The sequence below is a fragment of the Camelus bactrianus genome, chromosome 3, assembly GCF_048773025.1.
Source record: "Camelus bactrianus isolate YW-2024 breed Bactrian camel chromosome 3, ASM4877302v1, whole genome shotgun sequence".
Taxonomy (NCBI): domain Eukaryota; kingdom Metazoa; phylum Chordata; class Mammalia; order Artiodactyla; family Camelidae; genus Camelus; species Camelus bactrianus.
In genome coordinates, this window is record NC_133541.1 from 31,807,174 (window position 1) to 31,869,122 (window position 61,949).

Genomic DNA, 61,949 nt, shown 5'->3' on the forward strand with positions numbered 1-61,949 from the left:
CCTAAAAGGTTATTGTGAGGATTTAATCATATACTGTTTGTGAAAGTTTCTATAACAGTGTCTGGCAAGTAGCAAGAAAGGAATTTTCAGGTTCCCTAATTTCTACCATAAAAGGGTTCTAAACTTAGGTGTTTTTTTTTTCCTCAGCGCTTTCGCTTTTGTAAATGTTGGGCCTGACAATCATGAATCCAGGATTTGGCCAATACGAGGAGATGGGAAGAGTGCTCACTGAGCTGTGACTTAGGGCGCCTAGTTTTGGCTCTGCTACTAACCAGCTGTGTGACCCTTGTAAATTAACTGACTTCTCGGGCTTCAGTTTCTTTTTCTGTAAAATGAAAGACTCGAACTTTGATAAATCATCTCTATGCATTAGGATTCAGTGAAACGCATTCTGCGTTCTACACTCAATTCAGTGATTTGTCTTTCTTGTTTGTAAACTGGAAAAGTATTTGGCACCTACCACTAGCCGGAGAGTACCACATAGCTGGGGAGTACACAGGAAATTAGGGGTCCAACTGCCTAAGTGGCACCAAAGGAACCAGGCCTAATATATGCGAGGAATCTGGGCAGAGTGTGGCACTGGCACTTCTTTCTGCAGAACCGAAACCCTGCCAGACTCACCGAAGGAGCCGACACGGTGATTTGCTAGAAAACCCCGTTCTGATAGGAAGCTTACTGGGTCGCCATCTCCCTACAACACGGAAGGCTTTTTAATCTAGAGGCTGGAGCGGCTCATAACGAGGTGTGTTGATGGGAGCTGTGTCAACTCTCTTTTGGCTGTGTCGCCGCTTCCCATCCATGCTCTGGGGGCGGTCCTCTCTGCGGAAGGGCCAAACCCTCCTCCTCGAGTGTCTATGATGGGTGTCCCCGAGCCGCGTGCCCTTCTCCCTCCGCCCCTACCTCCTGGTTGCCATAGAAACCGGCCTACGAGGTCCAGGACAGTGTCCCAGTGCGCGACCGGCGGGTCTCCCTGTTCCCCCCACCCCCAGGCCAGCCCCCCGCTCCCGATTGGTCCTTCGGGAAACGCTGCGGGGCTCCTCAGTCTCCGCGGCGGAGGGGCTGGGGCAGCGCCGGCGGGCGGGGTTTGCCGCGGCCGCTGTTGGTCAGGTCGGCCGCCCCTGACAGCTCCGGGAGCCTCCAGCGCCGCCGCTGCGCCCAGACACCCACGCACCGCCCCCCACCGCGCCAACCACCCTGAGTGCCTGGCTTGGCGCCCTGCAGCCTAGCCCACGAGCGGGGCTCGCCACCAAGGTAAGCGAGGGCCGCGGGGCTCGAAGGCGGCACCCACACCCAACCTCCCCTTCCTGGATGCCGGGGAGGGGCGCCTCTCTTCCCCGCGACCCCGAGGGTAAAGGGAGAAACAGTTCCCGGCGGGGATGGGCGAACTGGGGTCAGGAGAAGGTTAGGCGCTCTTTGGGGGCGTCCCCTCCCGGGCCCATTGCCCGCGGGAGAAGAGGGCCGGTTCCTGGGTGCCGTGTGAGCCCTGGGGCGTGTGCGCCTGTGTCCCCGAGTCCCGGCTTGGTGCGGGCACCCGTGTCTGTGCGCGCGCCCACACGTGAGCGGGGAAACGCAGCCCCGCGCCTCTCCCTGCGCACACCAGCTGCGCGCCACCGCGAGCCCAGAGCTCAGAGTTTGTAACCAGGGCCGGGGATCTGCGTGACCCCAGATGGCCGTGGGCAGTGGAGGGAACTGACATTGACCCGCTGTGCAGAAGGGAATGAAATCCTCCACCACACTCCACACCACGACGCGCCTTAAAGAAAGAGGCTTCTTTTGCAAGACTGTGCAAGTAAGCAAGGACCTGTCTCCTCTTCCCAGAGGTCCTTCTGTAATATTAGGAGCTCGAGGACTGCGCGATACTGCCCGGAGAGTTTCGCAGCAGGGTCTTTAAAATGCCGTATCTGATCAGCTTTTGTGTGCCTGACAATATTTGAGCAGATGGAGAGGTCAAGGCAACAAATAAAGGCGCTCCTAGCCCTGATAAGGGCGGCGAAGGTTCAGCCATCTGCACATTTTTCCTTCCCTTTTCTCCCTCCCTCCTCTTCCGTCCCTCCCAGCCTTTCTCCCGACCCCTCTGCCCACCCCGTTCCCGGTTTTCGTCCTCCCGAGTTTATTAGACAAGAGGGCTCTCTGTTAGACCCACCCTCCCCACCCCATTCCTCGCCCCGTTTCAAACGGAGAGCGAAGGAACCACAATCTAAGCTCTCACCCGTGCAGCTCAGACAAGTTTGGAAATTAAACAACTCGCCTTTGCACTTGAGGCCGCGGGAATCCAAAAGGGAAACAAACAAAACCAGACCGAAAAATCGATTCCAAGTTAAGTCAAGATTGCAAAGGAAATCTAAAGCTAGTTGTTTGTTTATGGCAATATGGTGGTGCTGTTGTTTTTTAATGTTTGAAAAAAATGTATCACTCAAGCTTGCATCATCAGTATTCAATGTGATTCACAGAAGAGCTTCAAAAAGATGGTTTCTGTTAGTGTTGCAAAAGCACTTCTAATTTTGGTTGTCATGGTAACTGAAGAAGTCTCCCTGCACTGTGCCTGGCTGGAACCAGAAACTGTTCTTGAGGAGATCGCCCTAAGTCCCCTCCTGTTACCATGGTAATAATAACTGAGCTTATAAGATACTTGTTCTTTTCCTTAAAGCACTAAAAGCCCAAGACATATTTAATTTTACCTTTTCAGAGCTTGCCATTTGTGAAACAGATCATCCCTTTCAGACAACTAAGAGTAAACACTGCCCTCCAGCCAATCAGTCCTGCTGGCCCAGCTCTCTTCCCACAGCTCACTGCACTGAGGGAGAAGGCTGGAGGAGAGTTTGATGTTAAAGGAATCCTGGCCTAGGACCAGATCTCCCTCCCTATTTAGCATTAAGTTTGGAGTCCTAATTAGCTTTCTAATTAGGAGATGGGGGCATGTGGGTGGGAGGCCCAGAAAGAAGCTAATAGTGAAAAAGCTAAGTCCAGCTCTCCATAGACTGGTGGTGAGTGTGCTGTGAATTTGCCTAGTAAAGCCCTCATGGATTTATTTTTGGCTTGACCACTGTTAAGTGGTAAGCCTGAAAAAACCTTCAGCAAGGCTTCCTTCTGTGTTAGGAAAAATGTGGATTGATATTTAGTTTAAGGTGTGTGCTTTTTCTCTAGTAACTAAACTGCATTTAAAACAAAGGCAGTTCTGTGTGAAATCTAAATTTCCCAGTAGTGACTACAGGCAGGCTTTAGAGCCCTTTCTGCTCTTGGTTTAGCCTTAGATTTTTAGCTAAGGCTTAATTTGAGCGGAGCAATGGCCCCATTCAAATACTTTTAAAGGACCATACATGGTAAATACATATATTGATAGCATGTGATTGGAAAATTTGAAAGCTAGACTTGGAGTTTTAAAAGAAAAAGTATTTGTCTTAGTAGGCTCATGTTTTCAGCCAAATATCTAGTCCATTTTGAGAAACTTAAATATTAAAATAAATGTCAAATCCAACTGTATTCTTTGACTCTTATTACAGTATCTCTCTAGAGACTGAAGAGCCTTAATTCATTGGGCTGATTTTCTTCCAGTTGTTGAAAGGACAAATTGTTTACAAAATTAGTCTCATTCAATGATTGTCATTTCCTATGGTCGTTCTAGAAAAAGTTCTCTAGAATTAAAATGATCAATTTCAAAAAAAGGAAATATTCAAATTTCTTATGAAGACAATAGTCTACAATTTGAATTAAGCAGATCAAAGTTCTTAAATTACTTTCTCTCAAGAACTTAAAAGATAACTCAGTCATTATTATCCAGCATCCTGAGAAATTAACCAGTTTTATAGATGGGCAAATTGTGTTCAGAAGACTCAAAGTCATTTCAACCAACTTCTTGGAAAATTAAAATCACCTGGCATGTTTCTGAATGTGAGTTATCAGCCAGGACTCAGAGGATATCTAGGTGAGAATAGAGATAAGGTGGGATGGCAGGAAGAATTTAAGATTAAAAGAAAAGTTAAAGTGTAGGTAAAAAGGGTATTAAATGAGAAGAAAACTCACAGATTGAAGGAAAGAGAGTAAAAAGAAAAAACTGAGTGTAAAGAGAGTTGCACAGGAAACCTAAAACAAAACAAAAAAAAACCAATTTGGAGAACAGGAACCTAAAAAGAACTTTACTCTTCATCTTCCATGGAGAACTGAGAACCTGATGCTTTTCCAGAAAGCCCTGGGTATCCTATTTAGCCAAATCCTGCAATTTAGAGAATCTCTGGGAGGCCTGAGTGGTGGACCAAAAATCCACTGTGGCTCACTGCCTCCTCCCAGTGGTGTGGACGGAGGCATCCTTCCCACCTGCAAGTCTGCCAAACCAGCTGCTCGCTAGACTGCCTTCTTCCCAATCCCGAAGCCACCAAGAAAACTTTCTACATCTACATTTGTCGGGGTCATGTAGTTGGGATAATTTGTAGACATACTTGATTATGTAATTGCAATTTTTTACTTTAAATTGCAAGTTTTTACTTTAAAAAACTGCTTAAATTGGTATCAAAAATAATGCATTCATCTAATTTTATGAATTAGAGCATGTTAAGAGAGATTTTAACCAAACAACAGCCCCCTCCTTGGATGTAATCACTCTCTGCTCTTAGCTGTTTGTTCACATACCTCCCTATTTTCAAATCATTCGCTTATGTGGTTGGTCCTTGACTTACCAATTTTAGATAAAAATCTATGTCCTTTCTCTTATTGTAGGGAGAATATAGCTCTCTTACTCCACCCCTTCAACTTCCCCTTCCTCCATTTTTGCAGCGTAGTGGGTGGAAGAAAATCAGCCAGAGCTTCCTTGGCATAACCCTTTATTTGCAAATGCCCAGCCTGGGAAAGCTCCTAAGAACGTCTGGTTTGGGGAAGGTGGGCTAAATGTTTCCTAGGACTTCAGCCAGAGCATCCAAAGTTCAGCTAATTTCAGAAAGAGTTGGTCAAGAATAGCTCTTGGAAGAGGGAGGAATTGTTCTTCCAGATTAGTAGTCATTGAGTGAGTAATTTGGATTTTATACAGGAGGATGGGGAGAAGTAGTCGGGGCCAATGCTGGGATGGTGAGGAGGAAGAGTACCGTTACTTTTCCTTGTCACATACTGATTATTATTTATTTTATCAACTCAGGATTTTTAGCTTTGAATAATTTGGTTGTGCCCTTTGGAATTGTGCATGCTGCCAGACCATTTCCCTTCTTACTTTTTTTTTTAAAAAAAAAAAAACTCATCTCCATGCTCCTTTGTGTAGGACCATACCCTTAGCTTTACTATTAGTTTTGATACTCTTTGGGCATATGGTACATTTTGGTTTAAAATGTTCATTTAAGCACAAAGACAGCAAGTTTGCTGTAGACTGATTAGTGATAAGATGGCCAGGGCTAAAACGATGGTGCATCTGTCATGACCTTTCATGTCAACTGTTGGTAACTCTTAGTCATTTCTCCTGAATTCCTTTATTTTATTTATTTATTTTTCCTTATTAAATATATCTTTTTTTTTTTTTCAAATTTTGAGGCGGAAGGTAAATAGATTTATTTTTTGGTTTTTTTAGAGGAGGTACTAGGAATTGGACCCAAGACCTTGTGCATGCTAGGTATGTGCTCCAGCACTTGAGCTATATCCTCCCCCACTCCTGACTTCCTTTTAAATCCGTCCTCTTTCACCCTATCTCTTCTCTCTCCTTGACTACCTTGTCTTACATTTTTTCTTTTCATTTCTTAATCCTTTTTTCTTTATCATAAAGAAATACTCTATTTCTTTACTATAAGACATATTATAAAGTGTGTATTCTATTGTTTTTAAAATTTTTTTAATTGAAGTATAGTCAGTTACAATGTGTCAGTTTCTGGTGTACAGCAAAATGTCCCAGTCACACATACACATATTCGTTTTCATATTCTTATAAAGTATGTATTCTAAAACAGTAAGTGTTCCAGAGGCAGTGAGAAGTAGTGGTTAAGTCTAATTCTGGAACCAGCTTGCTGGGCTTGAATCCTGGCTCTGCAATGCACCTACTGTGTGCCCTTGCTTGACCTCTTTGTACCTCAACTTTTGGGGGCCTATAATAATGGCACCTACCTTCTAGGATTGTTGTGAGAATTAAATGAGTCGATTCATGTAAAACTCTTAGAATTGTGCCTGGCACGTAGCAAATGTCCATGTGGCTAGTGTTATGCCAGAAGCACAGGCATAAATGTTAAAGTGGAAGAGATAATTATCTACAATTGTCTATAATCCCAGCTAGAGAGATGACCATGGTTAACATTTCAGAGAATTCAAAGCAAAAAAAAAAAAAAGGGAATAAAAAAGGAATATTGTACATCCAGTTTCATTGTTGCTTTTTCCATCTGTCTTTCTCTTTCGAGCTTTTCTGCATACCACTGATGGCTCAGTCTTCTTCTGTATGGTGTACTTATTTTCCGTATTGATCCTAGGACAGAGCCTTACAAATTAGGTTCTCCCTAAGTACTAACTGACTGGGAGGTCATTTCTTCCTTCTGGACCCTTTGGAACAGGTGTAAAGAGAGGTCCTAGCATGAATTTAAGAAGCCCCCGTTACAGTGAAGACAGGTCATATCTTTCTCTAGGCAATGAAAACCCTCTGGAGATGGCATCTGAAAAGTGTGGATTACAACAGAATGAGAGAACATGTGTATGAAAGATGGTGGAGGAGTCAGGGAGGGCTAGATGGGAACTAGAATGGAAGAAGTGGGACTCACTGGGACCATCAAGCCCGGAGGTGTGGGTCTCCCCACCTGCACAGCACAGGCCACGTGGAATGTGGATCTGATGTTTTGATCTTTCATTGGAGCTTCAGCAATTAGATGAGATTGGGAAGCCAGTGAAAAGGATTCTGTGTGCAGACACATCCTGAAAGCTGGGGCTGCTTTGATCTCTTGGGAGATCTGACCTGGTTTGGCCCTGTTCCCAATACATGACAGTCACCAGCCTCCTTCACTCACACAGGAAGTGTGTAGCTAGAAGCAGCCAACTTAGCAACATGTTCAGAGTTTTGGAATTAAGCCTTGAGCAGCCACAGTGAAGATTCATGCCTCTTGAGAACACTCTGTGTAACACTGAAACAAACTTGTATTAGTGTGTTTGTGTTCTGTCATGTTGCACGTACTAGAAAATTGCTATCTTCCCAGGAAGCAGAGAAGCTCTTTGGATGATTGTGGGCTGGGTAGTGGGCTTTGGATGGAGAGGTGAGAAGGTGATGTGGAAGGTGAAGGGGGATGCCTCTGTCTTGCCTAAACTCAGGCTTCCTTAAGAGAGAGTCACTCTTAAACACAGCACATCCATGTGAGAACCAGTCTGTGTGGTTTGGTGTCTACTGTCTGCCAAGAAAAGGTAAAAAGATTTACCAAAACAATAAAAGAAGTGATATGGTTAATATCTATAGAAAATAGGATGCAACATTTTTAAAGGTTAGGATACTACAGGGCTAAGTAACTGGATTCTTGGCTTAAATCTGTTTCTCTCATTGCTAGAATATTCAGTGAGAGTTGCAAATAAGTGACAAACCTTTTTGTTCAATGCTAGATTCTTTAGTGAAAGTTGCCCATCAAAACAGAGACTAAGATTCAAATACAGACTATTACTCCCATTCTTGGCTAACAAAATACACTCTGATCATATTTAATCACGAAGATTTTTTAAAAACATTTTTTGCTGGGCAGATAATTAGATTTTTTTTTTTTTTAATGGAGGTACTGGAGATTGAACCCAGGACCTCACGTATGCAAAGCATGCACTCTACCACTGAGCTATTACCCTCTCCCTGTGAAGATTTTTTTTTAAAGCCTCTTAAACCTTTCTGAAGTTCTAGTTTGGACAAATACCCCTTGGACATTATCGGCAGCACCAGTTCCTTGAGGAACTGGAACGGACGATGAGGTATAGATTTCCCCACCCTTTATACTGTCTCAAATTCAGTGGTACATTGAAGAAAAACCCACATTTCACCTTCTGTCTCCCTGACCTACATTTCCTTATCTTAGCACTTGCCTGATCACAGGGGCGGATTCTTTCAGGCATCATCTCCTTCAGGAAATTTTCCCTGAACACTGGTGATACTCCGCGGCTCTCTGGGTGCTCGCCTTTCCTGTGCTTGTGTCTAGCCTAGTGCTTTGCACGTTACATGTAAATGATCAGTTTAATGTATCCACCTTGCCCCGCTAGCTGATGACTTAGTTGTATCTGCATGGCTCTTGGGGAGCATCTTGTACCACTGGCATAAAGTAGGCAAGTGCTTAATTAAAAATAAAGTTTGCTGAGCTGGACATTTCGTCTTGTTACTGGCGAAGAATTCCACAGTGGAGTGGGAGACCAGCCACTTCATGCTGCTTAGGGTGGGAGTGAGAGCAAGGAAGTGGAGGAGAATGATCTCTCTCTCATCCTCGTCCTCTGCTGCCGCATCTGCTCAGTGGGGCTTGCCTGTGACACGCCAGCTCCTGCTCACAGGACCCGGGAAGCAGCAGCATCTGTCGTGTGTGAGGCTGCAGCACACACTCCGAGGTCAGAAGGGCCTGGACTGGAAATCAGACCCTGAGATTTATTGCCTGGGCAGCTTTGGACAAGTGACCAAGTCCTTTGGAAGTTTAGTTTCTTCATCTGAAAAATGAGGATAATTGCAGGCACAGGGCTGTTGTAATGATGGAAGTATGTACAGATGGTTCCCGACATGGTTTTTTGACTTTATGGTGGTGTGAAAGCGATATGTGTTCAGTAGAAACCCAACTTCCAGTTTAGAATTTGGCTTCTTCCATGGGCCAGCGATATGTGGGTCTATGCTCTGTGTGATGGTGGGCAGGGGCAGGGGTAGCAGCCACAGCCCCCGGTCAGCCCTGCAGTCATGAGGGTAAACAGCTGACACACTTCCAATCATGCTGTACCCATCCAGCCATCCTGTTCTTCACTTTCAGTACAGCCATCAATACATTACATAAGATGGTCAATACTTTATTATGAAATAGGCTTTGTGTTGGGTGAGTTTTGCCGACTGTAGGCTAATGTAAATGTTCTGAGCACATTTAAGGCAGGCTAGGCTAAGCTTTTAGCTATAAAAGTTTACTTTTCTTGCAGAAGCAGCAGTCTAGATAGGTGCATTTGTCAGTTCAGGCTGCCATAACGAAATACCATAGAGTGGGAAGCTTAAAGAGAAATCAATTTTCTCATAGTTCTGGAAACTGGATGTTGAGATCAGGGTGGCAGTATGGGCGGGCTCTGATGAGAGCGCTGTTCCTGGCTTATAGCCACCTTCTTGCTGTGTCTTCGTGAGGCCAGTGGGGAGGCGAGGAGAGTAAGGGGGGTCAGCGCTCTCTGACCTCTTCTTATTAGGACACTAATCCCAATATGAGGGCCCCACTCTTATGACTTCATCCAAACCTAATTACCTCCCAAAGGTTCTGTCTCCAAATGCCATCACATTGGGGCTGAGGTCTTCAACATATGAAGTGGGGGCAGGGAGGGGCTGGACACATTCACACAGAGCAATAGGCAATCGATAGCTTTGTTTTAGCTTCAGTTTATTCCTGCCTTTCTGCTGTGCCATCCTTCCTTTTGCTCTCATCTTTATCACTTCATGATCTTTAGGTGGCTACTACACCTCCAGACAAGGTCCACACAGGAAGAAAGGGAAAGGAGTTATACTAGTTGCAACTATCTCCTTTTATCAGGAAATACAAGGTGTCAGAAACCTCTCACTAGGTTCTCATTGGCCAGAACTGTGTCTCTGGACAGCCCTAGCTGTGCGAGAGAAAGAGAAATTGGGCTTTCCAGCCTCTATAGCAGAAGAAATCAAGGAAGGGAGAGTTAATAAAGATGTTGAGAGAGCCAGGCTACGATGTCTGCCACACTATCACTAATTGATAGGGTGACCATATGTCACAGTCCGTCAGGGAAAGCCTTGGTTTACACCTGTTGTCCCAGTGTGATTATTAATAGCACCCCCTTCTACTCTCAAAAGTGTCTAGGTTTGAATGACAAATTCTGTGTTTGCCCTACTTATTGAGCACCTGCTATTTATTGTAAGCTCTCATTAAATAGTAGCCCTTAATAAGGAAGATAAACCACAGCCATAAGACAAATAACAAGGCACGACTACATATAGTGGATGCTTCTGTGGTACAGACAGCCGACGTGCTGGGCTTACAGGAGAGAGAAATGAGTGTGAATTGACAAATGAGTGAGTTGGTTCTGATGGACGTGGTGTATAGGAGGGAGATGTAACACCAAGACACACAAAATAAATGGGTTGGGCATAGTTTAGAAGATGGAAAATTAGTTTGTGGGCCAGGGGCTTTTCTTTGAAAAGACTAACAACAGACAAGGTTTAATGCTGCCTCTGTTTGAGCGATGAGCATTTCCTATCATGGGCTGTAATGAATGCTAAACTATGATTTGGTAAAATGGTATTTTTGGCACAAAATAAAAAGCCATTTATATTTATTAAGTCAAATATACTTTTTTTGCCATTACAGAACTTACAGAAATTTCATGTATGAGGAGAAAAAAGATTTTTTTCTAAATTATTCTCTTGTGGAGCATGTAGTAGGGTATGACCTTGAGTTGTCTAATGAAGTCCTCTCTGATCAAGAGAAAATATTTTCATCTTCTGAATTTTCTTTTGAGTAGATCTCAAATGAAAATAGGTAGTTAGCTGTTTACTTTTTTCCCCTTAGCTTGGTTTTTAAGTTCCCAAATTTTGTTTTAGATATTCATTCCTTCTGTCAGGCTGGCTGGTGGACTGACAGTGGAAGGAGACAAATTAAAGAAATTTGGTTCTAGTCTTGTCCCTGCCACTAACTAGAGAGTCTCTCTGGATCTGTTTCTCAGATGCAAAATGAGAGATTCAGTAATCCTGTGAGCACCTTCACTTTGTGCTCCTGGAAGTCTGTATGTGTGCTCGGGGTATTGAGGGGACCCCTGAAACAGCCATTCTGCTTGCAGCCTCAGGGATGTGTGAAGAATGTCACAGAGGAAAGCTGAGAGACCACCAGGTGCCTGAATGTCCAGCCGGGCCACTTGCCACTTGTCCTGGGGGAGCGGGAAGGCATTTCCTGAATAGCGTGGAAGAGCAATGTGAGGAAGGATGCGCCAGGTGTGTTGGAAGAAAGACCGACAAGGAAGGAAAGGGTTTGTTTTATTCCAAGTTCTGAGCTATTTCACAGTGTTCCAGGAACTGAAGACTTATCTGGTCCAACAAGCAGAGTGACAGCGAGGCTCCCCGCACCTGTTGCGGGTTGGCATCCTGAAATGTTCTGACGGCACTTCATGGGTCTAATCATTCTGACACAGTCTGTGGCCGCTGGTTCTTCAGCTCCCTCCCTCCTACTCCCATTTTCACTATGACCTCCTTTCTAAAGGACATCCCTGTGTTTTGCAGCCTTATTTCCCTGTCACTTTTATTTTTGAAATAAAAGATTTTGAATCTAGGTCATTTGCATGTTCAATCATCCCAATTAGTTTTTTTTTAAGATTTTCCCTTGGCAAATAAAGTGATCAAATAGCCGAATATAAAGTATTCCAATGTCATACTGTCCGAGGAGTAACCACACCATCGATTTTGATATCTAAGTTGCTTATTGAAATGGTGATGCTGGACTGATGTCTTCAAGGTACCGAGGGCTCCTGTCCCTGACCTATTCCAGGCTCCCATCCCTGATCACCCTTAATGTGGTTTGGAATTCTTTTGGAATTTTTCTTCCCTCTAAGTCCTCATCTATACCTTCTCTTCTAACTTATCTTCCCTTTTCCTAAAAACTTATTTATTTTTAGGAGATCTTCCTCAGGTAAGATTTTTGTTTCTTCAACTTTTCACTTGTCGGAAGATGGAATCATTTGCTGAGCACTTACTGGTTTAGCTAACTGATAAAAATCTTGAAAAAGATTCCTCGCAGTTTCTTGCCCAGGACAATGCATTGCCTTTTTGGAAAGTTGCTTAACATTCTGTGCTTCTGTCTGTTCTCAATGACACATATGTAACAGTTCTGCTCATGCCTCTTTCAGAAGGTTTGAAGATGTTTGCAGTCCTGAAATTTGGAGATGAGAGCAGCTAGTCTACAGCATAAAATTGAAACAAGTCTGTTTACTTGTTATGTATTGTGAAATACAAGACAAAATATACCATTTGAAGTATATTCATACACAGAAACAAAAAATAACTGAGATTTTGATTAAAATTCACTGTTTATAGATTCATTTGGGGGAGAGTTTACATCTTTACAATATTGAGTATTCCCTTATTAAACATGGAATGCTTCTTCCCACTCATTAGATTTTCTTTTATTTTCTCCAGTAAGCTTTCATAATTTTCATAATTTATGTCTCTCTCCTTTGTTAGATTTATTCTCAGGTATCTCATGAATTTTATTGCTACTCATATGAATGTAATATATTTTATTATTCTAATATTTCCTTGTTATTACCAGATTATTATTGGTGAATACAAATATTACTGATTTTTCACTAATCTTTTCTCCAGCAACACCCTTTAAACTACTTATTAATTTTCATAGTTTATGAATAGACTCTGGAGGATTTTCCATGTTTAAACTCTTTGCAAATAACAGTTTTGTTTCTTTTCAGTATTTAGTTCTTGTCTTCTTTCATTGACTAGAGGCTCCAATAAATATTGAACAGAAACAGTGGTAGGTGGCCCTTGTCTTCTTCCTGACTTTGTGGAGGATGCTTCCAGTATTTCATCATTTAAAAAGATGTTTGCTATAGGATTTTGGTTGATAGCCTTAACTTGGCTGAGCAAGTTCCCCTCGATACTCAGTTTGCTAATATTTTTGTTAATAATGAGTATACAGTTTTATTGGGTGCTTTTTCTGCACCTGCTGAGATGTTCTTTTAATTTTCTCCTTTAAATGATTCATATGTTAAATTTACACATCCTTTATTGTTAATCTGGGCTTACATTCTTGGGAAAAATTTTACTTGGTCATACTTTTATAAATATACAGCCAAATTTGATTTAGTCTTATTTTATTTTACATTTTTGGTATCTGTGTTAGGGAGTGAAATTGGTTTATAATTTCACCTTTCTGAATAGTCTGCTAAATTTTCAACAGGTGTTCTAGTCCATGATGGCTTGAGTTGTGATTCTAGCTCACAGTATAGCTTGTTTCTTCTCTGGGGTGTACATATACAGCAAGTATTGCTATGTATTCTTATTTACCTATAACTTCTATTGAGGCATCTGGACTCATTTAGGAATAATCATCATCATGAACTATTTTGGACTTTCTCTATATAGGTTATTATCCTATAGCATAGGGTTGTCCAGAGTTCCATCAAGTCAGTTCTGATCCTTGCAATGCGAAAGACAAGTCCATTACATAGCTGGCAATAACGGGTAGTCTGTGTATTTACTACCACTGATATTCATCAGGCCTAATGGTTTATTCAAAAACAAAGCATTTTATACTACTCAGCTATAAAAAAGGATGAAATAATGCCATTTGCAGCAACATGGATGGACCTAGAGATTATCATACCAAGTGAAGTAAGCCAAACAGAGAAAGACAAATATCATATATCACTTAAATGTAGAATCTTAAAAAAAATGAAAGAAATGAACTTATCTACAAAACAGAAATAGCCTCACAGACATAGAAAACAAACTATGGTTACCAATGGGGAAAGGAGGAGGGGATAAATACGGAGTTTGGGATTAGCAGATACTAACTACTACATATCAAATAGATAAACAACAAGGTCCTACTGTATAGCACACGGAACTACATTTAATAGTTTGTAATAACCTATAATGGAAAAGAATCTGAAAAAGAACATATATATGTAAGGCTGAATCACTATGCTGTGCACCAAAAACTAACACAACATTGTAAATCAACTATACTTCAACTTTAAAAAAAAAAGAATGGAAACACAACAAAGCACTTGAAAGAATCTTCCTTTCTGACCCTCCTGCCTGCCCCTGCAGCTGTCACTGACTCATGCCATGCCCAAGCTTGGGCTTCATGGTGGGGTCTTTCCTTTGAGCACTGTGTCCCACTGTAGTGTACCCCAAATGGGGGCAGCCAGTGGAATCAGGAGGACCTGGATCACATGCTGGCCCTGCCACTCACCTGCTCTTTGAGTCTGAACAAATTCCTCAACCTCTCTAAACTCTAGTTATTTCATCAGTGCAATGGGAATTTTAATATCTGTCTTACAGGGTTTGTCACAATGACTGATCAATAATATAGGAAGCAGTGTATAGTAAATACTCAATAAAAGTAGCTTTTAGTATACCTTCCCTGCCATCCTGAGTAAAAGGCTAGTAAGACTATGCTAACACCAACTAAAAGTATGGCCGCTTCCAAATGTCCTTCAAAAGGTGCTATTAGTTTGTGGTTTATAGGTTTATATTACATCACCTTGCATATGTTTTGTCTTAATTCTTTTCTTTTTAACAAATATTTATTTGGCACCTACCCTATCCTAGGACTAGATGCTGGGGAATATTGAGAATATGAGATAATTAAGCAGCAGAAGTCAGTCCAGAAAGGCCAAACATAAGTAGAATATGAGCTGACAGGATATCAGATATGAGATATCAATACAAGATATGAATATCAAGATAAAATATGAGAATATCAAGAAGTGAGTTTAGTGGGAGCAATGAGGGTAGAGAAACAAACTCTTCCTGGTCTAACACCGAGAAGGTGAGGGTTCAGTAGGATCTTGAAGACAAGGAGCAAGCGTGTTCCATCAGGGCAAGCTGGGTACATCCAGCCACCGGGGCACGAAAGGATAGTTTATGCCAGGGAAGGTAAAACTTGAGGAGTAAATTGCATAATTTATTCAGATCTCAGAATTTCCTTCAGGGCTGGATATTTCGCTGTGAGTCTTTGAGCTTGGGGAAAGGGACGAGGGATGCCTTGGAATCCTAGGCAAACACTGACCCTCTAGTGTCCTGGTGTTGGGATTTGATTCACTGCTAATTAGTGTTGGTTTTGGCTCCCCTGGGGAAGTGTAAACACAAAGAAGGCAAGGAGTAGGGAGAAGGGCAGAGGCAAGTGCATGGGTGTGGATATTTGCAGAACTGTTCTGGGGGAACTGAGGAGTGCAGAGAAGGTCTTGAAAATAGAGCAGGGATTATTTCTCATGCTTTAAAATATAGCAAAGTCTGCTGGAGGCTACCAACCTGTCACGCCCTTAAAATAAAAACAGAGGGAAAAGGAGCCTTCTTTACTTTTACTGTGATCATCTTAACCTCTGTCGCTTTCCAAAGGGAAGCCATAATCAGGCTGTTTTTATTGTCTGTGGGCTGGAGCAAATGCTGGTCTGTAAACATTTGGTGCTTCCAACTCAAATAGCCTTCTTAGGAATGTCTTCCCACATCTGAGGTGTGTTCACTGAGAGCCTCGGAATGCTGTACAAAAGCAGCGGGGCATCGCATCAAACCCACAAGTTTTCAGAAATTTTCCAGCCAGAGGTGCTCGGGTTAGGGCGCACTTGTAACAAACCTGCCCTTGTTTTGGGAGACAGCACTTGAAAGAGTTTGGGGGTTTTGTTTTGTGGGGTTTTTTTTAGATTTTTGTCTTTTCTTCTTCTTTATAGAAGAGTTGTTTATAATGGATTTTTTTTCAACCATAAAAGGATGTTTATGAGAGAAATATCTATTTCTGTATCTTCTGGGATCCACACTACCTTTTAAAATATCTATGATTCAGGTCAATTCAGCCAGCATTTATGGACTTCTCCTGGGTACTGGGTGCCCTGAATCCTGAAATTAATAAGATTGAGGACCTGCCCCATAGAAACCCACGTTCCAGGAGGGAGGACAAATATGTACCCAAGTAACTCAAACACCAGACGGGATATGGAGATGTTGGAAAATATTGAAGTTCATGGGGAAACCCCAGAGGGGGAGCTAAATTCTGCTTGGAGTATCAGAAGAGAAGGGAAGGAAAGAAAAGAGTCTAAATTCGAATACATAGAGTTTCAAGCATTAGGTGATTGAAATGAGAAAAGGAATGGAATTGATCTTTTGTAAAACAAGACTTTAAAATAACTTTTGTGCTTACCAACAAAATCTGTCGATTCAGTTATGCATTAGTCTACTCTATAAACATGCACTGAGTACCATGATGTGCCAGGCACTATGTAGCGATAGCGGCGAATAGAACATCCTTCCCTCCTCAGTTCCCTCGTTGTCGAAACAGGTGGACAGAGGTGTGCACACAAACAGTGACACCACAGAGAGACAAATATACACCGAGGGATGCACAACATACTCTGAGAGCATCATGGATGTAGGGAAGTCATGGAAGACTTCACAGGGAAATAGAGTTTTGGAGGTATGATGGAGATCGGGTTGTGAGAACAGTCCATGTAGAGAGGGTGTGTTGGGTACAAAGGCAGAGGAGCATGAAGGAGTCTGGAACGTTGATGGGACCTCAGGTGTCTTCCTGTGTCTCAATTACAGGATCATAGGGGAGGAAAAGTTTGGCTGGGTCTGAAAATTAAACTGACAGAGATTAACAGGAGAAAAGCATACATATTTCTTGAATATACATTTTATGTGACATGGGAGCCTTCATAAGGAAATGAAGACCCAAAGAAACAGTTAGACCTGAGTATTTTATGCTGGGTTTGATGAAGAGTGGACAGTCATGGAGGAAAACGATGGGTTAAGGAGTACGAGTTAAGTTAGTGTAGTCAACTGGGGGAAGCTTAGCACAGCCTCTTGTTTGGAGTCTTCTCCACGCCCCTGTGCCTTCAGAGATAAGGCTATTCCTTTCCTCCAGGTGTCCGGAGAGTGCCTCTCACCTGAGGGTTGTATAACGTGTTTTAGGGGAGAAGGGAAAGGGCGTAAGGAAGTCAAAGTGACCTTCCTGCTTAAAATATTCAATGTCCTATGGTGCCATATTTTGGGGTAGCATATCCTGAACCCCATCAGGGTATATGGAGCGGGGCAAATGGGAGGGAGCAGGGGAGATGAGAAATGAGGCTAGAAATAAAATCAAGAGCCAGATCTTGAAGAGCTTTCTATACCATGCAGTGGAGATTGAATCTTATCTGATAGTCATTTTAATGAAGGAATTTAAGTGGGAAGGTGATGTGTACATTTTAGAAAGATCCTGCAGGTGCTTTCCTGGAGAATAAAATTAAAGTGTGCAAGACAGGAAACAGGAAAGCCTGTTAGAAAGCTGTCTCAGCCAACTAGGTACAGGGTGGGGTTAAGACCTTTAAAGGCCATCCGCCTGCCTCATCGTCTCCCACACGCAATTTGAAATGTAAGCAAAGATAGCCATAAAATAAGTATAATAAAACCCAAGGTTGTGATTTTTCTTATGATGATTTTTTAAATGTACCGAAAAAATTCTACCAAATATCAAAATATTTCAAGAGTTTTATTGCCTCCTCTCTTTGGTGCCCCGGTCTGCTGGTGCACTAAAGCATGTGCATCTCTGCGTTTTGTGGGATCCAGCCCTGCCCAGCAGAGGCTGGGGGCAGGATGATGGGTAAAAGGATTGGGGTGGTTGGAAGTGGGAGGATCCACAGGACTGGGTGAGGGGACGAGAGAACCAGGGACCGTGCCGAAATTTCTGAGCCGGCTGGCAGGGGAGCCGTTGTGCGCCGCCTCCGCTTCTCTCACACCTCATCCCTGACTGTTGGTAGAGGCCCCTCCCAGGCAGGCACACCTCCAGCCTCTGTTCCCCCTGCACAGTCCCTCCATCGTTGGCACTTAGGCCAGGCTCCAGCATGTATTTTACAGTGTCCTTGTCTGAGGGCCCCAAAGAAATCCCTCACAGACTTTAAACTCCTCAGGACCAGATTCAGCATCTGGCATAACCATCATTTCAGCACCGCTCTGTCATGAGGCTCCTGACACACCTTGGCTCAGATAGGAGGGCTCAGCAGGGGCCCCCATTCCTTTCTCATCCCCCCTCCTTGTTAGTGGCTCCTTCGTGCAAAGGCAGCCTGGTCCCCTTACTCCTTCTGGGACTGTGGCTCAGTGACCAAAGGAGAAGATGCAGCTCGAGGGAGACACACAAGGTCATGCGACGACTTAACCCACTGACAGCCCCAGATCTGTCTGGGAACAAGGCCCCAGGCAGCAGCTAAATATAGCTCTGGGATTGTTCCTGAATATTCTGAAATACCAAGAACTCAGGTGGGAAGAGAATTTCCCCCATGATCCTGGGCCTAGTGTTCATTACACTGTTTTCCTTGGGATTCCCAAAGCCCTAACTTCAAGAGGAGCAAACAAAAACGAAGTTAGAGTGCACACCAGAGAATATTCTCAACTAGAGCTTTAGAGCCCTCTGCGTGTTCCTCCAGGCCTGTGTCGGGTCCAGGCGCTGTGGTGTCATGTTCTGCTTTTCATCACTGACACTGGAGCATCCACTTCTGCCTGGGGGTTATTCTGTAGTCAGTCGGAAACTGTGTCACCATGTCAATCACTTGCTAGATTTTCATTTCTTTCTAAGTCATCCTACTTCTGAACTCAAAACCTTGGAAAAGCCCAGCCTCGGTGTGCTGGACTAGACCATGCCAGGTGGGCTGGCCACTATTTGTACCAGGGATGAGTCACTTTTATGTACACAGTCATCACAGACAGGCCACAGTCCCCAGAAATCGGTAGAGATAAATGCATATTTTCGGTTCTTAAGCAAAGAAAATCTCCATTGTAATGATAAAGAGTCAAAATAACATCAACAAAAATACACACAGAAGTATACAGGGTAAAATGTGAAGGAGCTTCTTGAATTCTCCACATCCACCCAATTTCATTTCCGTCCTCCCTGTCAACACAGTTGGGTTCCTGAGTCTCTAGTTCTCCTGCACTTTGCAGGTGTCTTTCCTTATATATGCATAGATCACCACTAAAATGAAAAGTGACTATTATCATGAAGCTCTCAGAAATGTGCCCATTTCATGGACCCCATGGCTGTTCCGCTACCCACCCCTTAGCTTTACAGTGATAAATAATTCACAAAATTCAAACTAAAGTAGAACAGGGCGGGGAGGAGGGGGAGTGTGGGCTGAGCATCACAGCAGGAAGCTTCCTGATGCACAGTTCCGCATCTTTCCGTGTTCCGTCTGTGATCCCTTTGCTGTGTTATACATTTAAATAATACCTGGTCTCCAGAGCTCACGGTCTGCTCGGGGGCTGCCCCGGGAGATGGGAGAGCCTCATTATCTACTTTCACTCGCCTCCTTGGGGAAATTTTTTCAGCCAGAAATACCGGGTCAATTAGCAGGCACCACGGAACAGTGTGTAATTCTCAGAACTGGCTCCGAAAGCCTCCCGGCTCCCTGGTGGGCCCCACTTAAACTGCCTCGCCAACACTGTGTAATCACTTCTTCTTCGATCAGCTCCAAATCGGATCCGCTCCAGGGAAGAAAACGTCTCTAATTACATTTTGCCTTTCTCTTCCTCAGCCACGAAGGTCCTCTGTGCAGATGCCTGTGCCCAGCAGTTCTTGGAGCAGCAAAGACATCTGGACACACGGGAGGGCCTCCCCCTCCTCTCCTCTTTAGAGAGCGGTGAATTTTGCTTTTCCGAGCCAGGTAGGCCTGCGTGATCTTTGACTTCGTGACTCACGGTCTTTACTGGATTGGTACGATCATTTACTATGTTACTCCCTTCGCACGGAAGGCCAGTTTGGTTTTAATGTATTTTCTCTTCATGTAAAATCCAGAATGACTGCTTGTACTTATGTGATTTATGAAATTCCTGCCTCCCTAGACGATTTTCTGTCTCTCATCAGGACGAATATTTATTTGACTCGAAAGAGCAACTTAATCTTTGATCCTGCTACACCTGTAGGTATAAACCTACAGAGAAACGTAAATACCCTTGGTCACCATTTTATTTTCTGGGAGCATTTAACAATGTGGGGATGCTGTATCTTATATGGACTAAACTGCTCTTTACTGAAGACTTTAGAAATGATATTCTGTGAGGTGAGTTGAGGGAATGGCCTTTCCAGAAACTGGGCAGAGAGTCTGTCCCTGGGTTTGCTCCCAGCTGGTCTGAGGCCAGCCTCCTGTGTATTGCGAATCGCTGTTTGTGACAACAGAAGAAGGAAAAGCGGCAGCAGCCAAGACGTCAGATGTTGCGGCCACAGAGGTAAAGGGGCTAAATGTGAATGACGTCCTGAGATCAGTGCATTTAATACCGTTCAGTAGTGCAATAAGGAAAGGTGTCAGAGATTGAATGGAAAGATAAGGAAATGTTCACTTAATGAAGGCTTTTTGGAGGAGATGAGTTGAAGACAAGTGTTTTGGGACCTGCGGACAAGTCACATAACTTCTCTGAGCCCTTGTCTCCTAAGCCCTAAAGTGAAGAGGTGGGAGGGGGGAGCACTGAGGCGGCTAACATTTCTAACATTCCACAGCCCCATAATTCTTTGTTCTGGCCATTTTGGACGGTTTGGGCAAAGAACAGCAGGCAAGATCTAAATAAAAGCCTGAAAGGAGAGAGAGCTGTTAAGAATGTGAGCTGGAATGGAAGATGTGGGCAGGGATGTGAGTGGCAGAACGGGAACATGAATGATCTGGAATCAGAAGGTTATATTTAATCCCCAAATACAGTCAAGGTAGTAGGGGAAAGATTTGAAAGCAGCTGGCTGGGTAGTTTGCATTAAGTGAATATCTTCTAGTGTAACATTTAATTTCCTTTAATTATTTTAAATGTATTCCAACAGCTTTATTGAGCTGTAATTCAAATACCATACAATTCACTCATTTAAAGTATACAGTTCAATGGCTTTTAGTATATTCAGAGCTGTACGCGTTTACATCACCACAATCAACTTTAGAATACTTTCATTAACCTAAAAAGAAACATTGCTCTGCTTAGCCAACATTCCCAACTGCTCTCCACAAGCCCTAGCCAATCACTGATCTACTTTCTGCATCTACAGATTTGCCTATTTCATGTAAATGGAATCATACGCTATCTGGTCCTTTGTGACTGTCTTTCACCTAGCAAAATGTTTTCAAGGTTTGCCCATGTTGTAGCATACATCAGTACTTCATTTCTTTTTATTGATGAATGATATTTCATTTTATATATATCCCACATTTTATTTATCCATTCATCAGCAGATGGCTATTTGGGTTTCTACTTTTTAGCTGTTATGAATAATGTTGCTATGAACATTCATATATAGGTTTTTTTGTGGACGTTTTCATTTCTCTAAGGTTTATACCTAGGAGTGGAATTGCCAGGTTATGTGATAACTATATTCAATGGTTTTTAAAACTAAGAGATTGTTTTTCAAGGTGCTGCGCCATTTCACATTCCCACCAGCAGTGTATGAAGTTTCCAGTTCCTCCACATCCTTTCTAACACTGGTTATTGAAGTGGTATCTCACTGTGGTTTTGCGTTTCCTGATGGCTCATGATGTTGAGCATCTTTTTTTTATGTGCTTGCTGACCATCTGTATACCTTCTTTGGAGAAATGTCTATTTAGATCCTTTGCCCACTTTTAATTGGGATAGTTATCTTTTTATCATGGAGTTATTTTTTTTATAGATTCTAGCTACAAATCCCTTATCAGATACATGATTTACAAAAAGTTTTTTCCTATTTGGTAGATTGTCTTTTCACTCTCTTGGTGTCCTTTGAATCATAAAAGTTTCTAACTGGTGATATCCAGTCTATCTCTTTTTCCCTTTATGTGTACTTTTGGTGTCACATCTAAGAAATCATTGCCTAACCCACTGTTGTAAAGATTCATGCCTATGTTTTCTTCTAAGAGCTTTATAGTTTTAGCTCTTGTATTTGGATCTTTGATGCATTTTGAGTTAACTTTTGTTTGTGAGGTAGGGGGTCTAACTTCATTCTTCTGCATGTAAATAGCCTTTTAATTATTTTTTTAACTATACACTTCTACTTATTTTCTGAGTGGTTGCTCTAGGGCTTTGAATACACATTTTAATTTCTAAGAACTTAGTTTAAATTTATACTATCTTAATTCCAGTGAGATTGAGAAACTTTTCTCCTTTAGCAATCTCCCTCCTCCCCTTTGTTGTTCTATTATTGTTATAAGTATTATATCTATATATGTTAAAAATAAAACACCATACTGATCTAATTATTAATTTATATAGTTTAATGTCTTTTAAAGAAGCCTAGAGAAGAAAGGATGGCAAGTGTAGATAGACTTGGGGGTTATAATAAGCCCCTTGAAGGGGAGGGGTATAGCTCAGTGGTAGAGTGCATGTTTAGCATGCACAATTCAATCCTCAGTCCCTCCATTAAAAAGTAAACAAATAAACCTAATTAACTCCCTCCTAAAAAATAAAATGAAAATATAATAAGCCCCTTAAGTGCAGAAATGCTCTCTTTGTTCATCATCATACCCTCTGCATCTAGAATGGTGTTTGTCACATAGCAGATGCTCACTTAACATATAAATGAATGAGCAATAATCCCCATACAGATAATAAATGAACTCCCTGAAGGAGAGATTCTCAATAAGATGTAGAGATGGATAATGAAGATATTAAGAGAATAAGGTTACGTGAGTTGTGGTGATATTCGGGGAGAGGTAATAATCATGGTGAAAAGTAAGAAGAGATTGTCTTTCTCATTTGGTGTCATATGTATCTTCAGGCCTAGCATGGAGCTGGCGTACAGCAGATGCTCAATAAACGTTGAATGAGTCCTATGGCTGGTGCAGATCTTGGAGAATGATGTTTTAGTCTTAGAAGTCCCTGTGTTCCCCAAATGGATATAGTCCCTGCCTTTCCTCAGTGCCTGTGGCTCTAAACTGGTGCTTCTTCTGGGGTTCTCACCTTATGTCCCCCATCCCTACTGGACTGTCTGCTCCCTTTGTGTGACCTAAGCAGGATGGTCCAACTTCTCCAGGATGAGAAGTACAAGCCTGTTAATTAGGACTAAGTAGAGGAAAGACAAGATAAATTGATCATTAACCAAGCTGGTAGGGTGGAGGGTGTGCAGTGAGAAGAGGAAGAAGAAACCATTGATGATAGACAGAGGCAACTGATACAAAACCTGTGATCTTCTACGTTTACTTACTCATTCATTCACCCCCAACATTTGTTGAAGGCTTGCTTTGTACTGGGCTAGAGATGCACAGAACAAAGTGTTCAGCTTTCCTTGTGCCAAATAGTAAATCCTAGACATAAAAAATTACTTTATTGTTATAAAAACATTCTGGAAATAACTATATAGCCCTCCCAACTATAAACTATTGCTCACCATCTGCCTCTACAAGAATGAAGTCACTTCACTAACCTCTGTAGTCACCAACTTCAACACACCCTGAAAGGAGTTCAGGGCAGAGATAAGGAATGAGGCACACAGTGTTCTGGGAAAAACCAGAACAGGCCTTCGGATAGTTACATATTTTCAGGAGAAAATTTTATGATTTCTTGCTTCTCATCATATCTAGAAAAGCATCTAAAATCATTAACAGAGACATCTGCTCCTTATGACTAGCAGCAACCCTCTGCCAAAATGTGTGCTAGATTGCACGTACCCCCTTTGCTAAAATCACATATGTACTGACCTCCCCTCCTTACCTCTTCAGAGCAGTTCCTCAGAGCTAGCTGAGAGGCTGTCTCCTGGGCTGTAGTCCTCATTTTGACTCAAATAAAACTTAACTCACAACTGTCATGTTGTGCATTTTATTTTCGGTCCACAGCCCACTGTAGTGGTTAAGATGCCTGAGACGGAAGCCTCCCTACCTGGGCTTGAATCCCAGCTGGGTGGAGTTGCCTGACCTCCCTGTGCTGACTAAAGCTTCCTTTTCTGTACCTACCTCCCAGAATTCAGGAGCCATCTATGTATATATGTATTTTTATTGTATAGACTGAGCTGTTAAGAAGCAACAACTCTCTTCTTAAGTATGTTTCATTTTGTTACGCAATTACGGTGGCCAAAAGCTGTTTTTTACCTTCAAAAAACCAGCTCTGCTCTAGAGGTTACCAGAACAGAGAAGAGCCCCCTGGCTGGATAATTCAGAACACAGGAAAGCAGATGCTTTTCTTTCAAATTAGGTTGATAGGAAAGAATTCCAGCCTGAGCTTTCAAAGCTGTGGCAGATCAATGGGCTCAGGGATCAAAGGCACCAAAGGTGATGTTTCTCATGTCAATGGATGAGCCATTCCCAACAAGAATTAATGACTGTTCCCAGTTGGTTTTATCATGTAAAAGGGCAGCATCATGAAAGATTCCTTTTTTAAGGCTCAAAAACAAAAAATCTTTAGATGAGAAAGATATAATAGAAAGGTTGGATGTTTATTTCCACCGCTGCATGCTAAGCACTGCCCACCTCTTCCCTACTCCCCACCAGAGTGTTCCATAACCCACTTGCACTGCTTGGACCTCTGAAGTACAATCACTTGTACAATTAAGATTTGTCTAACTGTAGAAGAGCAGGAGGGTCCCTTCCCGTCAGTTTTCTCAGTTGGAACATAGAACATACTTCGAACATTGAACATTGGTACCTGATGGTCTTACCTCAGCAGCAGATCGCCTATTTTAAGTCAAGCACAGTGAGTGTCTAGGACATTGAATCCTCAATAAACTCATCATGTGGAGAGGGAGTTGATGGCACATAGTAAGTGTTTAATAAATGTTAAATGAATGATGGTGGTGATGGTGAGCTGAAGATAAAAATTTATCATACATAGGAGTCGTGTCTAGATTTTTCACCCTGAATGATCCCAGACAAGTCATTTAACCAGATCATTCCATGCCTCAGTTTCCCTCTCTTTAAAAGAGAGTGCTAATGAGAATATAATTGGTAGTTTTAGGAGTAAAATAGAACTATGTTAATTCAAAAGAATTACACTGAAGACTCTTACTGCTTAAGTCACCTGGTTATAGCAAGGAGCAGGGAAACAAACAGCTGCTCAACACAGGCATACACTGGTCATCAGGAAAGTGAATACACACTCTTATTTGGCCTGAGGTGCCTTCCACAGCGTGATGCTAACAGGTAAAACAAATAACCCGATGGATATGCAGCTACACCATTACTTACTCTATCTGAAGTAAGAGGAAGAAATAACACATTTAAGTAAAATGACCACATTATATATTATTCAAACAATGACACTTTTGAGAATAAAACAGTAGCTAATATTGGTCACATTGGGAAGTACTTGGACAGTCTTCAGCAAACCAGAATGTATAGTCAGCTTGGGTCTATGGCATGCCCAGAAGCAGCGTCAAATATGCAGGGTTAATTTTACCCTTTTTTAACCTAAGTAAAAATGTTCCCTTCCTGAACCCATCCTTTGTGATAAAGCTCCTCCCAACTCCTCCTAAGATCTAGGCAGACCACTTGCAGCTTCACTGTCAATGCTGGTTGCCGCACCTTCATTTCTCACTGGAAAGTCATTAGCATCACTAAGGCAACTCAGGATGAGGCACACGCCTTCCAGCACCATTTGGTGAGATTCCACCTGTGTGTTTCTTAGTTATTTGTGTGAGTGTTCTACCATTACTCACACCTTATTTTACCTCATTTTCTACCAGTTCTGGTGACCTGTACACATTCTCCTGACTTTACTGAACTCAAGTTTGTATGCATGATGCACCGTGAGGCCAAACAATACCCAAATACTGGAGTTAGGCGCAGAGAAAGGTTTGTTGCTGCCTAAGCAAGGAGAACAAGCGGCTTATGCTGAGCCCCCACCCCAACCCCACCCCTGATCCCGAACTCCCTGAGGGGTTTCAGCTGAGCATTTCTAAAGGCCAGCTGAGGGAGGGGCAGCCCAGGGTATGTGATCAGCTGTGCACAATTCTTTGGTTGATGGTGATCAATCCTTAGGTGCCAGAAGGTCTGGGGGCTAGGAGCCCATCAAGTAGTTAATTTCTTCCATTTGGTGGTGGTTTTTAGCATCTGAAACACTCAGGAAATATGAGATACTAACTATAATCTGGGTACTTTAGAGAGGAGCTATAGCAGAGGATATGGGGGCGGGGGAGGTCTGTCTAGGGAAGCCGCCCATAGGATCCCGCTCAGTTACAATTCCCCCCTTTTCTTTGACACTTCTCAGTCGTTGAGGAGAGCAGGTGTTGGATAAGAAGGGGAATGATGTTTGCATAGAGAGGTTACCCATAAACTCAGCAGAGGAACTCGGTTTCAATCTCCAGTCCTCTTTCATCCTTCTCCAATCTTTCAGGCAATGGGGTGACAACTGCTCTGGCTACTTCCTGATGAAAAGGGGTGTAGTCCTACCTCAATTTGGGGAATGGACACCAAGTTGGAAATATTCCCAAGTTCCAAGTTCTGGATCTGAGTCTTGTATGATTAAGAGTTCATTCTCTGAGGAATTCAGGAGACTAAGCCTGAAAACCAATCTGGAGTTGGTACTTTGGGGGGAACTTGTAGACACATAGCCAGTTGTCTCCTTTGATCTGAGTAGGTTTTAACTTTTGATGTGGTATTAACATATATATGATAAGAGCTATTGGCCACTAGGCATCTCCTTTTTTCTGCTAACATCTGATTTAAAGCAATTTTAGTGTCTAAAAATTTAAGTTACAAGAGGAGACCCTGAGGTCATAAGATTGCAGCTGCCATCTGCCAGCAGACACTGCTTTGAGAATGGCTGATGGCATCCTGAGTGTGACACAGCTCAGAAAATTCAAGTTTGACAATACAGGAACATGTCTGAAATCATGTCCACAATGGCTACCTAGTTTTACCTTGGATTTCTGAATCACAGCTACTCCATTTTGACTTTCAAATGCATTCCTCTCCTCCAGGCCAAAGCAGATGTACAGTGCATGTCCAAAAGGCCATAAAACAGGCCACTTGGTCAGTAAAGTTTAAGTCAAACCACGCATAGGCCAGAATGACTTCTGCATACCTCAATACGTGTAGATGTTTCCATTATTTCCCTTTTTGATTACAAATCTTTCAATAGAAACATTAATGAGCAAAATATCTGTCCCTCAATGCTGGAGTGGTAGCTCCTGCCCCAGGTTTAGTGCCTTGCTGCTAGGCCCCATTTTATTTGCCTAGTTATCCACACTGGGGGAGAACTAATCAGATACTGTGAACAGGCTCAGAGGTATGTTAATGGAGAAACACTTTATAGACCATACATTTTATCGCCTATACCCAGTTGTTACACAAGCATTGTATGTGTGCTTTTAGCAATAGACTTAAGGCAAGCATTGTTATACATTGTAAGTAGTTAGATTCTATCAACTCTGTTAGAGAATTCTCTTTCTATTCTAAACATAAGGGCAATATTGATAGGGAGACAAGCATTTGGTAACCAATTTAATTAAAAAATGTAGATCAAAAGCCAGCAATATCTCAGACAAAACCCAAAAACTACAACCACATTCATTAGCTCACCCAACCCTATGCAGCCAATCCCCCTTGTGAACAGTTCCGTGAAATCAGTCTCAACTAGACCTCTTAAATATCTTACCCAGCTCAGCAGTATGATCTAAAAGAAACCTGCACCTGTCAGAAGGTCTCCTTTACAAATCCTCTCGAAGATGAGGCAGTCCTGCAAAGCATCAGCTTAACTGTCTATAACTGACAAAAGACCCCAAAGGGCAAGACAAAAGATCCAATCACAATGTCCTTGACAAAGCAGCTTAGTCAAGTTGCTGTGACATACAACATTCTAAGAAAACAACCAGAATTATGACTGATAGCATTATGCCAGGACACACCCAAATTTCAGAAACTCTATATAATTTCTAGAACGGCTATGTTAATAACATTTATCCATACCATATAATCTGAGGAGGCTTATCATTCATTTGACAATGCTTCCCATGTAATTTAACATACCAGCCAAACCTAGTTAGTTTAACATTTTCTATGAGATGCCTTAGGGGCCCTCTGAAGCATCTGAAAGTTAGTTGAAGTCCAAAGAACTTGAATTAGAATTTGATAGAAATTTTGTTAAAAATATCAAAGAGTTTTCATACAATCTGTTATCAGAAGCATTCTAAGTAAACTTGTTCTCTAAACAGAGAAAATCCAATTCTAGTCCTGAAAAAGCCTACCTTTAATAACAAAATCCATTCAGCCAATTAAGTTCAATCTAATCTCAGTCCAACCATACCCAGAACTCCTTTTTGAAAGTCTCCCTTTCTGCAAACTTTGCACAACTTCTTGTATCCATAATTAGTTTGCCTCTTGTTTTTCCACAATCAAGAAAAAACAAGCTCTAGAACCAAATCTTTTTTTTTAACAAAATGTGATTCCATTCCTCATTTATTTTAAGGCGTTGAACTTTATTTTTTGTTATCTGCAAATTCCGAACTCACAATTTATCCCTCCACCCCCCTTAACCCATTTCTCATTTTTTCTAACTCAAAACATATATCCTACTTCCCTACTGTTTACTGAAATATTTCCTTTATTATTTTAATAATTTTAATTAACATTTTAAAATTAGAACCCTCACCTCTTAAAAATCTTAATTTCCAGTGACTTTCGGTATCTTATTTTGTTTGGGAATGACCTAACTATTCAATAAACTTCCATCATTTATCTTAATTTAGCACAACTCTAAAATTTCAAGTTACCAAATATCTGAAGAGCTCATTTTCAAGTAGACATTCCTAAAACAATTGTTTCTAAAGCATTCACCCAAAAGCTCTTATCTCACTTGCATTTACTTCACCTGTAAGAATTTCATCATACCAAGTTAAGTCTTTTTCTTTCCGCTGACAAACTCTGCAACATGCATGAACTTAGTGACCTTCAGTAAACCTAGGTACAGTGAAAGACATGTCTGTATTGATTATACCAACAAGCTTAAGCTAGTTTTATATCGGATATCAATTCAATATTGACTATTTCCCAGATCACACAAAGCTGAAATTTATTCTGTCTAGCTTCTTTTATACTTAGAAGTATTTAATTTGTAAGAACCTTCTTTTAAGTCAATTAAATAGAGCTCATTTACAAGTTAATTTTTGATGTAAAAGCAGACAGAACCAGAGATCTCAGTTTTTCCACTTGAGTTTTAAGAAAATCTTTTTTTTTTTTTCCTTAAGAGCCCAGGCACATCTCAAAGGCACAGGAAGAGAAATGCATATCCCTCCTCTTAACTGCTTTTTATCAACCTCAACCGTCTTATCTATTTTCAGGGATTTTTTTTCAATTCCCAAATATCCACTAGACAATTTTATATATATATATATATATATATATATTCACATTCATGTGCCTTACTTTCAGCAAAACCAGGAAGAGAGAACAGGATTTGGACTCATGTACCAAGATACACACACACACACACCCCCCAAGATAAAAGCCAAACTGCAAAAAAAAAAACCATTTGATATAATAGGAGAGCCATTAGTGGCCATTGTTCAAATCTCAGGGAGTGCTGAGCCCACACAGTGTTACAATTTAAAAAAATCTTTTTCTTTCATTTATGGAAGCATAGCTGAAGATCTCCCAGTTTTGCAGAATATACCCTATGGGGGACTATAAGATGGAACAGAACTCTGATCATCTGTACTTAATTATTCACAGCCAATGTTATCAAATATCAAGCAAACAATTCAAAATAGTCTCTCATGATCACAGTTCCCTAGCCCCAGAGAGACATTCCCAACCAATGCCCCGTCAGTCCGAAAGGGGAGAACCCCAGGCATGTCCCATCAGAGATGAAGGTGAATGAAAGACCCAGGCTAGAAGGGGAAAATTTCCACCAACACAATAGGGAGGGACATTCTGGTGTTGTCACACACAAGCCCCGTTACTCACCAAAGACATTTCAACTGGCCTGTGCAAGTACTGATACACACACACACAAACATGGTCCCCCACACAAAAGATCAGATCAGCCTGAAATATAGCCCCGAAATTCCACCTTCACTCCCAGAGACTTCCAGAGTGGTCTAGCTCCTGAAGGAGAACCAGACCCAGAGTGTCTCACTGCCCAGAAAGGAATGAGCCCAGATAGAGTGGAGAGAATTCCCAGCCTGAACAAGCTGGAGCCACTCACCCTTAGGCGACACAATGTGCAGCCCCGTACAGTTCTCGGCTGCAAACAGCCTCGTGCCCTGGGGGGCCAGCAGCTGTCAGGGAGAGCCCCTCCCAGTTCCCCGGAGTGAAGTGAGCTCTGGCAGCTGCCTGAGACCCAGAGAGGGGGCTGCCATGGGCACAGACTTCTAGGCAGGCTTCACTAAAATTGTTATCAAATGCAAGTCCGTGTGCTTGATGCACAGTGGGGCCAGACAATACCAAAACATCGGAGTTTGGAACAGAGAAAGGTTTACTGCAGGGCTGAGCAAGGAAAATGAGTGGCTCTGCCCAAAAAAGCCCCAAACTCTCTGAAGGGTTTTAGCTGAGCATTTTGAAAGGCCAGCTGAGGGAGGGGCGGCCCAGGGTATGTGATCAGCTGTGCACAATTCTCTGATTGGTTGATTTCTGATTGGTGATCAATCCTTAGGTGCCAGAAGGTCTGGGGGTTACGTGCTCACGATCATCAAGTAGTTAATTCCTTCCATTTGGTGGTGGTTTTCAGCATCTGAAACACTCAGGAAATATGCGTGAGATACTATTATCCAGGTACTTCAGAGAGGAGCTACAGCGGAGGAGATGAGAGAGAGGTCTGGGGAAGCCCCCCGTAGTCCTGCTCAGCTACACCTTTCCTTCCTCCAACACAACAGATTTCCCCTCTTAAATAGCACTGCCCGCTCAACAGTCAGAGGGTACTGACATCTCAGCTGGCTGCACCCGTTAGAATAGCTGTGTGTTTTGGTGGAAAAGAGCCAGGTTTTTTATACCTTTGCTCAACAAATATTTAATTAAGCACTTATTGTGTCTGAGATAACTGTTTAGAGTTCTGGATATATAGTCTAGTCTGTGATTTGTCTGTTGGTTTTCTTAATGTTATCTTTAGATACCGAGAAATTTTAAATTCTGATGAAGCTGAACTTAGCATTTTTTTTTTCCCTATCATGGTTTGTACTTTCTGTATCCAACCCAAAAAACTTGCCCTACTTCAGGGTCCTGGAGATATTCTCCTGTGTATACTTCTAGAAACTTCATGGTACTAAGGTTTTATGTTTAAGTCAATGACCCATCTCAGATTAATTTTTGTGTATAGTGTGAAATAAAGGTCAAGATTCAACTTTTATTTACACAGACACTCCGTAGATCCAGCATCATTTGTTAAAAAAGACTTCCCTTTCCCCACTGAATTGGCTTGGTGCCTTGGTGGAAAATCAGTTGACTCTATATGTAGATCAATTCCTGGACTTCTTATTTTGATCTATTGGTCTAACCTTACACACTGTCTCAATTACTGTAGCTCTTAAGAATATAGTGTGAGTCAAATATGATCACTACACTTAGGGAGCTTACAATCTGATGAGAGGGAAGTCATAATTGTACAAAGAGGTGGAGACTATCACAGTGCTAGCCACAAACGCAGAAAGTACAAAAGAGAACTTCACCTGGATTAGGTGGTTGGGTGCAGAAGCTGCCTGAGGGAGGTAACACCTAACATGATCCTTAAGGGATCAGTAGGATTTTGCGGAAGGGAGGACCAGGCATGGTGCCCTCAAGAGTAGTTTGGCTGGAGAGGACTGAGTGAGGTGGAGATTGGAGGAGACGACATCAAAGATGAAGGAGACCACATCGGACAGGACTTGAAGTCCATTTTAAGGGTCTTGGATTTTACTCTGAGTGAGAAGGGAAGCCATTGAAAGGGTTTTCAGTAGAGAAGTGACATGATCTGAGATCTTTTAGAAGGATCTTCTAGATGCTCTGTTTGAAACAGACAAATGTTGGTTTGGGGCTGGTGGAGGCCAGGTAAGACAGAAGCTCTGAGACCAGCTAGAGGAACTATAACTAGAATATAATCAAAACCCAATGGTGGCTTGGACTCAGTGGTAGTAATGGGATGATTGTGGTTTGGGCAATAATGGGATAAAGTGACCATGTTCTAGATATATTTTGGAAGTAGAGGCAATAAGACTTGCTGACAGACTGAACATGAGATATAAGATAAAAAGAGGAGTCAAGGGTTTCGGCTTCAGCTGGGAGGGTGTGTTGCCAGCTACAACTATGTGAGAGGAGAAAGCCTGGAGAAGAAAACCAGTAGCTTGGTCTTCCTACTTTAGTGTAAATATGAGCGATTATGACCCAAAGTACAAGTAATTTCCCCCATAGAGAAGCTAGGTGGTAACAAGAGTAAAGATAAAGATAAAGTCGTCATGCAAGCCGTCGAGCCCAGTGTGAGCAGCACTGTCCCAGGTGGTGGGGGATGTGTCAGAATGGACGCGGGCCTGGCCATCAGGGAGAGCTGTGAGGAGGCCTGATTCTCACAAAACAAAATGGAAGAAATATGACGTCAAGGACCAGATGCTGGGATACCCATTTCAAGCGGCATAGGATAGTTCCACTGTGGTCAGGAGTAGTCAAAGAAGGAAATGGGAGAGGAGCCATCTTCACAGGCTGGGGAAAACTTAGGAAAAGGGGCAAAATTGTGGGAATAAGCAGGAGCCACTTAGGACACAGATATTCCAAGCCTGGCTGGAAGAGTTGTCAGAAGGACTAGAAAACTTGGTTCCTAGCACATAGTAGACACTTGATAAAGGACAGCTGATAGGGGTTGTAATATTGGGGACGTGGATAAGGATAAAACTATGTGTCTGACTCTCTAGAGTCCAGCCCCACCCCTATGTCAACACCTTTGCCCTGTTTCCTTTCCTGGGCTAACTTCTAATACTTCTATTTGAAGACCTTCAAATCTGGCCTTCTAAATTGTTTGTGAAGGGGAAAAGGAATTGGACTATCATATTTCAGCACATCCATGCAGGTCTGTGGGTTTTCACTCTGCTCATTCCTGTGAATACTATAGTGGTCCAGAAGGGGGCAATGTGACACTTGGACTTCAGGAAGGTTTTATTTTATTTTTTCACATATGTTTTGGATTTCATCCTCTATTATTAAAACCCAAAGCTCAGGTCAGGGCTGGAATGATCCATAGATGTCATGGGGTCCAAGACTCCCACTTGCCAATTCTGTCCCACCCACCCTCCTATCCCCACCCCCCAGTTGTCATGCACTAATTCAAAATATATTCTTCCAGACCTTTTTATATGAATATACAAATGTACTTGTGTGTGTGGTCTGTCCCAGCACCTAATACTGACTCCAGAATTTCTATCCAGCTGGGTCTTGGGATAGTAATATGACTGGAAAAGGTGTGAGCCTCTGTGTTTACATGGCCCTTTACATTCAAGAAAATATGACTAATCCATATCAAAGTATGGGTGAATCTGATGGAGAATTGGGTGATGGGAGAACTAAAGCCTACACAAGCCGCCTCTTGGTTCAGTCCCTGAAAGCAACATATATTGAATCATTTCTCTTATGCCAGTAGTTTGAAATGCCATCTCTATTACATGCTATGTTTCCATATCTCTGAAGATGTTTAAAAATTCTCTATTCTGCTCGTTCAAATCACTGTCGCACCCTGACACTTGTTCACTTTTTATATTTAGTAACATCTCTCTTGTCCCCTGACACTACCACCTCTCACTTACTTCCACTGAGGTTTCAAATCCACTTGAATTTTTAACGATGGTGAAAGTAAGAGCTTTTGTTCTGTGTCCGCCTCCATGACCGTAGCCCTCCAGCCTCCTGCCATGGATGACTTTCTTGAGTTCTGCTCAAGTAGAAAGGACATCTTTTCTGACATCCCTTCAGGCCATCACTCAAGCACTTTTCCTATTTCTTAGTGAACACACTACATTAGAGTTGAGGAAAGTTATAAGGCAGCAAAAGAGCAGTTTCTGCTTTGACTTGCAAACATTCTTAATCCTCTAAAAATAAACCACGAGCTGCAAATAGGCATGAGTGTTCCTTCTCAAATAAGTTACTTCTGAGGAGATGAAGGATAAGTTTTGTTTTTCTGCTCAGGGCCACCTGCTTGTGATTCAATCCATGATTTCATTCTGTATCTTAGTGCCATTCCTTATTGTTTGGAGGCAGGCATGTTCCCTCAGAGAAGCTGGGAAGAGTTGTGTTTTGGAAATGAATTATAACTGAAATTCAGATCTTTATGGGGCCTGAGTTTCTGCCATGTCTCTACTGGAACATGATCTCATTCTCTTCCTCATGTGTTTGAAATTCCTGGTTTCACATGTTGTAAGGTTAACTTAAAGTCTCCATCTCTTGGAGCTAATAGTCAAGATATCAAGGGCAACTTTCTTAATTTCAGTCAGCCTAGGTTTTGTTTTTCATTTTAATCTGTAAAAAGGAAATGACAGTCCCTTTCCTCGTAGGATTGGGACTCATTCATCCATTCACCAGACATTATTGCTTGTTGTAAAATACTTAGCATTTTTAAATTACAAATACTACATTTTTTAATCTAGTAAATTTTAACGGTTTTTTTAAATTGCATTATAGAAAAATTTAATACAGATAAAAAAAATGTCACAAAGAACGTTATAAACCTCCATGTGCTCATCATTCAACTTCAAAAATGATCAGTTCATGGGCCAATCTTGTTTCACTTAAATTCCAATCATTTTCTCCACTTCTCATTATTTTGAAACAAATTCCAGACATGTTGTTCTATCTAACAATCATTTTTAAAGATTAATGTTTGTCCTATTTAAAACTTAATTAAACCTTTTTAAGAATTTTAAGCTGCCTTTATAATTTAATTTATTTCATTTCCTTTTTAAAGTACTTTATTTGATTAACAAAAAACTTCCAAAATACTAATTCTTTTTAAAATAATTCTTACAAATATAATGATAAGCAAATGAACAGGGTAAACCTTAAGTTCTCTTAAATATGTTCCAGTGCTGTTTACAAACAATAAAATTTCAATTTAAAACCATCAGTCTAAATCAATTATTCAATTCTTCATTTTAAATTAGAATTACATAACTATTTTGTTACTTTATTATGCCAGATTTTCTTCACATTACAAGAATATAAAACACAAGTTTCGTACAGATGCATGAAAACAAATTAACACTTTGGGATTTGAGTCTCAAACATTTCTGTTTTTACTGCTAATCTTCCCGAGGTTAAAAGATACTCAATCACTAAAACTGTGTCATCCTAGACTTCACAGAGGTGGGTGATTCCACTCGTTTGGCTGCATTTGTGGGTTAACTCAACTGATCTGTTTTCTGTTTCATTCTACACTGAATTGTTATCGTAATCTTTCCCTTGGGATGCAAATTTTTACAGATATTTGACAGTTAACTGAGTATTTTATAGCTTTGTCTAACTCAGAAGTCAGAGTTTTAAGAAAATCCCAATGAGAGAAAGGTATTCTGTAGGAATGAATTAGATGGTCAAATAAACTTAGAGAATATTGAATTAAACAAACAAACAAACAAAAACCAGATTTGAATTGTTTGTGTGTGTTTTAAATACCACAAGATCATAAGGTAGTAATGAAAATATCTAAGAAGGGTGTAATATGCACAATTCCCAGGTGTATTTGACAGTGAATTTATGAACTGCCCTCTCCTTTTTTTTTTTTTCCTGATGATGTTCCAAAAAACTTAGAGAAGAATCTGCAAATTAGCAACCTGATGGCCAAATCTGGCCTGATAGTTCAGTTTCACTTGGCCACACTGTGTTTTTAAAATATTTAATTTTAAAATATTTAAAAATTGAGAGGGTTGACCAAACATTCATTGACTTCCAGTTGCTTTTAAAGAATTAAAAGCTTTGGCCAAAGTACTCCTGCATTCCTCCATGGCTGTCCTGGCTGACGCTGAGCCTGGGTTGCCTCCTCATGCTGGGTGTGGGGGCTGCACTCAGCCCCCACTGAACACCTGCCCGGCCCTCCTGGGCATTTGAGTCCGTGACTTTCACAGTCAAGAGGACCTCAAGCATAGTAGAGTTCAGCGTGGGAAGACCTGATGTAAGCCCGGCAGCCTGGGTGGACTGGCCATGGATGGTGAATGCAGGTGGAATGGGGGAGCCCTGGGCCTAGTGGCTGGGAAAGTACCATGCGATCAAGCCGGGCGAGAGGGAGTGTCAAGGAGCCACACTGCTGTTCAGCGCAAGGGCGGAACCAGTTCACATAAATTTTCCATTTGCTTCAAAATTTCCCAATTGCCACCACTCCCCACTCCCCTCCCATGGGGATCTTGTGTATTGAGGAATAAAGAGCTAAGGCCAAAAACTAATAAGGTGCAAATAATTTTTAAGTGTTGAAAATAGATTTTCAAATGAAGCCTGTTTGCTAATGATTTCCTCTGAGGGTGCACCACGTCTAAGATGGATTACATGGGCTTTGGCTGTGCTTGCATCGTGTTGCCACACATAGAGAAAACCCAGCTATTTTTCTAAGCAAACCAGCCGCTCATCTTGCCAGCTGAGAAAGAGGTTGTCTAAGAGCCTTGCCCAGAAGTTTGGTAACTTAAACTCAGACAGAGAACAAAGACGAAATGGTTTTCTTTGGTATTATTTTCACAGTGGGTTGCAAGTCAAGAAAATAAATTACCAAGTAGGCTCTGTTTCCTTTAATCTTATTTAATGCATTGCTATGCAGCCACAGTAAGCTAATAATTAAGGACCATTCCGCCTCCTCTAGAGGTTTTGATCTACAGTGATGCAACTATTTTTGGCTGGTTGGGTTTCTAAGCTCTCTTTAATGTCCATAAAAATCGGTCAAAATCAAAAGGGCAGAGAGTAAAACAATAAACCATGCTTGTGTCTAAGAAAAGGGAGGATATCACCTGCAATTAGGTATGTCATAACTTCCGTTATAGGCTTATTTTCAACATGGTATAGCTTGATTTTTTAGGACACTACTGGAAAGCAGTCAAAATATAAACTATTTATAGCAATCCCACAACCTGTAATCAGGACTTCTGTTTCCAGACATCTAAGACAATTTGTCTTTAGGGGAAAAAAATCCTGCAAAATAAAAATGAGTATTCACAGTCAAACAGGATTTATCTTTCCAGTTGGATTTTTTTCTTCTACTTTTTTAAATTCTATTGGAATGTATGAGAATCGGCGTTTTTTCTCATTTATTACTAATCTTGAAACTTCTGAGATTTGTTGGCAATTCAAGTACAATAGAAGCTGTATGTCTTACTTTATTGGGAGCACAATAGTGTGATTCTGGGAATTCTAGTAATTAGATGTTGGACTCTCTGAACTGAATATCCGCTTTTCTTGTCTCTTTTTCTCTGTTGCTCAACTCTTCTTGATTTTTTTCCTTTACAACTCTTTAATTGAATTCCTTAATTTCAGTTTCTAGGAGAGCTCTTTCTTATTCTCTGAGGGGTTTTGTTTTGTTTCATTTTGTTTTTAACATTGTGTTTTAGTTTTCTGGATAAAATATTTTAGCTTTTGTCTTCTGCTTCCTGCATTGCTCTCTGTTGCCCTCAAGTTCCTTTCTGTCATTACTGTTTTGATTGGGTATGGTTTCGTTCCTTCATTTTGGAGCCTTTCTTCAGGTGTCTGATGCTTCTTGACTGGACGTTCATTCTAAGCAGAAGTTATTAAAATCTGACTGGAGCTCCTTGTCTGCAAGTGAAACCAGCCCCTGGAGGACTGCATGGTAGGTGGTCAGGAGGCTTTGTATTGGAGAACCTCCAAATATTGGTTTCAGGAGGTTTTTTTCTCTTTAACCAAAAGAGGAATCCCCTGCCTGGAAGACCATACACTTGTTTCCCTTGATTCTGGAAACTCAAAGTGCAGAGGTGCAGGAAGAAGGGAATGTGAGGGATCCCACAGCCCAGAGTCTGAGCTAGTGGACTGTCCTGTGCCCTGTGCTCCTGAGCTGGGCTGGGCGTGAGCAGAGAGAGTAACCACCTGGCTTTGAGGGGGGAAGGGGCTGGGGCTCCCACTGCCCACATTCAAACAATCCCCATGTTTTTGGTCTGCTTCAATTCTCCAAATTTTGAGGTAGTGAGTCTCTTAGAGTTTGAAGTCTTTTGAGTGTTCAGAAAGGTGCATCTCACTGGCGTGTCTTTATGTGGAAATTTAGGTTGCAGTTTTCTTCGCCGTCTCTGCTGAATTATTCAGTTTGCTCTCCATCTCCCCAAAATGTATTGACATCTTGCATCTGCTGCTATTTCCTCCCTTCGGGTTTATGCCTTCATTCCCTCCTAATTCCTACTGTGGGGTTTTAGAAGGAAGTAAAGTTCAATGAAAGCATAACATTCTGTATTTAACTAGAAGTCCCTAATTATCTTTTGATTTTTTTGAAAGCAATCTACTAGTATTAGAGAATTGTAATTTCCCTGTATAACCAAAAGTAAAACTAACTTCTTGTATGCCAATTGTAAAAGATGGCAACACATTACGTGTCTTAAATTTTCTTTTTTAAAGGTAAATACATGCATATGGGGAAAAAATGTAAATCATATAAAAGAGTAAATAGTGAAAAGTACACACCTTTCTCTTATTCCATTTCCCAGTCCAACAATTCCCCTCCCCAGGTGCAGTAACTATTTTCTCAGATATACCTTCTTCTCTCTTATATTTCTGATGTCACGTTATGTGTACTCTTCTGACCTCTTAACAGTATATCTTGGATATTATAACTCATTCTTCTTCACAAGTACATAATAATCCATTATATATGTATATGTATGTATTGTCATTTATTTAACTGTTCCCTCCTAATGGGCATTTAAACAGTGTCTGGTTTTTTCTACAAAACAATGCAGCAGTGACTATCCATCTTTATATTAGAACTATGTATACCTTTGAGAATGTGTGTATAGGATAAATTTTAGAAGTGAAATAGCTGAGGCAAACGATACGTCTGTACATTTGTACTTTAATAGCTATGGCCAAATTGACTTGCAAATAGTTGTTCCAATTTATTTCCTCAGTAACAATAAATCAAAGTTACTGTTTCCTAACTAGTGCATTATCAAGTTTTTGTATTGTCTAACTTTAATTTGTAAAAAATCTAATTTCATTGTAATTTTTGTGTGTGTTTCTTTGGTTGTGAGATTGAGCATCTCTTCATATGGTATAAAACCATTGCATTTTCTGTGAAACGTCTGCTCGTGTTCTTTATCATTTCTTTTGGGATATGGGTATTTTTCTTATTAATGTGTGAAAATTCCTTCTTTATTTAGAAAATTAGCTCTTTGTCTCTCACATGTGTTGGAAAGTTTTCTCTGCCAGTTTATCATTTACTTTGTTTTATTTGTTTCTGATGCTTTTTTGGCAAACTGAAATTTATAATTTTACGTTGTCAGATTTAATGTTTTATTTTATGGCCTTCTCTGAGATCATTAAAAAATTTCTGATCTTTTTCTACTATTTTATGGTTTTATTTATTTTACATTTACTTAGGTCAAATCATCTATTTGGAATTTATTTTGCGTGTGAGTGAGATACAGGTTCAATTTTTTTTTTTTTTTTTTTTTTTACCAATTGTCTTGCTAGCTCTCCCAGCAAGTTGCAATTCACTCTCAATACAAACCCACAGCACCATTTGCAAAACTGTAAAAACTCTATTATCTGATCTACGCAGAAGATTAAACCATTTCTCTAGCCATTAAGTCAAGACAGATGGTTCAAGGCCACTGTGTAGGAAATTTAATTTGTATGTGTAGGGTATATAATCCAAAATAGAGCCTGACCACCCTTGGCAATTGTGTCTGATCCCTGTCTCTGGGTCGAATTTCTCTGTCCTTTATCCTTCGTCCAGCAGAAGTAGGAACAGAGCAGGGCAACAGCCTCCTCTTTCCTGTCCTGATTTCTCTTTTTTCAGCAACCCCATGCTTAACCACAGTAACAATATAAGCAATCCTGTACCTAGCTGTATTACTGTGATGTCATCAATTCCCACTTCCAAGGCAGTCTCTCATGCTTTCACTCAGGTTTTCAGTTCAGAATGCTCAAGTCCAAAAATCAAGTTTCACACACATTTAACAAACACTTTTTTTAAGTAGGATGTCATGCTCTGTGCTGAGGGAGAGAGGAAGGGAAAGAACATACAGATGAATGGAACCCAGTTCCCACCTTCACGGAAAGGAGACATTTTGGAAATTGTACCAAGTGTGGTAGGACTCCAGAGAGGAAGGGCAGACATCTTACTGGAGGCTGCAGGAAAGAAAGTCATGCAGATATTCTAGCTGGGCAGTATTTCTTATCACTGAGGATGCCATAGACTTTTGCCCTCCAGTAACATTATCCTGTTTCTGAACCTTCAAAATGAGCTGCTGGGCCCGGAGGCTGACACCTGATCAGAAATACCTAGCACGTAACCTAGGAGAAAACTTAGCTTGTGTCATAGAATGACACAAAGGAAGAGTGGGAGCAACGTGTGCAGCATCAGAGAACTTACTGTGTAAAGGAAATATAACACACTGTTATTTGAACCAGTGCAAGAACTTTTGAAAACTGATATTAATAGGAAGTCTGCATCATCGTTACTGTTGTCTCATTATTTTAAAAGTCTGGCTTTAAATCAAGCCAAGGCAACATGCATATTTTCCTAAACATCAAGAAAGAGAAAAATTGTTTTGCTAGAAACGGAAATAGAAAAATTATTTTGCTAGAAATATTTACAGGCTGTGAGGGCTTTCCTGAAATGTAGACCGAGGCATGTGTGTGCATATTTTCTTCTTACTAAATCATACGTATTCAAGTATTTCCTACTGAGATGAGTCATAACTGAAATTTATAGAGTGCTTTTTTTTAAATGTCTGATCATATTTATTTGTTACACTTAGCTAGCTGCTTGTTTCTAGTATTATAGAATCCTTTTAGATTGATGCTTACAAAGCGGCTTCGCATTCTTTATAAATCCCATACAGTACATTAGCAGGGGGTAATACGTTTTCTTATTCTCTGTTCTTAGGATGAATCAGCACCCACCAAATTTTTGAGACAGCTCACGGCTTAGAGGAAGGCTCATCTAAATAAAGGCCGGCTAACGTGGCATTGCAGGGATTTAATCCGTCTCTGGCTGCCCGTGTGACCAGAAGGCTGATTTGCAAGTTTCTTCTTTCCTGGGGTCCAGATTATCAGGTCTCCGGGGCTCTGCGACTTGACAGCAAGAGAGGTGCAAAATGAATCTGGTCAGAGATAAGCGCCCCCAGCAGGGACCTGGGGGCCTCCACGGGGCTTTTACATACCAAGGCGGAAGATTCTCTGGCCATCAAAGGAAATAGCAAACTGGAGCCTTTGTCCTGGGACGCAGCCTACCTACCACAGAGCATCAGCACTGCTGGCCAGAAAGTTCATGGAGCCTGATCAGGGAAGCGGCTATGGTACCTGGATGTGTGCCTGATTGTACAGTCAGAGCTGGGAGGTTCAACTTGAAAGGAGGTATGAAATGTCTCGAGGGAGGCAGGCCGCTTTGGGCTCGGCTGGGTAGGCTGTGCTGGCATTTGCCTCTGCCCTCCCCTGATTGAAGCCCAGAAAGAGCTTTGCTCATCCAAGAGTCTTTGCCTGGCTCTCAAAGACGCAGGGCTGTGGCAGCCCTTAGTCCCCATCTCCCACCGACCTGGCCGCTTCCGCGCCTCCCCAGCCTGCCCTAGTCGTGCCTCTTTGCTGAGATGGAGACGTGAGCCTGCGGTGGACGATGACTGCCGTGTATGTGAATGGAGGCGGCCTGGTGAACCCCCACTATGCCAGGTGGGACCGGCGGGAGAGCGTGGAGAGTGGCTGTCAGACGGAGTGCAACCTGGAGGACGAGGAGGGACAGCTGCGCCGGCTGACGCCCTTCGAGAAGCTGACGCAGGACATGTCCCAGGACGAGAAGGTGGTGAGGGAGATCACTTTGGGGAAACGGATCGGCTTCTACCGCATCCGAGGGGAAATTGGAAGTGGGAACTTTTCCCAAGTCAAGCTCGGGATTCACTCCCTGACCAAAGGTAGGATCTGACCTCCAAGGAGGATGCGCGTGGTATCAGGACCTCGGTCAGGGGCGGGTTCGGAGTCCAGGGCCAAGGAAGCAAGTGAGGCGACATCACGGAGCCCCTGCTAAGTGCCAGCCCTGAGCCAGACACCGCTCACTGTTATCTCAGTTCATTTTCACAGTGATGGTGTGAGCTCAGTATTTTTATTTTCACTTGATAGATAAGGAAACTAAGATCTAAAGAAGTTAAATGTGGCTTTAGCAGTTTAATCTTAGATAATTTTGACTCCAAAAACTCTCCCCATGTGCCATGCTGATGAATGCACTCAAACACTGAGGGCAGTCTGTCCTCTCCAATTACACCCTGGAGTAGAGTGGAGTATGGCTTGGTTCCAAGGCCACTCACAGTCCAAGTCCTTATTTATAACTTCTGTTTGTGTTTGTGTGTCAATACCAGTGGCACAGGGGACCTGCCGGATCACCTCCATCAGTGGATGGCGGGGTCTAGCCTCTCTTCCTTACCTGAGGCCACTGCTTCTCTTCCGTTCGGGAAAAGGGACTTGAACTCAGGACCGTCCCTGCTTCAGTCTGCTCTGTACTAGTTCTCATTGCTGACTGGCTGCTTGCTTTCTACCAGAGACCCACTCTTGCTTGGCTTCTGGTCACTCTGGATCCTAGACCAGCAATGCCCACTGCTCTGGCCTCAGAGGGTTGCTGTGCAGAGAACCCAGTAGGCTTTTGCTGACCCAGCCCATGTGAGCACTTCTCCAAGTTCCCTCTAAATTAGCTAAGCAGGGAGATTATCATGAGGGCGTTACAAGCCGGAAAAAGAGCACTTGCAACTTGGTATAATCCACTGACTCTTTAAAGCCCAGGGGCCCTACCCTCTCCCTGAGAGTCCCCTACAGACAGTTTCTCTCCTTGGAGCCAGACTGCCACTGGGTCTGCAAGGCTGCTCTTTCTTACATTAGAGTTTTGTTTTCTTTTCTTCTCCAATCCCAACCCCATGCCCCTCTCCTCCCTGTTTTTGGCCCCTATAGAGAAAGCACCACACCCCCTACCACCACCACCACCACCACCACCACACACACACACACACACACACACACGCACGCAAGTCACTGGTGCTCCCCAGTCCCCTTCTCTCTGGCTCTGGGCCTGAGTGTCTGGATTCATGTCTTCACATCTCGGCTACTCACCTTACCTACTGGGTAAATTACAGCACTGCGGTGAGCCTCAGATTCCCCACTGACAGAATGCAGCCAGTGACAGTGATTACTTTACTCATAAAAGCAGATCTAGTGCTGGAATTCAAATCTAATGGGGACAGACCTTTTCAATGGTCTAGAGCAGGCGTGAAAAAGATAAAATGCATAGGGAGACGAGGGGCCAGAAGTGGAGCCAGACCACTTGACCAGGAAGGGCAGAGAAGTTGGATAAAGGCCAACCAGGAGAGGAATCAGAAAGGAGAGAGTGTCCAATGTGGCAGAGAGGGCATGGGGGCAAAAGTGTGAGCTAAGGCTGCTGGACGTGACCACCTTGGAACTACTTCCTGAGTGTGGGTTCAGATGTTAGATTCCCGGGGAGAGGAAGCAGGTGGGACAGTGGGAAGAACATGGGCTTCAGAATCAGACAAATCTGTTTCAAATTTTCCTTCAGTCACTTACCAGGCATCTGGTTTCATGCACGTTACTTAGCCTTTTTGGTCCTCGGTTGCCACAGCTGTAAAATAGAGATAATGATTCTTAGGATTGTTGGGAAAATTAGGAATAACTTATACGAAGTGCATGGCACATGGTAGCCTCTCAATAAATGGCAGCTATCATTGCACAAGTCTTTTTTTTATTTAAACTTATTTCAGGAGGAAATTTGATATTATTAAAAAGTAGTGATAACTATGAATAGAAGGTAGTGGTAAAAATAAATACAATGCAAACAAATTTTAAAGTTTTATTTGTTTTTCCAGCTTTATTGAGAAATAATTGACGTATAATACTGTGTAAGTTTAAGGAGTACAATGCCAGAATTTTGTATTTGTGTAAGTTGCAAAATGATTATCACAATAAGGTTCTTTAATGCATTCGTCACCTCACATAGTTCCAGTGTGGTGAGAACTTTAAAAATTTATTCCCTTAGCAACTTCCACAAAATTTTAAAGGAAACTTACCAAGTGACTGAAAGTAACTCAAAACATGCCAACAACCCATCTGAAAGTTTCTCTTTACCTTACTTAGGAGAGTCAAGGGAGAACTGAGTTGGGAATAACATTTCGATGCTGTGATTCAGTGCTATTTAAGACTGCTTCCTGGCACTAAAGTCACCGAGGGCCCCATGAATGTTCAAGGCTCCACTCTGGGAAACTCTGACCTCATCTAACCCCTTGCATTTTACAAATGGGGAGAATGGGGGCCCAGAAGTGGCTGTTCCACTCCCGGTCACAGCAGACACAGCATTGGAACTCTGCTTCCTTTTCGCTGCACAAAGCTACCTTGGGATAGTGGTGCAGCTTGGAGGGGGCAGTTCTTCCACACTATGTCTCGGCCCAGCCGGCCAAACGGGTACCGCTGCCTCCTCCAGCACCAGACCCCCGCCAGACCCCAGCCTACTCTCCAGCCGATCTTCTCCTTTGTGGCAGTCCTGCCAAGGAGTGATCGTGTCCTCCACTGTCTGCAGCAGGGCCCAGGAAACGAAACGATCAGCGAGCAGCAGAGTGTATCACCAAGACTCAGAAGCAGCACGGCCTCCTTTCGCAGCCTGCTTTCTGCCTGCCTTCCCTGTTCAGACAGTGTCTAAGGGACAGCTGCACCTCGTCTTTAAGTGGCAGAAGGGAGTGCAATATTGTGGAGAGACATGGTCTTTGGAGTCAGCCAGACCTGGGTGGAATGCCAATTCTTTTTTTTTTTTTTCTCTAGCTATGTAACCCCTGAACAAGTTATTTTACCATTCTGTACCTCAATTCCCTGAGGTCTAACTGAAGAATATATCAGCCTCATAGGATTGCTAGGAGGAGCAAATTTTTAAAAAATATTACATATTGAATATTTACCACATGCTTAGAGCACATAGTAAGTATTTATTAACTGCTGTTATTAGTCTGCTTTCCAAAAAAGCTAGGTCCTTTAGGCCTGTGTGAGTCACACATCATTTGTATCACGGAACAGAAGCCTGCTCAGCCTAGCTCACACTGAAAGGGGTGAGTCGCGTGCAGGGGATTCTGTGGCCCCGCAGCAGGGAGGCAGAGCCAGGTTTCGAGATATCCTTCTCTCCATCTCCCTTTCCTCCAGGGCCGCATGGTTTCTCATTTCTATTCCCTTGATGAAAGTGTCCCACGTCCGTACTTCTTTCTACAGAGTGGCTTTCTCTGCCTGATTATCCAAAGGCACGTGGCCAAGAATGGCTGTTGTCAGTCCCATATCGACATAATCACTCAGCTTTATCACCCATCTCCATCCCACTAGTTTCATTCAATTTCAGCTCAGATTTTAAAGAGAGAAGATAAGTGCTCACTGGCCAGCCGGCCATGGGCCACCCCTGTGTCAAGTCCGCTGCAGGCTTTGGGGCCACATGGCCCACCGCATCTCAGCAGAGCCCCGAGGGGCACAGAGGCATCTCTGAGAAGGGAGAGTAGAGGCACAGTGAACTGATGGATGTATCACCACAGGGAAAACTGCCAGCAAAGCAGAGGAAGTGCCACGAACCCGCAGCAAGAGGGTGTCTAATCCTGTGGACAGGCTGTGATGGGAGGGGGACAGAAGAGGGATGACAGCAACTGGTATTTGCCTAGTGACTTTCTTCTTTTTTTTTTTTTTTAACACCTTTGTTGTGGTATGATTCCTGTACAGTGAACTACAGATATTTCAGATGTACAATTTGATGAATTTTGATAGATGTATACCCCATGAAACCACCACCACAATCATAGCTAACATTTCCACCACTACCCAAAAGGTGCAAATTTCAAACTCCTGATCTAGCCCTTCCCACCCCTTTACCCCTTGGTAACCATAAGTTTGTTCTCTACGTAGTGACTTTCTTCTTGAATGCCAAAGCCTCTTGCCTGTTAAATTACAGAGTTAACTTCATCCTAGTCCCTTGAGTTTCAGAGAATGTGGCGTGTCCCTGCTGTGTGGATGGGAGCCTCGGTGGCCTCACTGCCATGCTCCCCTCACTCCTCACCCACCACCGAGTAGCCCTATTGTCAAAGGTACAGTGTCACCCCCCGGTTATGGGATGGTATGGGTGCAAAAGAGGGGAGGGTGAAAGGCCAAAAGCACAGACGGAGGGAAAATCAGTTCAACAAGCAGATTTAAACAAGCCAGAAAACATAAGGGCAGGACATTGAGCCCATCTGACTGATGCAACAGGACAGTGAATCCCGAACTTCACCTCCTGACTGGCAGACGCGTCCCGTGGTGGCCTTGTCCGGGTGCTGTGCTCATCTCTCTTCTGGGTTCTACCCTGCAGGGAGCCTGGGATGAAAGGAACTGAGAACTGTGAAAGAGGGGAGACCCAGATGTGTGTTGATGTGAAGATGAAAGAAGAGAAGGCAGTTCAGGACCCAGGAGGCAGGATCTCCGGGACGATGACAGAGTGGAGACAGAAAAACTGTAACTTGTGAAAAGAGACAGGACATCAGGCTACTTGGAGCTGACTGGGATGGAAAGCAAGAGGGCCCTTCCTTTAAAATCTTCACCTCTGTAATGGAAGGAGATTTATCAGGGAGAGGTTTAGCCTTGCTGAGAATGTCAAATTGCCCTGTCCCGAGGCCAGGCCACGTCAGATGACGAAGTCTGGTTAGAGATTCGTATAAATGTGGTTCCCATACAAAGCCAACTGGCCCAGAATTTTCATCATGTTTTCCAGGAAATATGGACCGTCTGGATAAGATAATGGAGGCGATTCCCAGGAAAGCGGAGGGTTTCCGTGCCAGAGGCAGCTCCCAGGACGGTATTTTAAAAAAAGGCACCAGCTGCTCTGGGCCTGTGGAGAGGAGCCTCAGTAGCTCCTGCTGGCCGGAGTTTATTTTTATAGCTAACAGCTCAGACTCCCTTGAGCCTTGCAAGCTGATAGAGCAGGCTGAAGCCATCATGAGTCCCCTCTTAGGCTGATTAGAAATTCCTCAAAGGAGGTGAACCACTCAGCTTCTGAATATTTTATGTCCCATCTGTTGTCACAGACAAAAGTAAAAGAGGCCACGGGTGCCTGTCCCTCTCTGTTGCTGCCCTTCCTGACCCCTTCTTCCCCGGTCTTCTTCTCTGTTACTCTAGTCTCCTGTTTCTAGAACCCTTTCTTCTTCTCTGTCATTTATTTATTCATTAGTTCATTCATACCTCTTTTTAAAAAATACAATTAACTCTCCTGTGCCCATAGTTTGTTCTGGGCCTTAACAAAGACGAATAAGATGCAGTTCTTGTCTGATAGGAACTCACAGAGGCAATGGAGACAGACGGTTGACGACTGATCTGACGCAGAGGGAGCCACAGAGGGGGTGCTCGACTGTGCCTGAGAGCAGGAAAGGGTCAGTTGATCGGGAAAGGCTTGTGCTAGGTCTTGAGGTTGGTGGGGAAATTCTACAGGACACAGGGGAAGTGCGCTCCAGGCCAAAAGAGAGGATGCAAAGTGAATGGAGATATGAGCCAGGGTGCAGAGTACTTGGGGATTTTAAAGTGATTCCATGAAGCTGGGGCAGGGGATGCACCTAGAGGGTCGTGGGAGATTCGGTGGGTGATGAAGGCAGCAACTAGACTGTGGAGAATCTTCCTGCACATTTGGATTTTGTCACTTAGGTATCAGGAGCCACTGAGGAGCTTTAAGCAAGCAATTAATAAGAGTGATTCATTATTCATTATTTCAGTGAGGGGGTGTCAGAATAAAATAGTAGTCTCATGATCCAGATGAATGACAATGTCCGTCTCAACTAAGGAAGTGACAGTGAGGATGGAGAGAAGCAGACACATTTGAAAAACATTTTAGAATATTGGAAACCCTGCGGTCAATTGCGTGGGGAAGAGCAGAGGGGACAGGGAGAGAAGCATGAAAGATGACTCTTAGGTTTCCGGCTCTAATGACTTAGTAGTGAGTAGTAAATGGGGGAGTAGAAATGGAGTTGAGAGTACGGATTTGGAAGCACAGACTTGGAGGTACATGGAGGTCATGGAGGACAGGAGCCCAATGACCACATCGGGGCCCAGGAGAAAGTACACATGAGAAATAGAGATTTGGGGCTTAACAAATCCAGGGTCGAGTGAAAGTCTTATGTGTCCTGGTTACAGACTCCTTCGTGTCAGGCACTATCGTATTGATCCTTAGAGCTGTCTGACACATTATAAATAATAAACAGTCAATGAGTGCTTGGTGAATTAAGTTAGTCTCATAGCTTCCCCTGAAAATCCAGGGGTAGTGGGGAAGGGGGAAGGGAGGGGCAAGGTAGGGCAGTGCTCTCTGGCAGGCTCTTTATGCTTTAGTCTCCTAGAAGGACAGGGTTGGGGGACAAACACAGGCTGTAGTAAAGCTCAGTCAAGAAGGCTCGCTGGTTTTTAAGAAGTGATTCCTCCTCTTGAGTCCATTCATTAAAACAGCACTTTAAAATTACGTTTTCTTGCTTTAAAAATGGCTAGTTAGTGGCTTTGGTGAATTCATCCTAAAAATAAGCCCACTATTATTGTGACAAAAATTGTTCCTTATTTATAAGGCAAAGGACTGAAAATAATTTATATGATCCAACGGTATAGGAATGCTCAAGTGCATTAAAGCGTACACACTGAACGGACATTACACAGCCATTAAAAAAATCACGATTATCAAGAGTCTGTGGTAACACGGAGGAGGCACGGGACACGACAGTAAAGGAAAAAGCAAGGTGCAACACTGAGTTACACTGTGATGGTGATACTTATCCTGGCTCTTGTGGGCATTAGATGAGATCATTCATTCAGCAAATATTTGTTGAGCATCTAGCCTGTAACAGGCACTGCTCTAGGGACAGGAGATGCAGCAGTGAACAGAATAGACAACTGTCTCTGTCCCAGGGAGCTTATAATCCAGTGGGGAGAAGGCAAAAGTCAGTCAAATCAATCAGTATGTTATGTAGTGATAAGTGACCAGAAGGAAGATAGAGCAGGAGGGAGGACAGGGAGCACTTGGGGCTGCAGTTTTCGATAAGTTGGCCAGGGACAGCCTCCCTGAGGAGATGACTTTTGAACTCAGGGAAATAAGGATGCTGGCCACGGAGGTCCGTGGGGCAAAGTGGTCAGGCAGAGGGGACAGCCAGCAGAAGAGAGCCAAGGTGGGAGTGTGCCTGTGATACTCCTGAGAAAACCAAGGTGGGTGACGGCAGAGGGTAGCAGGAACCAGATCATGTAGGGGTGATATGCAACATGGGATAGCAAGGACCTCGGTTTGGCTTTGAGGGAAACCGGAGCCCTTTGGGGCAGTGGAGAAGTGACACGACCTGGCTTACGCTTAATAGGATCACCCTGGCTGCTCTGTTGAAAAAGAGCGTGAGGGTCACAGGCAGAAAAGGAGAGATCAGTTAGGAGCCTATTGGAATAATCCAGGCAAGAAAGACTGGTGGCTTGGACCAGGAAGGGAGCAGTGAAATGCCGAGAAGTAGCTGGATTCTGGCTATATTTAGAAGTAGAGACAACAGGTTTGCTGACAGATTGAAAGGGAAGCAGAGAGTCAATTACTCAAGGTTTTTGTTCTGAACAACAGCAAGAATAGAGTTTCCATTTACTGAAGCTGGGAAAAGATGGTAGGAGAGGCGGGTTCGGGGTTGGGGAGCTGAGGAGCTCAGTACTGAATATATTATGTGGGACATGCCTGTTACACATACATAGCAGGTGCTGTTGGTGCCTCGCCCACATCTCCATGGGTCTTACCATTTCAGGGCATGCAGGCTGGACCTTCAAATGCTAGGGTCTCCATCTCTTTGCCTCTGGGCTTTCTCTAGCTGCTGGAGCTGCTCTTCTGCATGCATGGGAGACCAGAAACACAGGGGAGTTAACGTCCTCCGGGAGCAGCCAACAACCACTTATTGGCAGCAGTTGATGTACGAATACCCGAGCTCTCTCACTCTTCTCATGATAAAACTCAGGCATGATAACTTGCAGCAGGATTATTAGAGGATGGAGGGAACAAAAAGTGCCCATGAAACTGAGAAGTTATCTTGAGACTGAAAAATGAGGCAGGCAGCTCCATATAATCAAGGGGTCAGTTTATTATAGGGTAACTTACTCACAGCGTGGCATCGGTGGACAGCAATCCAGAAACATTCGCAGCTGCACTCCGCACTGCTGATGGGCTATTGGGACAATTTTGTAGTTAACCTAGGGTATGGATGGGGGTACGTGCTTGGAAATCAGACGGGCATCCCTAAGTCAAGATGATTGAATGGGTAACTAGTCTCGTGGGCTCCAGGAATATGTCAGTGAAGGTCTTCATCATTGTTTGGGGGCTAACAGAGCATAGGGGCCACCTGGACCTAACGATCATTAGACAATATCTATTGACTACAAAGGCCTTGATGATGAAGAAGTGATTTGCCGCACAGCATAGTCCTGGGTAGGGTCACTGGAAGGGCAGGAAGAACTGTATGGGCCCAAGATGGTGTCAGTTATGCAAACAGTGATACAAGGATTAACTGATAACTTGCTTAGGGACTCATCCTTAATTGGCTGCCTTTCCTTTCCTCTCTCACTTCCTCATTCTTCTACCACTGTTTCCTGCGGTCACCTCTCATCAGCTACTTGAACTTGAATCCTTGCTTCATGATATACTTTTGTCAGAACCCAAACTGAGACAACCAAGTGGAGAGGTCTTGTAGGCAGGTGTATTTATGCTTCTGGAATCACCAAGGAAGTGACTGTAGAGATGTCCAAGGACTAAGCCTTCGGGAATCCTACGTTTAGAGGCTGGGAGGAGGAAAAGGACATAGCAAAGGAGCTTTAGAAGAAGTGGCAAGAGGTAGGAGGAAAACCAGGGGCTAGAAACCAAGTTGTCCTAGAAACCAAGTGTTGTCCTAGAAACCAAGTGGCAAAGGTGTTTCAAGGAGGGAGGATGAAGCCTGAAAACAGACCGTGGGTTTTAGCAACTCGGAGGTCATTGGTGACCCTGAAAAGAGCATTCTCCGTAGCCTTATTGCTCAGGTTCAGGTCGTGACAAGGGGAGAACTGGAGACCAAGACGTAGAACCAACTCTTTAAAGGCGTTTTCTTATGAAGAGAGTGAAAAGAGGTCTGATGCTGGAGGGAGAAGTGGAGTTAAGAAAGGTTCTTTTGTGATTTTTCACAAACTCTTTTTTGTATGTTTAACATACATAAATACAAAAAAGAAGCGTGAAAATCACTTTAGTGTGCAGCTAAATGAATTTTCCAAACCAAAAGACTGTGCAACCACCACCAAGGTCAAGAAGGAGAACATTTCCAGGACTTCAGAGCAGGCCTCCTCCTGCTCCCCACTTCCGTTCACTTCATCCTCAGGTGCAACCACTGTCCTGACTTCAAACATCACACCAGTTGCTTTTGCCTGTTTTAAGCTTAATATAAATGGAATCATACAGTATGTATTCTTTTGTCTTATTTCATTTGCTGAATATTAAATTTGTGAAAACCATCCGTGTTACTTATGTAGTTTAGATGCTTGATTCTCATTGCTATTTAGCAGTCCATTGTATGGATATTTATCCATTCTACTGTTGATGAATATGAGGACAGTTTCCAGTTCAGGGCTCTTGTGAACAATGTTACTCTGAACATTATAGGACAAGTCTTTTGGCAACATGTATGCATTTTTGTTGGGAAAAAAAATGCTTTTAAGATGGGTACATAGCACGAATATATGCTGATGTAGAGGTCTTAGCTAGGCCTTAGATACGAACAGGGACCATTTATCCAGAGGAACAGGAAGAAAGACAGAGTTGATGGACACAGATTCAGGTGGGTTGGAAGACGTGGTAGAAAAAAAGAACTTGAGGAAATTCTCTTCTATCACGTTCTTTACTCAATAAGATAAAGATCAAAGTCATCAAAGTTATGAGCAAGGAGAGAAAGTATTAAGAGATTTGATGAGAGATAAGAAATAAAAGAGTCATCTAATAGTGTAGGAGCGCTATTGAACTAGGGAAATTCAGTGTGTCTGCCAGGAGCGCTGAAGCCCCACCTGAAATCAGAGATCATGAATTCAAAGTGAGACAAGCCGTCACAGCCGCTGCACAGGTGCAGGCAGAAAGTAGGTGGGAAGCTGGATTTACCCAGGGTGTGGTTTCGCTGAGTAAATGAAAGGAGAGACAGCAGGGCTGTTGAGGGTATATACAGAGCCATGCTGACAATGATAAAGTGAATGCCACCATCCTCCCAGTTACTCAGCCCAGAAACCCGGACCTCTTCATCAATCCTAATCCTTGGTTGAACATCAAGTCCTATTGTTCCCTCCTAAATATCTTGCCCTTGCCTCTTGGGATTAAGCTGCTGTCACTTGTCTCCCTTATCCATGTTCATCTCATTTTCTGTACTACAGCCAGAAGTGACCTTTTAGAAAGTGCAAGCCCGATCGTGTAGCTAGCTCTCTGAAACCTTCCATCAGTTTCTTATTGCTCTTAATCTGAGGTGCAAAGAGTGCCTCACAGACCTTGGCCCTGGCTGACTCTCTAGCCTCATCTTGACTTATATTTTCCTTCATTCGCCGTGTGTCAGCTCCACTCTCTTCTTTCAGTTCCTCAAGGCAGCAATTGCCAAAGTAGGGTACACTCACCCCAAGGGGTGCAAAAGTGGGGATGCCCACTGGGGTGAGAGAAGAAAATACTAGAACTTCTGTTTTATATTTATTTGTAAGTATATATTTTTAATTTCCATGATTATATATATTTAAAGTGTATATATTAGTGCATGCATATAATTTACATTTACAGCAGTGCTCAAAAATGTTTTATTAGTAAAGGAAGCCAATCAAAAAAGTGTCTAGAGCATTATCCTACCTTGGGAGGGTCTTTCCTGCCTTAAGATCTTCTCTGCACCACATCCGTGCTATTAGAACCTCTCCTTATCACATCTTCCCTGCTTTCCTCTAGTTAACACCTTGACTCCAGGGAAAGTGAAAAATCCGCCCTGAACCCCAGACTCAGGGCACATCCCTTGTTTTATGCTCCACTGCATCCACACTCTTACCTTCCAAGCCTGCGTGCGCGATACCTTCCATCTGCTTCCCCAGATGCATTCCCCGCCCCCCCTTTGTCTGCACTCTGTCCCAGACTACATCATCTTAGTCCTCTGGGTTCCAGTTGCCTTTGGCCTATAAGCAGCCCTTGCAGGGGATCAAAGGAAGGAGAGGGAGGGACTGAGATCCGTTCTCCTAGCCAGACTGTGAGATTGACTCAGGTCAGCTGTACATCGAGAAAGATGGTCTCAGCTCCTTTCAAGGTAGTTTTCTCTACACAACACTATCTATGTTTTAATATCCACTTTGTCCCTTTGATCCTAAAGACAGATTTTGCTTGGTCCACTCCAGGTTTGAAAATTTGAATTGGTTGCTGACACTTGATGATTAGAATGTTTACAGTAAAATTCAGATGTCTGGCTTCTCTCGGAAAAAAATCAGATTTGACCACACTGAGTCTACATTCCAAACAGTCACAATTGCCTGGAGTTAAGTAGCAGCTTCCCCCCTCTGCGCTGGGGCACGTACTCCCCAGGACTCCCCACAGTCCCCGCTACTCCCTATTGCCTTACAATAAGCTCGCCACCTTATTTCCACTCTCGCCCCTAGAGACTAGAGTTTACAAGACCTGATTTAAGGAATGTGTTGCCCTAGGCAGGACCTGTGTCAGTCTTTTCACCAGATTTGGAGAGAGGGGAGGTTTACCTCTCCAGTTTCTCCTCTGTCTCCCCTCTGCCACTACTGAGAGAGTCCTCTCTGTGATCAAGAAACCACCTCCCTGTTCTCAGGCTTCCTCTGCTTCTATCCATGCCCACATGGCAGCCGGGGTACCCATTCCAAAAAGGAAATCAGATTATGACGTTCTTCCTTCAAACCTTGTCATGTCTTCCCATGGCCCTAAAAAAAAGGGCATCTTTTTTTAAAAACTGGAGTATAATTAACTTTCTGCCTTGTGTTAGTTTCAAGTATACAACATAGTGATTCAATACTTTTGTATATTACAAAATGATCATCAATATAAATCATCTGTCACCATACAAAGTTACTTCAATATTACTGACTATATTCCCTAAGCTAGACATCACATCCCCATGACTTATTTTGTAACTGGAGGTTTGTACCTCTTAACCTCCATCACCTATTTCTTTATCCTCTCGTCCCCAAGGCTGCATTTCTCAAGGCTACCTGGATTATCTGATGCCTACCTGCTGCTCGAGGCTGGTTTAGAACCCCCTCTCCCCAAGCCACCGCACATTCTGTGTCCAGCATAGTGGGCTCCTCTCAGTTCCTCAAACACAAATGTGACCTCGGGCTCAGACCTGGTATACGTCCCACTCCCACGGCCAAGTGTTGGGACCTCTTCCTCACCTGGTCACAGTGCAAGTGTCCTTTCTCGGGGAGGGGGGTCTCTGTTCTCCTATCTGTGCCCCTTCCTAACATGTGCTACACCTGTAATAAGGGCTTTTTTTCAAAGTCTTTCTCTCTCACTGGCTCTAAGAACAGTGTCTGTCCTTTTCACCACCTGGTGCATAGCAGGTGCTCCCTGAACATTTGTTGAACGAGTGGAATTAGAGACCTAGTTCTTCATGGAACAGCAGTTTCTACCACTCAGTGACAATTCGGAATACCAGGGCTTTTTAAATGTTTTATACGATTATACTTTATGTTATGAGGCGTGACTATAATGTGATTTAACACAAAGTGGAGAAAACAGGTTGGGACTAGAGTGACGCCGTCCAGGCATCTAGGGTGCAGAACTTTTGTTTGTCTGTGTTCTGAGGGGTGCAGAATTTAAGGAAGTCCTCCCTCTCACCACTCCTCTCCTGCCTCACTCTCTGATCCCAGCCCTAGGAGGGCAGCCTTTTCTAAAGAACCACTTGAATAGAAAATAGAAACCATCTAAAACTAGGACTGAGCTTGAAGGAGGTTTGTGGCAGCAGCCTGAGCCACGTGGGACCTGGATTCTTGGGTGCTGACAGTGTGGGGAGCAGTGCGTGCAGCGGCCGCAGTGGGGAGGGGCGGCAGGGAGGGACCTGCACCCCAACAGACATCGGGAGGAGGGTGGCCTCTTCTGCAGGCAAGCTGCCAGACTGAAGGATGGAATTCATTATTCTACTCCTTAAAATAGCAGCTCGCCTAACAGGCCACCCAAAACCAGAGTTTCTGTTTCAAGTAAACAGCTAAAAGGGCATCATAATCCTAAAGACTCAACAGTAGAAAAGACTTGACCAGGGAGAAAGAAAGCCCCGGGGGACTGGTGGTGGCAGTTCACCCCTGAGACGACTGCCTGCCAAAGTCACAGGAGCCCTGATGGTTCTGTTGGGTATTGCTCGCCTCCTCCTTCTCCAGCATTGCCTCCCCCAGAGCAAGCGTGGCCACATCAGGCACCAGCGAACCCTGCCTCTTTCCCTTCCAGAAGCTTTAAGGGACCTACTTTAATAAATCAATAGTACTCTTTTTTAAACTAGCAGCTTCCATTTTCATGCCCGTAACCACTGTGCCAAAGTTCTTCTAAACAGTTGTTTTGCAAGTAGGTCAAACAGGTGCTCTGCCATCCTATTCTTCCCGTTTACTTGCCTGGGAAATTCTTTCTTATCTAATAGAAAGGCTGGTCCCCTTTGAACCAAAAAATGAATGATGTTTTTACTCTGCAGTAGGGATTCATTCATTTTCAAGTATTAACCACTTTTACTACACAATTAATCTATGTTAACTGTACAATTAATTGTAGGGAAATTAGAAAACACAGATGAGTCAAAAAAATTAAAGGAAAGCCATCATGATCCCTCTACTAATAAAATAACTATTCTAAACATTTCGTGTCAGATTCTTTTTTCTATGCAAATGCATCTTTGTGTTTTTCCTCACTTGTTCTATATTGAGCATCTTTCCATATCAGTAAATAAAGATCAACATCATTATTTTTGTCACTGCATGGTGTAGCATTATACTGATGGATGAACCACACACCATCTCTTTTGCTGGATGCTTAAGCTGTTCTCAGTATCACAGAAGTCTTCTTACACAAGCAATCTTGTGCATGCGTCAGGTTATTTCTTTAAGAGGAATTGCCAAAAGTGAAAAGGTCAAAGCGTGTGACCATTTTTAAGGCTCTCAATACATAATATCATACTATAGTCCAGAACCATTGTGCCAATTAGTTCTTCCACCAGCAGCACACTGAGCACTGATGCTTCCAGTCCTGACACATTGTGTGCCAGGCACCCACAAAGTCAAAATCAGATCAAACATAGCCCATGCAGGGAAGGGGGTAGGAGGAAGAGACAGGTGAGGAGTCAATATTTATAAATTAATGTGCTGAGATTACAGTACAGAGAATACACAGAAACTGGATGTCATCATCTTCCTGGGACAAGTGTCATAGAAGGCTTCCTCTAAGGGGTCTATTGTGAGGCTGGCCTTGAAGGATCAACTTTTCAGTGAACAGCAAAATGTTCTGTAGTGTTTGAACTGAAGGGGCGGTGGGGACCATGGACAAGAGTGACGGACAATGAGACTGAAGAGGTGGCTTGGGTCTCATCAAGAGGGACTCTGTTGGCTAAGGTGCTTTAACTTCATCCAGAAAACTGGATAAAGCTCACCAAACTGAAACCTCTTTGGGAGGCAGAAGTTGGCATTAAAACCTGTACACAGTAGAGTTACACCAATCCAAGGGACCAGCACTGATGTTGAACTCAAAACTGCTGTCGGTTATCACTGCTGATGAGCTCTCTGAGCTGGAAACAGTCATTTCACCTCTGTGTCTAGTAAAATAAAGGGGCCAATCTAGGTCCCTTCCAGTTCTAAATATTTATGAACTCAGGCACATCCTTTGCCTTTTTTTTTTTTTTTCCAGAAAAGGTGGCCATTAAGATCCTGGACAAGACCAAGTTAGACCAGAAAACCCAAAGGCTGCTATCACGCGAAATCTCCAGCATGGAAAAATTGCACCATCCCAACATCATCCGCCTTTATGAAGTCGTGGAGACCCTCTCCAAGCTCCACCTGGTGATGGAGTATGCAGGGGGTGGGGAGCTCTTTGGGAAAATCAGCACGGAAGGGAAGTTCTCAGAATCAGAAAGCAAGCTCATCTTCTCCCAGATTGTGTCTGCTGTGAAGCACATGGTGAGCAGGGGCGAGGAGCGAGTCTTGCTTCTGTTCTTACCCACAACGGGAGTGTGGGGCTTCAGTTTACCAACATCTAAGCATCCCAGAGGGCGCTAGTCCTACAAGGGCAGACAGCAGTTCCTTCTGTGAGAGTCAGAGGTCTGGCTGGGATCAAGCTCCTTGCCTCTGAAGCAACACCCAGAAGCTCCAGTTACCCAGCAGCCTCCTGGCTTCTGCAGAAGTTGGCAATAGTCACTCTGAGCAGCGGGGTGACCATCCGCCACTCCCTGGCCACACCCATTTCTCCAACCCCACCTTCCACTTTTTTTTTTTTTAAAAAAGACACGTTTATTCATGATCAGACTATTACATTTAGCAATCAACAGCATGGGTGCAAAAAAAAAATCTACATTAAAACCCTTGGTTGGAATGCTTTACACAGAACAGAAACTAAAATAACCCGTTATACAATTAGTCACAAATACAGTCCTCAAGTTTTTTTTTTGCCCATACACGTGAGTATTGTGCTTGGCTGAGTTCACAAATCTGTTGTAACCTATAGCTTCCCTGACACTTCTCTGCCTCTCCTCTCCTGCTAAGCTTTGTTCCCTGGCAGTAATTAAAACCTTCTGCCACTGACAGAGCTACTGCTGCTGCTGGAACCGCCATAGCCAGCTTGATTTCGTGGTTTGGCAAAGTACTGGCCACCACCACCATAGGGGCAAGAACTTCTGCCTCCAAAGTTTCCTCCTTTCATGGGTCCAAAATTTGAAGATTGATTGTTGTAATTGCCAAAATCACTGTAGCTTCCACCACCTCCAGAATTGCTTCCATCATTACCAAATCCATTGTAGCCATCCCCACGGCCACCATATCCACCACCACCACTACTGCCCTCAAAACCACCTTGACCACTCGGAGAATTGACTTCTCACTGCTCCTTGGCCTTGTCTTCGTGACTCTGTGTCTAGGATGCCCTCTCCCCTCTTACTACATCTCACATTCCAAATCCTATCCACACTTGGTGACCAGCTCAGCTCTGTCTTTCTCTGTGGAACTTCCTTCAGTCTCCTGTCAGCTCATGCTAATCTTTCACACCTTCAGTGAACCCCTCTGGCTCTTGCTGCCTCTGTGCTCAGTACATTAACACTCAATTGTGTCATTCTACTTTAATTCTCTGATTATTTCTTTAGATGAATCTGGACTCCTTAAGCACACTCCCCAGTTCTTCCAAGAACTGGTTCTTCTGTGCCCTCTCTATTGTTGGCCATATTGCTGGGCACATAGGAATCTGACTGGCAGACCTGACTTCCACTTCGACTACTCCGTTAGTGCAAAAGTTTTGGCCACCCTCTTTACCCAGATCTCAGTCCAGCTGGCAGGAAGAGACACTGTCTGGGGTCTGTATTAGCTGAGAGGCTGCTTCTAGTTTGCTCCTCTGCCTGGATGTTGTGAGACAAGAACCAGGATCAGTGCCCTCCTGGCCAAATAATTGGCAGGTTACTAGTGACCTGAGGGCCCAAGATAGCAGCTGGGAGGGAGGGGGGCAGGAGAAGAAGTGAGCAAGGAAGGAGAGCCTGAGTGCGATGGTGGCGGGTGTTTCAGACCTGTGGTCCCACCAGTCGTTATTTGAGTGGCCCTGCGCTGGGGTGAACTTTCCCTAGCCAGGGACTAGCCAGATCCGTACGAGGCAATAGAGCACATGGGCAGAGTCTTCCTCATTCTACTTGGAAAAGAGACCTGGAGGGAGAGCAGAAGAGGATCCAGCAGTAGATGGTACAGACTGAGGCTCTACACCCTGACCTTTCTCCCAGTTCTCTGGTCTCCAGAAAGAGGCAGGGTGAATGGTAGACATAGATTTTATCCAGATTTTATCAAGTATGTTTGCTACACACTGGGACCATGCTGAACTCTGCAGATACAACATCACATACTGTTCTCACCGCAGCCTCACAAGGTGGTTTATCAGTGTTCCATTTTATAAAGAAGGAGAGAAACTCGCATACACAGCTGGTATGGTTTAACCTAGAGTTAACCAAGATGTCAGGCTCCAAAGCCTGAATTCTTGCCCCAGGAGGTCCATCAGGAAAAGGAACATTAAGTCATTTCTTAAGAACCCTTGGCATTGAACTGGTTGAGGGTCTTCAAGATTGTCTGGATCCAGAATGCAAGGGTGGGGAAACTTGCAAAATACAGCGCCCTCCCTTCTACTGAATAATGTGAAGATAAAGGAGCCCACCCAAAGTAGCATGGGTGGAGAGTTGGGGGAGGGGTCCACAACTTTTGGGGGCTGGCCCTAGTCAAGAAATCCCTCAGCCAGGAAAACCTATATATGTTCTCAAAAATGGAGGATTACTGTTTTGTTGTGTCACATATCTGGGTCTTATTTCTGGCACTAACTCCTGAGTCCACACATATGGGACAGGCTCCAACCCTCACCCCACAGAATAGAAGCTTTGGTCTGTTTGGAGGGTATGGGTGTTACATTTGGCTAAAGCTTAGGACAGGGCAGCAGTGGAGGTTTGAGGTTTGCCATGACTTAAGTTCATCTCCACAGAATATCTGTTGTTATGCCATTGTCACCTCATTGTTTCAGAACAACTGATGTGTTTTTAATGTTGATATTTTACTTTGAAAATGACTTTTCCCCCATGTCTTCTTCCACAGCATGAAAACCAAATTATTCACAGAGATCTGAAAGCAGAAAATGTGTTCTATACCAATAATACCTGTGTGAAGGTGGGCGATTTTGGATTCAGCACAGTAAGTAAAAAAGGTGAAATGCTGAACACTTTTTGTGGGTCTCCTCCCTACGCTGCGCCCGAACTTTTTCGAGACGAGCACTACGTCGGCGTTTATGTGGATATCTGGGCCTTGGGGGTGCTTTTGTACTTCATGGTGACGGGCACCATGCCATTTCGGGCGGAGACCGTGGCCAAACTGAAGAAGAGCATCCTGGAGGGCGCGTACAGCGTGCCTGCGCACGTGTCGGAGCCCTGCCTCCGCCTCATCCGGGGCGTCCTGCAGCCGGTCCCCGCCGACCGGTACGGGATCGACTCCATCATGAACAACGAATGGATGCAAGGGGTGCCGTACCCCACCCCTTTGGAACCTTTCCAGCTGGATCCCAAACACTTGTCGGAAACCAGCACCCTCAAAGAAGAGGAAAACGAGGTCAAAAGCACTTTAGAACATTTGGGCATTACGGAAGAGCATATTCGAAATAACCAAGGGCGAGATGCCCGAAGCTCCATCACAGGCGTCTATCGAATCGTTTTGCATAGAGTCCAGAAGAAAAAGGCCTTGGAAAGTGTCCCAGTCATGATACTACCAGACCCTAAAGACAGAGACCTAAAGAAAGGGTCCCGTGTCTACAGAGGCATAAGACACACATCTAAATTTTGTTCAATTTTATAAATTGCATCAGACTGCTGGTAATTAACCAAGATCATTGTTGCTGCTTTTAAATTTTTTCACTGACTACTTAAGTGAAGACATTTTTGTAATTTTTAAATAAATTTAAATTTAAGATATGCATTTTCCCCCACACAAAAAATGTCTATTAGCTCAGATTCTGGCTTGATTGGCAATCTTGTCTTGTTCTCAAACTAGTATTCATTCATTTGATTGAGAAATATTTATTCAGTGCCTACTGTGTGCCAGAAGACACTGTTTAAGCTGCTACCAAAAAAAAAAAAAAAAAGATAGGTCAGGTCCTTCCTTTCGTGTAGGATATTCTAGCACTAAACAAAAACACTAACAAAAAAAATTTTTTGAGTATCAGTGATAGATGCTATGCAGATAATTTAAATACAGTGATCTGATATCAGAGACTTGCTACTTTGCACTAGATCTTAGGCCAGTGTGAGTAGATGACAATCTGAGATCTGAGTGAGAAGCAGGAGTGACTCTTGAAAAGCCAGCCAAGAGTATTCTAAGCAGCAAGTGGCTTTAGATTGGGTTCCTCCCCAACAGAGCCTAAGACAAAGGCAGCAGGTAAAGCAGTTTATTTGGGAAGTGACCCCAGAGAGCAAGGGGGAGGAGCAGGGGACAGAAACAGGGAGAGCCCTGGGGTGGGAAGTAAGAGGTACATACCGTTGGGTCTGGGACAAGATGCGGTTCAAGGAGGACCTGCATGAAACTTCCAAACTTGCACGGAGATGGTCGCTGCATCGGTGGCTGGAGGAAGAAGTGTGGCTGAGAGGATGTGAGGCAGTGCACAGCCGCTGTCTGACACAGCCCAGTCCTGCTCTCCTCAGAGCCTTCCTCTGTTAAATCCAATCCACTGCAGTCAGTCTCTTTCAAGGCGTGAGGACTGGGAGGACTTAATGCAGTAAGATTAGCAGAACAAGGCACAGTGGTGGTTCTCCAGTTCCAGGGCATCAGAATTACCCGGGGGTCATGTTAAACTAGACCGTGAGTCCCCAACCCCAGAGTTTTTGAGTCAGTGCCTCTGAGGTGGAGCCCAAGCATTTGCATCTCTAATAGGTTCCCAGGTGGTGGTGATGCTGCTAAACAAGGGACCATGCTTTGAAAACCACTGAGCTACAGTCATTACTGCAACTGGTCCCGAGGCTATAATTGACTCCTACCTCCTTCCTCCATCACCCTCACCTTTGGCCAGAGTTTCAGCTGGTCTAGATTGGGTGCTATGACCCAGACCTTTCTCACCAAAGGATCTGAACCTTTAGGTGCCTTGCTCTGTTGGGCCATGGTTGCTGCAATTGCCTCTTCACTATTATTATAAGGCCCCAAAGTAACACTTGGGTTCCACACACACACACACTCCTCTTTAGCTCCTTATGAAAATCAGGGTCAGGAGTTCCCACCACTATAAGAGCTCCTTTCTTTGCCTGCTTGTCAACTGGCATGGGCATCCCAAAGTGACCATGTGACAGTCCTACATTCCAATTCACTGGACCCCTGTG

The 61,949-nt window shown here is 43.3% G+C and overlaps 1 protein-coding gene across 1 annotated transcript; it reads left to right on the forward strand.

Annotated features, from left to right (window-relative positions):
• The first annotated feature begins 924 nt into the window (after positions 1-924).
• NIM1K (NIM1 serine/threonine protein kinase) lies at positions 925-60,554 on the forward strand. Its single transcript, XM_010966322.3, has 5 exons — positions 925-1,251; positions 19,399-19,527; positions 40,763-41,780; positions 56,771-57,039; positions 59,689-60,554. The coding sequence occupies exons 3-5, from the start codon at positions 41,489-41,491 to the stop codon at positions 60,436-60,438; spliced, it is 1,311 nt and encodes a 436-aa protein (XP_010964624.1). The 5' UTR covers positions 925-1,251; positions 19,399-19,527; positions 40,763-41,488; the 3' UTR covers positions 60,439-60,554.
• Positions 60,555-61,949: the final 1,395 nt, after the last annotated feature.

Bases quoted from the DNA above. Each gene is read 5' to 3' on its own strand.
- NIM1K (XM_010966322.3), top strand. From the start codon at position 41,489: ATGACTGCCGTGTATGTGAATGGAGGCGGCCTGGTGAACCCCCACTAT. The intron at 41,781-56,770 runs GTAGGATCTGAC...TTTTTTTTCCAG, and splicing joins GATTCACTCCCTGACCAAAG to AAAAGGTGGCCATTAAGATC. The intron at 57,040-59,688 runs GTGAGCAGGGGC...CTTCTTCCACAG, and splicing joins TGTCTGCTGTGAAGCACATG to CATGAAAACCAAATTATTCA.